This window comes from Pinus tabuliformis, chromosome 4_2, assembly GCF_031772625.1.
Source record: "Pinus tabuliformis cultivar Carrire ecotype Pingquan chromosome 4_2, CPIR1, whole genome shotgun sequence".
Taxonomy (NCBI): domain Eukaryota; kingdom Viridiplantae; phylum Streptophyta; class Pinopsida; order Pinales; family Pinaceae; genus Pinus; species Pinus tabuliformis.
The window spans coordinates 457414630-457486718 of NC_142304.1; positions in this window are offsets into that span (position 1 = coordinate 457414630).

Here is a 72089-nt window from a genome sequence, read left to right on the forward strand (position 1 = left end):
CCCATGTGGACTTAGTCAAGTCCATCTTGATTGTTCTACAATTGTTTCCTTACCTTTCCCTAAGCGCACAAAATTATGTGGAAACAAAAATAAGGAACTCAAAATACCAACATAAACAATTAAGGATTATTTAGACATACTGAAGTTTCATCGTCAAAACAACAAAACATAACTTTACAGATCTACAACACTCATTTTCCTTCTTGCACATTATCCACTATTTTCCTTTAACTCACTCCCTTGAGTTTTTTTGTTTCTTCTGCTTGTTCCTTTCGTCATTATGTTATTTATTAGGGTTAGGTTTTCCCTCATTGTACGTTATTTATGAAAATTATGTGCATCTTACTCCGGCGTATAACAATGGAATCTTTTCCCCCTGCATTTCTACATGGTGTTGTCTTAACACAACATGTTAGTATAAATGTTTTCATCTCTTCCAGACATCTTCAACAACACACACATATGTGTAAATATATATCAAATAATACATTAACTAGCGAAATTTAAGTTTAGGGGTTTTTCCTTCATTGTTAATACTACACCATTTAGCCAAAAATTTCACTCTGTTATGCTATTCCAGGAATTTCGATTAGCATTTCTAGTTTATCTAGTTACATCATTTTAATCAACCACTTTTATGGTCATTTTTGTTTAATAAAAAATCTAATTTATGAAGTTATTTAACAAAATAACAATATTGATCTCTAATCCATTACAAACTTGAGACCATTTTAATGTTCAAGATTGATGCCATCCGAGTATTTATTTTCCATTATTAGGGTTTATTATAATTCTTCCTAAGGGATTACATGTTTTAAATCTTGATTTTAGCTTTGACCCATTTTTTTGTTATCAATTTTAGTATAAAGATGACGGTTTCTCTATTCTTTGCACCTTATCTCTGAGTGCCGTCATATTTTGCTAACTTTTGCGAGAAATTAAAATGCAATTATTACTATTATTTTCAACTTCATAGTCTCCATATACTTTGTTATTTTGTGACTTTTTTTTTCTTTAACCACAATTTACGGTGATATCACATTCCATCTTGTGTATATATCATATATTTAGTAGGTCTTTTAAATATGTGACCATCCACATTCTCCTAAAGTATCCACTTATCAACCAATATTTACCTTATATTTTATATAAATCTAAGGACCATTTTGTCTTTCAAGTTTACCAATCAAGAATTTATTTTCCCTTTCGAGGGCCATTGTAATTTAGTTATATATATATATATATATATATATATATATATATATATATATATATATATATATATATATATATATATATATATATATATATATTCTTGTCTAGGAACTTTTCATTGGTCACACTACTTGTTACAATCATTTGAGGGTCTTCAAATATCTGAACTTGAACTTCCTAGTCCACAAGGGAATCAATTCCCGAGATCCTCAATCAAGAGGTCAAAAAATTATTTGTCTATTGTTAGTTGCTTCATAACTCTTTTCAGTCCTATAGAACAAGCATGCCAAACACATCCATGTGATTTAATTCCCAGTCACAAGGGTATAACCTTTAACATGCATGTTCTTCAATTATGTTGTTAACATCTATTTTCTTAATAGAAATGTTTTAGTTGTGCTAATATTAATATTAAATATGCTCAAGAAAACTCCTTATTGAGTACTTGTTGTATTGTGCTACACCGTATTTGCGAGATAGTAGCTCTTAATCCCTCTTTAAAGCCATAATTTTTTTATGGTATTTGTCTACCTTACAACATCTTATATTTTATGTATGCACTACATACTCCTAGTTTCTAGTGTCAAACATTTATTTTATATATATATATATATATATAGATAGTATGTCCATTTGAATCTTAAGAGTATACATGCACAACTCATTTTGAAAATAATTTGTACATAAAAACACTTTGTATTCTCAATTCATAATGTAAGTTCTTGTACCACTTTACACCGACTTACTAGCCTATAAGGATTATCTAAGCTTTTTGTAATGAGATGGTTTGCCAAGTTTCCCTTCCACTATACCTCTTTCTCGAATAGAATAGTGGCACACATCATGTTTACCTATGATTCTGCATCTTACTTCCATACAATTATAAATATGTACTTGGTTATTTGGGTTCCTTTCGATATTCATTTTTCGTTGTGTGCTTAATTCTATCCTTAAGAAATTAATCAAATTTTAGAACTTACTGATTTTATTATCAGAGTACTACCTTCCTCCCTAGATATGCTTGAATATTAATTACTCCATGTAATATGTAACAACTATTTATTCAATGTATATTCTATCCCTACTCTTGTGATACTGTATTTTCCCTTCCGCACTCCATATTTTAAGGTTTAGCACCAAGTAAAAAAATTGGAAAAGTTGATCTTTACGCTTGATGTATTTACTTAATAAGTATATGTTTTGCACAGGTTCTGCATCTTAGAGAATATCGACTTAGGTGTAAAGTCCCTATATGACCTTTTGATTTTATTTACCACTGACTATTCTTGTGTTTCTTCCCACGTCTTTCTCAATACCAACAAATTTTTGGTTAGCCTATTGTCAAGAGACAATAGGTATAACTTCTATTATTCCTTCAAGTTTACATATAGATCTTTTTAGATATTAAACTATACCACTACAACTATATTTGTATTGGTACTATTTCCTACATTTATTCCTTCAACCATCAAAAGTATGGCTTAAAATCTCAACATTTGATATGAACTTTATTATATGTTATACATTTTAACGATACATATGAATAGTTCCAAAACTTATATTGTCCTTTGTCATAACTATATAGTATTTTCCCCTTGCATATATTTATCTCATGGTGATATGCCTATTCAATTTTATTTCTCGACGCTCATGGAGATTCGTAAAGTATTGATATTTGTTTAATTTTAAGAAAATGTGGGATGGTTTTACACCGCATTGGCTTCTTTATACATTTGGCAAGATGGAATGACTCCACCTCAAAGACGATCATGTGAATTGCACATGGGGTTTTGTGACTACCCTTTTTCACGATGTCGATTAAATATTAGGATCAACAATTGAGGATAGTTAGTGCTATCAAAATGAATACCCTACCCTTTTCAATCATTTTCTTTAGCATTTCGTTTGTCTTCCTCATGCGACTAGAGAGTTGCTCTATTTATGCCCCTTATGTTACAATTCTTCTTCCATCCTATGCTCACTACACCTAGTATTATGGTTGGGCATCCATATGGAGCCCCTTATGTTACAATTCTTCTTCCATCCTATGCTCACTACACCTAGTATTATGGTTGGGCATCCATATGGAGATGATGATACATGTATATATTTCTTTATTAAGTGATTTTTCACTAATATTGAGTTTAAATTTCAAGAATACCTTCCCATTCTTACCTATTTACAATTTCTAGGTTTTAACAGGTATCCAAAAATTTTACCGACATTCTTACGTTCTCGGAGAAATCTTGGGGTTTCGAAATAAACTCCAATTTCAAAGACAGACCGAAATTTCAATTAAGTCATTATGGTATGGTTATTCATTTTCGAAGTACTAATACCCTCGTTGTATTGTTCTTCCAGTTGTTTAAACTTCTGGATTGTTCCTTTCTCATCAATACGAACTTACAAAGGACAATTGCATAAGTCATTTGGTATTTTCGTGTTGCATGAAAAATGTCTTTGGACAATATCATTTTATTTCCTAAATTTGGGGTTTCTTATTTTCTTTTCTAATTCCCTTTTTGTTCATGTTTTTATAAATTTGGGTACTTACAATTATATAACGTGAATTTGTTTACTTGGGTTGGTATTAAAATTCGATGTTAATTCTTTATAGTCCTATAGACTTATGATATTCCTTTCTTATATTTATTAGTTAATGATTGGAAATGGATATGTTCTTTTTCAGGTAACTTTAAATCTCCTCATTGCTATTTTTATTTGGTTATTTAGTTCATTTCCTCTACGTCTCTTACCTAACTTTCTACAATTATCATTTTTTTCAGGTAAGATTCAGTGTCAGGGTAATTTTGACTTTCCTCGAGACTACTCTTTGTGTATTTCCACACTTTAACTCTACCTGTGTTGATCTACATGTCAGTTTCTCCTCCAAACCTCATACTTTGCGTCATTGACCCGAGACTCAAGTCTTTTAAAATTTTATGGTTTACATGAAAGCCAACACAAAGTTTCCCATTTTACTTTTTGAATCTTTGATTTGAATCCAAGCGGGATCATTGTAAATACTATGGCATCGACCTTAAACAATTGTATGGTTAATTTCTTTGTGCGATATAAATTTATATGAAATTTTTCATCGAACCCTCTCTTCCACAACTTTTGTCTAAGACTTATATATATATGTATATTTTTCTTTAATTCATACCAAGTGACTTTTCTTTCGCAGCATGATCATGAAATAGGTAGATATATTCATAGAACTACTTTTTACTCATTAGGTCAGTATATGCATATCAATTTCATTCATTCTCGATTCTCTACTATTCAGAATATGAGTTTTCAAGTAGTTAGCGTTACAAACTTGTATATTTTTTCTTTCATTTGACAAACTGTGTAATTTTATTTGTAAATCAAAAAAAGTAACGAACATATCATCATTCTCTTAGATTACATAGAATTTCTCCAATTCCTCCTATGATGTGTTAATTTGAAATGTATACCACTTTGATAAACTTTTTTCTATACTTCACGAGTCTAATTGCATATGTAATTTTTCTACTATATGCTCCTATAATAATGATTATCTTTACTAATTTTTAACTATTAACCAAGCCTCACTACATTATCCTTCAATTACCAATTTCAATACTTTCGATAAAAAACACAAATCTAAGTCTAAGACCTTACATAAACAATACAAATCTATGGAATTTGTACCCTTCAACAGATGAGTGGTTACATATAGTGACGTGCTACCTTCTATCCTCCATTCAACTAGAATCAAGTAGAAGAAATTATTTGCTTAATTTTAAAGAAATAGCATGAACATCCCATTCTCTTTATATGTATTATTTATTCATAATCCCTCCCATCACAACTTTCTGTTGATATTTGATAGGAATAAATTCTCTAATTTCCAAATTGTTGTTATGTTTTTTTTCTATATAATACAACTTATAATAAGATGTTCTTTCTTATGTTATTTTTTTCATGAAAAAATATAAAGTATTTATCACAAAATTTCTTATTTCTACCTTTTTCTTAGCAGTAAAGAATAAAAATTGCATTCCTCTTTGATCCTGATATTTCACTTCAAGGATTCATACAAAAATGCATTTAAAAGAGCATGTAACCAAGTGAAACATACATATAAAAGAAGTGGAAATTGAAAGAAACCATGAGATCAAAGGCACACAAACAAGTTGATAACGAAATTCACCTACTTTGGGCTGTGTCTCCGGGCCTTGCTCAATGTGGGAAGGCTTCTTTCATTAATTGATAGCAAAATCAAACTACATGAAATTGCAAAATGACACCTCATACCTCCACTTCTAGGGATGGCCTAAAAATGTAGGCCTCTGTTAAAGAACAAATTGTACAGTTGGATTCCTGGAGAAAAATCATGAAAAATGACCATAAATGGCCTTGTTCTATGTTCGTGACTTCAAGGGCTCTAAAGAATCTTTTAGATTCCCTACAATATTCCCTGTGGGAATACTCCAAAATATTCCAAAGGAATCTGTATCAAAAATTGCATCAAGTTGGGTCGTTAATTGTTGGCATTATGGCTAAAGTGTTGTCCTTGATGGCAACCCATTCAGGTGATAGATCACAGTACTTCAAGTCAACAACAGAGATTGATGATCAGCTATCAAATATTGAAGAAAATAAGGGGTACGCAGGTACACCTTGCATAAGGTGCGTACACGCAGGTCAGTGTTACATAAAGTGCGTACATACCCGCAGTTATCCCGTTCAAGAGGTGCGTACCCCCAGTGCACACATTTCAAGGCAAAGAAATTCACATGTGGGGTTTTCTTATGTTTTACTCTTGGTATTTAGCCGACGGTATTGTGTTATTATGGTGTCGGCTCGTGGTATTGATCCATGTTTTAAGGAAGAGCTTTCCTATATAAAGCAAAGGAGATCATTTGGCTTGAGCATGTTTTTGGTTGAATATCTTATGAGGGCTAGATCTGGTCTAGATCTAAAGAAGGCGAATCTACTGATGGACCGAGATCTCTTCGGCGCATGTTCAGATCTGTAGATCTGACTGTCTGGGTTATTTCTGAAGTCTTGAAATCATCTATGCCCGAAGGTACGCAGGTACAGTGAGAGAAAAGTGCGTACATACGCAGGAACAAAGTGTTTCAGGCGCGCCGGTACGCAGACACATAAGGGTTTCAGGTGCGCTGGTACGCAGGCACAGAAGGGTTTCAGGTGCGCCGGTACGCAGGCACAGAAGGGTTGCAGGTGCGCCGGTACGCAGGCACAGAAGGGTTGCAGGTGCGGAGGTCCGCAGGCAGTTCAATGGACTCAGAGCGAGGTACGCAGGCTAGCAGTTGAGCAGGGTGCGTACATAAGTAGACTAGAAGTTGAGCAGGGTGCGTACTGTAAGCAGGCAAGCAGTTGAGCAGGGTGAGTACTGTAAGCAGGCCAGCAGTTGAGCAGGGTGCTTACATAAGCAGGCGAGCAGTTGAGCAGGGTGCTTACTTCTCTTAAAATCTTTGTTTATCATTGTTGTGTTCTGGGTTTGGTCCTATTATTGTTGATCTAGTTACTACAGTTGACTGGGTGATTCTCTTATACTTGATGATTATTTGATGCTTATGGATCCAGTTTGAAAATTTATGAAAAGTGGTCCTTGTAAGAAAAGAAGTAGGGGGTTGTAGCTCCCTTCTAGGAGAGACTGGAAAACGAGAGAGAGAGTTGTAGCTCTCTGCAGGTTGCAGCCTGCGTACTGGTAAAGGACTGCACGAGTACAAAACCATTGTAAAAGGAGTTTCTAATTTGAAAGAAGATAGAGACATATTGCAGCAGGTGGTTTTCACCCACATTGGGTTTCCACCTTACATCTTGTGTTTTTTGGTGTGACTATCTGTTTTCTTTTGTTCATGCTCATTATTTTATGGTACTGACATGCAAAAACAATTCAAAGAATAAATAAAGAAGATTTATTAAAAGAATTAGATAATACTGATTCACCCCCCCTCTCAGTATTATTTCCAACAATTGGTATCAGAGCAGGTCTTTCAGAGAAGCTTGATCGCTTGAAGGTAGATCGTTCATCATGAGCAACTACAAGAGAGAAGCATCAATCAGGCCACCGGTTTTTGATGGGACAAACTTCAATTATTGGAAGGTAAGAGTTACTGCCTATCTTCAATCTCTTGGTACAGAAGTTTGGGACATCGTAGAGACAGGCTACACTTTTCCTTCAGCTACTCCTACAGATGCAGCCGAGAAAAAGAAGTATGAAACAAATGCGAAAGCAGTCAGTACTCTATTAGGATGTATATCTCAATCAGAATTCATGAAGGTAATGCACTATAAATCCGCAAAAGAGATATGGGACAAAATTGTCACGAGCTATGAAGGAGATGAACAGGTAAAGCGTGCTAAACTTCAAACTCTCAGAATTCAGTATGAGACTCTCAAAATGTATAATGATGAAAGTGTGGCTAACTATTTTCTTCGGGTAGATGAGGTTGTTAACTGTATGAAAAATTTGGGTGAAGAAATAAAAGAGGCTATTGTGGTTGAAAAAGTTCTAAGATCATTGTCCCCCAAGTTTGAATCTAAAGTATCTGCAATAGAAGAAAAGGAAAATCTACGAATTCTTACTATGTCTCAGCTACATGGAATTCTAACTGCTTATGAAATGAGAAAGGGAGGTCCATCAGACAGAAGAGAAGCTGCTTTCAAGGCATCAGGCAAAGGAGATTATTATGAAGCGAGCCACGTCCCAGAAGAAGAGGAAGAAGAATCAAATTTTGTCAGAAATCTTCAAAGGGGTTCTGGAAGGTTCAGAGGTAAGTTACCTTTTAAATGCTTTGCTTGTGGAAGAGTAGGTCATTATGCTGCAAAATGTCCTTATAAGGATAAAGGAAAGGAACCTGCTAGATGGAACAAGAAACAGAATGCAAATAAGAAAAGCTACTACACTCATGAAGATAGTGATGGTCTATCAAACAGTGATGAAGATGAACAAGGTAATGAATATAAGTTGTTAATGGCATTTGAAGATGATGATTATATGGATGCTATAGATGTGGATAACCTTTATGATGAAATTACTAGACTCAAGAGATGTATAGAAGAAAAGAACATGATCATTGATACTCTACAATTTCAAATTGATGAAAAGGAAAAACATCTTGAAAAATTAGAAGGTGAAATTGTTGGTCTTAGAAAAGAGATTGAGAAAACAAAAGCTATTAATCTCAAGTTTGTCAAAGGATCTGAAACTTTGGATGAGATTATCAATGTGCAGCGGTCTCCACTAAACAAGACAGGTCTGGGCTATAATGGAGAAACTTCTCAAGCATCCACCTCAAAAAGTTATCTTGATGCAGCAAGAAGAAATGAGCAAAAGTACAATGAAGATCATCAGGTAAAGCAGGAACGAATTACAAACAGAAACTATCAGGGGCAATCCATCTTAAGGGTGAAAAAAAGCTACAACCAGCCACAGGTAAAATCTTCTCAATTTGGTTCAAGAATAGATTGCAATAGAAATTACAATCAATTGGCTGGTAGATTCGATAACCGCAGAAGTTTCTTCAATGGACAATGCTTTTCTTGCCATAACTTTGGTCACAAAGCAGCTCAATGTGTTGCATATAAAACGATCATGACTAGGGAAGCTCAAAAACAAAGAAGTATGACGGGGATTACAAAAAGGACCTATAACAACTTTTCGGTTCTTGAAAATGAAGTTGAATGTTCTATTTGCAATAACTTTGGTCATGAAGACTCTGAATGCAGGAGCAGGTTTCAGCAGAAAAAGGAACAAGCCTCAAGCACCAAAACATGGAGAATAAAGGAACCTCAAACAGAAAGATGTGGGATAGCATTTTATGCAGAGGGACAGGAAAATCTATGGTACATTGACAGTGGATGTTCGAAGCATATGACATGTGATAAAGAAAAACTTGAGTCTTATTCTACTCTAGAAAAGGGAAAGAAAGTCTCTTTTGGAAATGATACTCCTGCAACTATAAAAGGAAAAGGCATTGCTCAGTTAAAAGAAAAGGTCAAGGCTGGAAATGTTTTGTATGTTGATGGATTGAAGCATAATCTTCTAAGTGTCAGCCAAATGTGTGATCAAAGAACCGAGGTTATATTCAGATCAAATGGATGTCTTGTTCGTGATCTTGATACAGGTAAAACAGTGATCAAAGGCAAAAGAACTCCAAATAATCTGTACATATTTGAAGAAGGACAACAACAATGCTATCTGAGCAAGGATGATGAGCACTGGTTATGGCATCGGAGGTTGGGACATCTAAGCTTTTCACAAATAAGGAAAGCATGCAAATATCAGGCAGTTCGTGATCTTCCAGATATCAAAATTCCTGACAACACCATATGCAAATCATGTCAGTTTGGAAAACAAACCAGAACTAACTTTCCAGAGAAAGAAGGATCAGCTAGCATGCCTCTTGAGCTAGTACATACAGATACATGCGGTCCTTTCAGGAAAAGAACACCTCGAGGAGAAGAATACTTGATATTATTCATTGACGATTTCTCCAGGTTTGTCTGGTTAGGACTTATGAAGCACAAAGATGAAGCATTCGAAAAATTCAAATCCTTCAAAGCCTTGGTTGAAAATGAATCAGGTCACAAAATTAAGTGCCTCAGATCCGACAGAGGTGGGGAATTTACTTCAAATGAATTTTTCGATTTCTGTGAAGAACATGGGATAAGAAGAGAATTCTCTACAGCAAGAACTCCTCAGCAAAATGGAGTTGTGGAAAGAATGAACAGAACAGTCCAACAAATGGCTCGTGCTATGCTTGATGAGTCAGGAACTCCCGCAACTTTTTGGGGTGAAGCTGCACATGCTGCAGTTGTTATTCTCAACAAAACAAATGTCCGGGTGAACAGCACTCAAACTCCTCATGAGCTCTGGAGTGGTAGGACTCCTTCAGTAAAGCACTTCAAAATCTTTGGGAGCAAATGCTATATCAAGAATACTGATGAGCAGCTTGGCAAACTTGAACCTAGAGCAGATGAAGGCATTCTTCTTGGTTACTCTCCACATAGCAAAGCATACAAATGCTACAATAAAAGACTTGGCAGAATTGTTGACAACATTGATGTAGTGGTTGATGAGAAGGGATACATTCCTAGGCAAATACATCATGAAGACATCGAAGAAGATGAAGGCTACCCCCAACGATATAATGATGAAGAAGAAGAACCTCAAGAAGAACCTCAAGAAGAACCAGAGGAGCAAACAAGAATAGAAGAAAAGACTCCATCCAGATATGTTCAGAAGAACCATCCAGAATCTCAGATTATGGGGCAGAAAGAAGCAGGTGTACAAACAAGAAGAACAGTTGCAAAAGCTTCAAGCTATTTGGCATTACTCTCTTCTACTGAACCACAAAATGTGAAAGAGGCATGCAAAGATGAATGTTGGGTGAAAGCAATGGATGAAGAACTTGAGCAGATCGAAAAGAACAACACTTGGGAGCTGGTTCCTAGACCAAAAGATAAGAATGTTATCAGGACAAAATGGGTCTTCAAAAACAAATTGAATGAAAATGGAGAAGTAATTAGAAACAAAGCCAGACTTGTTTGTAAAGGGTATGCGCAGCAAGAAGGAATAGACTTTGAAGAAACCTTTGCTCCTGTTGCAAGACTTGAGGCCATCCGAATGTTCCTTGCTCTCTCAAGTTTTCAAAACTTCAAAGTATTTCAAATGGACGTGAAATCAGCCTTTCTGAATGGAGACTTGGAAGAAGAAGTGTACATTGAACAGCCAGATGGGTTCATTCTTGGAAATGATCCAAATCTTGTATGCAGATTGAAAAAGGCTCTCTATGGTCTCAAACAAGCTCCAAGGGCTTGGTACTACCGTTTGGACAAATATCTTCATCAACAAGGCTTTTCAAAAGGATCGGCAGATAGCAATCTTTATATAAAAGTTGAAAATGACAAATTGCTAATACTTGTTGTGTATGTAGATGACATTATTTTTGGGAGCAATGAAGAAGCTATGAGTCAAAACTTTGCCTTGGTCATGCAGAAAGAATTTGAAATGTCCTTGCTAGGAGAACTGACATATTTCCTTGGTTTGCAAATCCAACAAAAAGGAGGAATCTTTTTATCTCAAACCAAGTATCTCAAACAGATTTTGAAGAAATATGGTATGGAAGATGCAAAACCAGTATGTACACCCATGGTCACAGGATGTAGCCTCAGTGCAAATGATGAATCTGCAGCAGTACATCAACCAACCTACAGATCTATGATTGGAAGTTTACTTTATTTGACAGGTACCCGCCCAGACATCATGCATGCAGTTGGAATAGTTGGAAGATTTCAGGCAAATCCGAAGGAGACTCATCTTCAGGCAGTGAAGAGAATTTTCAAATATCTTCAAGGGACTCAAAATTATGGCTTATGGTATCCTAGAGATACAGATCTTACACTTCATGCTTATACAGATGCAGATTGGGCCGGAAGCGTGGATGACAGGAAAAGCACAAGTGGTGGTGCGTTCTTTATGGGTTCCAGACTGGTATCTTGGTTCAGCAAGAAACAGAGTTCGATTGCCTTGTCTACAGCTGAAGCGGAATATGTTGCTGCTGCATCTTGTTGCACCCAACTCCTTTGGATGATGCAGACTTTGCAGGATTTTCAAATCACTTGTACACCACCAATCCCCATCTTATGTGATAACACAAGTGCAATCAGCATCTCAAAGAATCCTGTTATGCATTCAAAAAAAAAGCACATACCAATCAAGTATCATTTTCTCCGGGAACAAGTGCTTGAACAGAAGGTCAAGTTGGAGTATGTTCCTTCTAAGGAACAAGTTGCTAATATTCTCACCAAACCATTGCCCAGGGACACTTTTGAATACCTCAAGCAAAAGCTGGGGGTTGTTGATGCATCATCTTATTGCTGAACCTCTTCTGATTGATGGTACAGGTTCAGGGGGAGCATATAATGCATTGTTGGCATTATGGAGGATATGCAGAAGGAGATCTTGGAAGTAGCTGCAATATGTCTCTATCTCTTTCATGGTGGATTATGGTTCTTCGTTGCAGATCTGGTTCATATTAAGGGGGAGCATGTTCTTAGGGGGAGCATAACCCTTTGCCCTTGATGTCAAAGGGGGAGAATGAAGCTGAAGCTTTGAGGTTGCCATCAAGTCCAAAGGGGGAGATTCTTGGCATTATGGCTAAAGTGTTGTCCTTGATGGCAACCCATTCAGGTGATAGATCACAGTACTTCAAGTCAACAGCAGAGATTGATGATCAGCTATCAAATATTGAAGAAAATAAGGGGTACGCAGGTACACCTTGCATAAGGTGCGTACACGCAGGTCAGTGTTACATAAAGTGCGTACAAACCCGCAGTTATCCCGTTCAGGAGGTGCGTACCCCCAGTGCACACATTTCAAGGCAAAGAAATTCACATGTGGGGTTTTCTTATGTTTTACTCTTGGTATTTAGCCGACGGTATTATGTTATTATGGTGTCGGCTCGTGGTATTGATCCATGTTTTAAGGAAGAGCTTTCCTATATAAAGCAAAGGAGATCATTTGGCTTGAGCATGTTTTTGGTTGAATATCTTATGAGGGCTAGATTTGGTCTAGATCTAAAGAAGGCGAATCTACTGATGGACCGAGATCTCATCGGCGCATGTTCAGATCTGTAGATCTGACTGTCTGGGTTATTTCTGAAGTCTTGAAATCATCTATGCCCGAAGGTACGCAGGTACAGTGAGAGAAAAGTGCATACATACGCAGGAACGAAGTGTTTCAGGCGCGCCGGTACACAGGCACAAAAGGGTTTCAGGTGCGCCGGTACGCAGGCACAGAAGGGTTTCAGGTGCGCCGGTACGCAGGCACAGAAGGGTTGCAGGTGCGCCGGTACGCAGGCACAGAAGGGTTGCAGGTGCGGAGGTCCGCGGGCAGTTCAATGGACTCAGAGCGAGGTACGCAGGCTAGTAGTTGAGCAGGGTGCGTACATAAGCAGGCTAGCAGTTGAGCAGGGTGCGTACTGTAAGCAGGCAAGCAGTTGAGCAGGGTGAGTACTGTAAGCAGGCCAGCAGTTGAGCAGGGTGCTTACATAAGCAGGCGAGCAGTTGAGCGGGGTGCTTACTTCTCTTAAAATCTTTGTTTATCATTGTTGTGTTCTGGGTTTGGTCCTATTATTGTTGATCTGGTTACTACAGTTGACTGGGTGATTCTCTTATACTTGATGATTATTTGATGCTTATGGATCCAGTTTGAAAATTTATGAAAAGTGGTCCTTGTAAGAAAAGAAGTAGGGGGTTGTAGCTCCCTTCCAGGAGAGACTGGAAAACGAGAGAGAGAGTTGTAGCTCTCTGCAGGTTGCATCCTGCGTACTGGTAAAGGACTGCACCAGTACAAAACCATTGTAAAAGGAGTTTCTAATTTGAAAGAAGATAGAGACATATTGCAGCAAGTGGTTTTCACCCACATTGGGTTTCCACCTTACATCTTGTGTTTTTTGGTGTGACTATCTGTTTTCTTTTGTTCATGCTCATTATTTTGTGGTACTGACATGCAAAAACAATTCAAAGAACAAATAAAGAAGATTTATTAAAAGAATTAGATAATACTGATTCACCCCCCCTCTCAGTATTATTTCCAACATTAATTCGGCTCTAGTTCTCACATGATTCTGAATCTCGACTTCCGCTCCATGTGTTCTCCTTCCTAGTCTGGAACTTGAGTGGTGTTTCAATAAAATTTTAGGTTCTTTATTTCTAACCACCACCTTGGCCATGATGGTCAGACAAGACAATTTGGATCATTGGTAGGTTGTTGGTCACAATTTCAAACCCGGACCTGACCACTATATATATAAATGCATTTTGGTTTTTATTTAGCCCATTATTTGGCTGAGAGTCCCCTTCATGGGTTTTCATATGGTTGGTAGCTAGCAGTTAATGTTTGTTAAATACATTGGCGCATCGATCGATTATTAGTCCATTTTTTTTAAAGTTTTATTATTAATCGTCCACAAGCCAATTTTCCAGCCGATTTTTTAGGGTTCACTAGACAATTTAACCAGGTGACAAATTCCCAATTACCAACCACTGAAAAGGTCCAAAATGTCACCTCCTTAAGAAAACTAGCAATGTTAATTGGGCACCACATGGCGTGCTCTGATTGGTCTGCATGACTGACTAGGCTTCTGACATCACCTGCGACATGTTATCACCTGATCGACACCCCCTCCATCCATATGGATAGGTCATCATGTTGAAATCATCATCCGTACAAATGACGTATGTTTCTGTACTGATGGTGTCAACAACCCAAGTATCACCTGTGGGTCATGCCTACAAATTTTTTAGTTATTTCCAAAAAAAGTCAGAGGGCCATAACTTATTCATACGATGTTGATTGAGTTTTCATTTGCATCATTGGATTTAGAACCTAGAGCTCTTCGGTTTGAGACTAGTTTTTCTTTACTTAGAGGAATTTCAAAGTTTTCCCTTTTATGATCTTCCTTGATCATTCCTCCACACTAATGCGCTTTTGGGCCACCAAAAGCCTTATCAGTCAATTGGTAAGTGAGGGAATTTCTCCTTAACTTTATCCTTTTCAATCCAAGGTACTCCACGTCTCCTCGTCGTGAAGTCTTGGTTCTTCTATAAAGAATGATATCTTTAGCTATCTTGTCCAAATATTTAGGTGCAAAATCATCCACTATAGGAACCTATTCAACCTCTTCAGTGTCCATGATCAAAGGAGGCTCATAAAGCTTCAAGTTTTCAAAATTCACCATTGATTACATCTGCATTTATGCTAGAAAATCGAGACAAAAATCATTGTCTCCAATATTCTCTAATATTCTTAAAGGACCATATCGGATTGGTCTCAACCTCTTTCCTTCCATTTTAATTCTATATTCATTGATGTGGAGCCACACCCTGTCTCCAACCAGAAATTGATGATCAACCCTATGCTTGTCATGTTGAACCTTGTATTGAGCTTCACTTTTATCCAATTTCTCCTCCACTTCCTAGTGAATCATCTGAATCCACTGAATGAACTGCCATGCCTTGTTCGTATAATTTTTCTCACTTGAATATTTATCTCTCCTAAAGACCATGTCTAAGGGATCCTTTAGAAAATTTCCAAAGCATGTCTCGAATGGTGAGCTCTGAGTGGATGAATGCATATCCCTGTTGTATCAATGTTGTACATAAGGAAGTTTCTCATCCCACAACTTGGGATGCTTGCGACAGTAGCCACGAAGTTAATGTATGATTGTGTGATTGACAACCTTTGTTCTCCCATCCATCTGAGGATTAAATATCATACTCCCCTAGAGCTTGGTGTCCATCATTCTCCAAAAAATCGTTCTGAACTCTCCAAGGAAATGAGATTCTTGATCAAACACAATGGATCTTAGAAACTCGAAATGGACCCATACAAATTAGAAGAAGTGATGAGTATTTTTCTCTGTAGTGATCTGTGTTTTAGAAGGCATTAAGACACACATTTTACTAAATCAATCCACAATGACATAAAAATAGTCATGACCTGTTGTGTGTGGAGCATGATTCTTCAGAGGTCTTTGTTTCAGTCAGATGTATACCCCAAGAAATTTGTACACCCCTCCATGTGGGGGGGTGTGGAGGGGACTTGTCCCCCCCGCGTGGTTCCGAGGGGACCGATCCCCCCCAGCTGGGGGGTCCAAGGGCCAGCAGTCACCCGACGGGGGCTCAGGGGCAGCACCCCCGAAGCTAAAAACAGATGTAAAATTGCCTTGTAAAAGTATAGTATTTTCTAGTCAATCTGGGCCATTCATTAGGCGGATGATCTGACGATAGAACTTATGTATAGTTTAGGGTTTTTTGCCCTAGGAGGAAACCCCTCTCTTTGTATGAGGGCATTGTATTTGGGACTGTGTAATAGATGTTTATTCTCTGAGTGAGAAACAGAGAGGTGAGACTGTGAGAGAAAACAGAGGATATTACAGCGGGTCTGCTGTATGTTGTGACTCTTCATTTTGCTGGATAATAAAAAGGAAGGACTGGCTGTTCAGGGTGGACGTAGCCTAAACTGGGTGAGCCACGTATATTTGTGTCTCTCTTGTTTTATGCGTTTTATATGTTTATATTTTTGCAATATTTTATGTGGTCCATTACTCCATAATATATAATATTCTAACAACTGGTATCAGAGCCAAAGGTCTATTTGGCTGATAAACTTACAGGAAAGAAGGGTTCCTCATTCGAGTGGGAGAAATGGCAGAAGATGGTAATTTTAGGGTCGATAAATTTAACAGCCAAAACTTCTCATTCTGGAAGATGTAGATGGAAGATTATCTGTATCAGAAAGATATGTACCTACCATTGGGCGGAAAAACAAAGATGCCGACGGGTATGACAGACGAAGAATAGAACCTTCTCGATAGAAAGGCACTCGGAAGAGTACGGTTGTGCCTCGCAGCATCAGTCACCTTCAACATTTCGAAGGAAACAATGACAGAGGGTTTGATTAAGGCGTTGGAGAAACTATATGAAGAACCCTCGGCCTCAAACAAGGTATTTCTTATGAAACGGTTATTTAATATGAAGATGTCAGAAGGTGGATCTGTTGCAAACAATTTAAATGATTTTAATACTGTTACAAGTCAGTTATGTTCTGTAGGGGTAACCTTTGATGATGAAGTTAGAGCTTCGTTATTCTTGTGCTCATTACCAGAAAGTTGAAATGGTTTAGTAATGGCCATTAGTAACTCTGTTTTTGGATCTAGTTCTTTAAAGTTTGATGATGTTGTCAGTGCTATCCTTAGCGAGGAAATGTGACGGAAAAGCTCCGGTGAGACATCGGGTAATGCTTTGAGTACAGAGTCTAGGGGAATAAAAGCGGAAAGAGGAAAGAGCTCAAGATATATCATAATAAATCAAGGAAAGGCAGATCTAAGTCCAGATCGGGGATAGTGTGCTGGAAATGTAGAAATAAAGGACACCTAAAGAAATACTGTATATCTCAGAAGCGAAAAGAAGGAGATGCACAACAAGAAAACAATCATGAAGAAAATGTGATAGGTGAGGTGTTACAAGATGCTCTGATTCTTTCTTTCGAAAATATTATTGATTCCTGGGTGGTAGATTCAAGGGCCTCATTCCATGCCACACCTGATAAGAAATACTTTCATGAATACGTTCAAGGAGATTTTGGACAATTTCATTTGGGTGATGATAAACCCTATAAAATTGTTGGAATGGATAAGGTTCTTGTAAAACAAGCAGAATGGAAACCAATGGCTGCTAAAGGAAGTAAGGCATGTTCTAGATCTAAAGAAAAATTTGATTTCAACAGGGCAGTTAGGTGGTGAAGGTTGTGTGACAAATTTCACAGATAAAGCTTGGAAGGTCACCAAAGGAGCACTGGTAATAGCAAAAGGCGAAAATGTTGGTACATTGTATTTATGAAATGGTATTTCTAACTTTGTTAATGCTTTAACTTCCAAAGGAGCAGATGTAGCATTATGGCATCATAGGCTCGGACACATGAGTGAGAAGGGGATGAAGGTCCTTCACTCAAGGAATTTGTTGCCGAGTTTGAAGAATGTTGATTTGGACTTCTATGAGAATTGCATTTATGGAAAACAGAAGAGAGTCAAATTTCTCACAGTTGGGAAAGAAAAAAAGAGGGAAAAATTAGAGCTTGTGCATACAGATGTATGGGGACCTGCTCAGGTATCATCTCTCGGTGGCTCTCATTATTATGTTACTTTTATTGATGATGCAACTAGAAAAACTTGGATTTATTGTATTAAGAATAAATCTGATTTATTTGATACTTTCAAGAAATGGAAAGCTTTGGTTGAGATTGAGACAAGAAAGAAGTTGAAGTGTCTTAGATCAAACAATGGAGGTGAATATTACAGCAACGAGTTTGATAGGTACTATTCAGAGCATGGAATTCGCAGAGAGAAGACAGTTCCAAGAGCACCACAAGAAAATGGTGTGTCAAAAAGGATGAATAGAACAATCATGGAGTGTGCAAGGTGCATGAGATTGCATGCAGGATTGCCTTTACAATTTTGGGCAGATGCTATAGATACTGTTGTTTATCTAATAAACAGAGGGCCTTCAAGTTCCTTAGATGGTGGTGTTCCAGAGGAAGCATGGACAGAAAAAAGGTAAACTACTCTTTTTTAAAGCCTTTTGGTTGTGAGACCTTTGTCCATATTGATAAAGAAAATAGAACAAACCTTGAGGCAAAGTCAAAGAAATGTACCTTTATTGGATATGGTGTTAATGATTTTGGTTATCACTTATATGATTACGAAAATCAAAAAATCATTAGGAGCAGATATGTAATATTCAATGAAAATGTCTTGTATAACAATCAGTTGCAGGAAAAGAAACAGGAAAAAGAAAACAAGGAATACGCAGTTCTTGATGAAATCACTGAAAAAGTAAAGGTGCCCGAAAATAATAGTAATCAACAACCACAACAACAGAAACCACCACAATAGCAATAGGCACCCCAAACACCTAAAAGTGGTGTTAGAAGATCTACCAAGATAAGTAGACCCCCTGAACGATACTCTCCTTCGTTATATTATTTATTGTTGATTGATTCTGGTGAACCAGAATGTTATGAAGAAGCAATGCAGGTTGAAAGCAGGAAGAAGTGGGAGGTAGCCATGGAAGAAGAGATCAACTCCTTAATGCACAACCAGACTTGGGACTTAGTCAGGTTTCTTGTAAGAAAAACTACATTGAAGAATAAATGGGTTTGCAGGCTGAAGGAAGAAGATGGAGGAAAACAGAGGTACAAAGCTAGACTTGTGGTGAAGGGGTTTGCCCAAAATAAAGGTATTGATTTTGATGAAATATTTTCTCTTGTTGTTAAAATGACTTCAATAAGAACTATTCTAAGTCTAGTAGCAGCTGAAGATTTGCATCTTGAGTAGTTAGATGTAATGACAGCCTTTCTCCGTGGGGATTTGGAGGAAGAGATATATATGCAGTAGAAACAAGGATATGAGGTAAAAGGGAAGGAGAAATTAGTGTGCAGGTTGAAGAAGAGCTTGTATGGCTTAAAACAGGCTCCAAGGTAGTGGTATCTAAAATTTGACAAGTTTATGTCTGAACAAGGTTATACTAGATGTCACTCTGATCATTGTGTTTATCTAAAAAAGCAAAATGATGGCAGCTATATTATATTGTTATTGTATGTAGATGACATGCTTGTTGCAGGGTCTAACATGAAGGAAATAAATGTGCTCAAAAGAAAATTGGCAAATTCATTTGCAATGAAGGGTTTGGGAGCTGCTAAACAAATCCTTAATATGAGAATAACTAGAGATAGGAAAAATCGTAAATTAACATTATCTCAGAATGAGTACATACAAAAGGTGTTGAAAAGATTTAATATGCACAATTCAAAACCAGTTACTACACCTTTTGCTAGCCATTTCCAACTTAGTAAGGAAATGTGCCCAAAGACCCAAGAAGACATGGATTATATGTCTAAAGTTCCATATGCATCAGCAGTTGGAAGCTTAATGTATGCAATGGTCTGCACAAGGCCTAATATTGCACATGCAGTGGGAGTTGTAAGCAGGTAAATGAACAATCCAGGAAAGGAACATTGGATGGTAGTGAAATGGATTCTCAGATATTTGAAAGGTACCACAAATCAAGCATTATGCTTTGATGGTTCAAACATTTCTCTACAAGGATATGTTGATGCAGATATGGCAGGTGACAGAGATAACATGAGGAGCACTACAGGATATGTATTTACTATTGGTGGAACTGTTGTCAGTTGGGTTTCAAAAATCCAAAGTGTTGCTGCACTTTCAACAACAAAAGCAGAGTATGTTGCTGCTACAGAGGCTAGTAAAGAAATGATTTGGTTACAAAGGTTTATGGGTGAATTGGGTAAGGAGCATGATATGGGCACGTTATACAGTGATAGCCAAAGTGTCATTCATCTTTCAAAGAACTCAGCATTTCATTGCAGGACTAAAGACATACAACTCAAGTACCATTTCATACGATCAGTGTTGGAAGATGGAGAGTTGAAGCTGCAAAAGATACACACTAGCCAGAATGCTATAGATATGCTAACAAAAGTTGTAACCAGGGAGAAACTAAGAATATGCTCAGTTTCAATTGGTCTTCAAGAATGATGATGAAGATGAGAAATAGCTAAGTCCAAAGAGGAGTCATTGTCCAACAAATGAAGCAACGATGGAGTTGCTACAATCATTCTCCAAGTGGGAGATTGTTGTGTGTGGAGCTTTTTCAGAGGTCTTTGTTTCAGTTGGATGTATACCCCAGGAAGTTTGTACACCCCTCCATGTGGGGGGGGGTGCGGGGGAGCCGATCCCCCCCAGCAAGGGGGGTCCGGGGGCCAGCGGTCGCCTGGCGGGGGCTCGGGGACAGTGCCCCCAAAGCCAAAAATAGATGTAAAATTGCCTTGTAAAAGTATAGTAATTTCTAGTCAATCTGGGCCATTCATTAGGCAGATGATCTGACGGTAGAACTTCTGTCTAGTTTAGGGTTTTTTGCCCTAGAAGGCAACCCCTCTCTTTGTATGAGGGCATTATATTTGAGGCTGTGTAATAGATGTGTATTCTCTGAGCGAGAAACAGAGAGGTGAGACTGTGAGAGAAAACAGAGGATATTACAGCAGATCTACTGTAGGTTGTGACTCTTCATTTTGCTAGATAATAGAAAGGAAGGACTGGCTGTTCGGGGTGGATGTAGCCCAAACTGGGTGAACCACATATATCTGTGTCTCTCTTATTTTATGAGTTTTCTGTGTTTATATTTTTGTAATATTTTATGTGTTCCATTGCTCCGTAATATATAATATTCTAACATGACCTCTTCTACACAAATGGAAACCACCAACAAAATCCATTGACACACTTTCCCATGGATGACTCAAAACAAGCAGTGGTGTGTAGAGTCCCAATTTTCTATTAATGTGCTTACGAACTGAACACATCAGACATCCCCTTACATATCTTGTTAGAATGTTTTTCATGCAAGTCCAATAATAAAACCTCTACAAATGACATCAATTTTCCCCTACACCAAAATTACCCGACACAATAGAGGTATGTGCCTCCCTGATTACATGTATTCTTTCATTGGGTAGGATACAAAGTTTTCCAAGGTGGTACAACAATTTTCCCTTCAAATGGTAACTATCTCCGTGTGATCGATGAGTCAAATTTGCATAAATCTCATTAAAATATTTGTCATCAACATATTGTTGAGCATAACTTTCGAAAGATAAAGAAGCATTTTGCAAAAAAATAGATGAAAAAATAGGAGGGTGAGAGCACACATCTGCTACTTTGTTTCTAGTGCCTTTCTTCTATCTTATCACCAAATGAAACCACTGAAGGAACCCCATCCATATGAAATGACATGCTTGTTGAATCTTGGTTTGTGACTGGAGGAATGATGGTATCCTTTCCAATTAAATAGTTCTTCCACTTTTTCATAATTCAGAACAAGGTGTACATATCCTTGTCATATGTGGGATAGTTCACAATAGCTTGGGAGAATATCTCTGAATGGTAACATACAGGTTTTCTATTTTGCATCAACACGCTCCCATGGCGTACCAACTCACAATAGTCTCGATCTGAAAAGCTTGCTGGAGTCAAGTAAGGCTAAAACTAGTGTTGTACAGATCTTCTCTTTGAGTGTATCAAAGGCTTTCTGCATCTTTCCTCGCCCCTAAATTATCTTCTTCACACTCCTCAAAGCATGAATAGGGGATGCAAGAATAGATAAGTTGGAAATGAGTCTTCTCAAGTATTTTATTGCACCCAAAAAGTTACGAACCTTTATAAGATTGGTGTGTTTAGGCCACTTTACAATCACATAAACTTTAGAAGGATATATTTTTAAAATTCCACCTCCAATAATGTGGCACAAGTAAACCATAGAGGTCTTACCAAACACACATTTTGACATTTTTACATACAAATTTTATTTTTGCAAAACATCAAGCACCCTTTTAACATTACCCACATTATCTTCCTATGTTATGCTGAAAAAAAGAATGTCCTCAAGATACACAAGTACAAAATCATCAAGAAAAGGTATGAAAATGTCATTCATCACCCTCATGAATGTGGTCAAAGCATTACACACTCTGAATGGAATCACCAATCATTCAAGAAACCATTTCTTTTTTGAATTAGTCTTCCATACATCCTATTCTGTAATTGACCTAATGATAGCCACTGTGTAAGTGCAATTTTGTAAAGTAGAAATAAGTTTTCAGTTGGTCTAATAAGTCATCAATGAAAAGGAGAGGGTACCAATTCATCACTCTTATTGTGTTGAGTTCCCTATAGTTCATTCACATCCCCCATGTACCATCCTTCTTTGGCACCAACACGATGTATGAGCTGCATGGAGAAGAGCTTGGCCTTATGACCACTTGGTTCAACAATTCCTACACTTGTTTCTTTATCTCCTCCATCTCAATGGATCAAAACCTCTACATACCAATATTTGGTAAAGGAGCATCCTGTTGCAAGTGAATTTCATGTTGGATCTCACTCTTTAGAGGCAACCTACTTAGTTCGGAAAAATCCCATTATAGTTAGAAACAATTTCATAAAATTATTTTTTATGAGTGGGACCGCAACCTTGGAAAGCTTCATATATATCTGGATCTTTCGCTATCACAACCATGAGCATGCACATTTTGTTGGAATTGATCAATCTCTTCATATGAATTAAATTTACAAGACTTGTATTGATTTTGGCAGGATGAGCCCTAACAATGTATTCCACCTTATCTTTCGCTAGATAATACTTGTGCTTATGACGAAAGAAAACAAATTTCCAGTCATACAAATATTGACTCCCCAATAAAATGCCACAAATATCCAAAGGTATAACATCAAGATCAACCTCATCTACCAGTTTGGATGCAATTACAAATGTGGCCCTACACTATTTGGTTACATGCAATTTTTGTTTGTCACACACCCATCCAAGAGGGTATGGTTTTGGATAAGTCTTAGTATCCAACCCTAGTTTTTTAACGAGGGATTCTAAAATATATTTTACTTGAGAGACGATATTAGAAAGGGTTTTCACTTTAATATGTTTCATTAAAACACTAATATGGACCAAATTAGTCCTCTTTCATTCATTAACAAGAGACTCATTGGAAGAACTTGCACTTAAATGCATTTCAAAATTTTCATTAGCATGAAGATAAAGGTTACCTTGTATGCCCACAGTCATTATCTGTGTCTTGTCACTGGAGTCAGATCCAAGTTCCTGTTGCACAGTTTCGATTGTCCTTTGTTTGCCCTTTCAACCAAATGTCTTTGGCTTCAGCTCTAGATGAAACTTCCAAGAAAGTTCATCATCATCGCCTTCTTTATTGCAATGTGTGCAAGATGAATTATATCCTTCTTCTTTTTTGGTTGTAGTTTCATTCTTTTCCTTTCCCTTGCCTTTTCTTTTGAACTTGCCATTATGAGGTTTGAAAGATGATTTCAAGTGATGATCCATTTTTCCATTCTTTCCCCTACTTTCAAGGTGAATGGCCTTCACAATGGCCCCATTAATATTAGTAGGCTCAAATAACAACAAAGAATGCCTAATGTAGCTATTTAAAGCAAAAATATACTTTGTTATAGTTTCTAGTGAATCAAGTGAAATGCTCAAATTTAAAGATTTTGTTCTAAACTCCTCTTTGAATATTTGCACATTTTGATTCTTTCCTTGTCTAAAATATGTCCATTCCATTAAATCCTTTTGTCAATAATCTAAAGGATAAAATTTATCTTTTAATGCATAATCAAAATTGGACTAATAAGAAAGAAGATTACCCAATTTATTGCTACCTCTCTACAACTTGTTTTCTCACGACGGAAGCGGTGCCACTCATTTGAAGAGATTCTAATTGGACATTGGCCTCATCATCGTCCATTTGATGAATCTGACAATAGACCTCGATCCGCCGAATCCAACTTCTTAATTTTTATGCATTACATTTTCCATTATATGTGGTAAAATCAAACTTTAAATCTAGCTTTAAAAATTTCATTTTAGATGCATTCCTACAACACCTGTTAGAATGATGAGAAGAGGAATATGAAAAACTTTCCCTAAAAGATGGAGGGGAATTTTTAGGATGCTCTCCTCCTTATCTTGTATTCACTGAGGCATGATCATTTGACTGTTTCTTCTTAGGCTTCATTGTCTTCTTATATTCTATAAAAAAAAAATTCTACTTTCTTTTCCATGATGTAGAAGATCTTACGATAATTTTTCTCTTCCTCCATTTGAGCTTCCTCATTGCAACTTTTCGCCTTCGTGCCACACGCCCTGCTTTGGGATCAAAGGATTTGAGTTTTCCTTCACCTCTTTGGAGCTTGCTCCTGGTTAGTATTCAGTCATCTAACTTGCATGAAGAAGATGTGCTCTAATACGAAACTTGATCCAGATCTTTTACTTCAAGAATGCATACATAATTGCATTTAAAATAACATGTAACCAAGTGAAACATACACATAAAAGAAGCTGAAATCAAAATAAACCATGAGATCACAGGCACACAAACAAGTTGATAATAGAGTTTTCCTACTCTATGCTACGTCTTGACGCCCTACTCAATGTGGGGAGGCCTCTTTCATTAATTTCCATTGAAATCAAATTACATGCAATTACAAAATGACACCTTATACCTCCACTTTGATGGATGGCCTGAAAATGTAGGGCTCCTCTAAATAAGCCATGAATGGCTAAATTCTTGGCAAAAAGATGTGAAAAGTGACTATAAAGTCAGCCCTGTTATGTGATGGTGACCTGTGGGGCTCTAGAGAATCTTTTAAGTTCCCTACAAGATTCAATGTTGGAATATTCACCAAGATTCCAAAGGAACATGTCTCGAAAATCGGATCGAGGTGGGGAGTCAATTCAGCTCTCGTTCCCGCATGCTTCTAAAACTCAATCTCCACTCCACGTGTCCTCCTCCCCCACTCCATCGCTTGAGTAATGTTCCAATAAAACTCTTGACTCTTTTTTTTAACGACCAATGTGGTTGGAATAGTTAGTCAAGCCAAGTTTGGCGTTTGGTACGCTGATGGTGACGAGTTCAAACCTTGACTCAACTACTATATATATAAACACATTTTGAATTTTATTTGGCTCGTTGTCTGGCTGGCAGTCCCCTCTGCATGTTTTCATATGCTTGGCAGCTCTCGGTTAATTTTTGTTAACTCTGCCAGCAGACCGGCCGATAGTTATGTCGGGTGGGTTCGACACTCGCCAAAGTTTATAATAACGACATCGTTTAAATATAACATGTATGTTGGTCATTGGTCGAGTCAGCTGGCTGGATGGCAGGGTTTGACTGCCCTCTAGTCAGTGGTTGGCCCATTTAAAAGGAAATATTATTTAATATTCCACCAACCAATTTTTCAAGCCAACTTTTAGGAGTCACTCAATAATTTAACCAGGTGACAAATTCGTCGAAAAATTCCAAAGTGTCGCTTCCTTAAGAAAACCAACAACTCTGACTGGGCAACATGTGGCGTGTTCTAATTGGTCTGTGTGACTGACTGAGTTTTTGACACCATGCTAACGTCATGCTTATGCCACCTGCCACATGTCTTCACCTAATTAGCTCTACCTCCATCATATGGATATGTAACCCTATTGAAATTATCATTCATTCGAATAACACAACATCCATACTACTGGTGTCAGTATGTCAAGGGTGACCTATGGGTCATGCCTGTAAAAAATTTAGTTGTTTCCAAAAAAAAACAGCAGGCCATAACTTCACCAGACGATGTCAGATTGAGGTGTTGTTCGCTTTGTTGGATTCATAACTACGAGCTCTTCGATTTGAGAATGGTTTCATTACATTTGAAAGGCTTTGAATTTTTTTCCTTTTAGGGTCCTCTTGGATCACACCTAATTTGACTCATGCATATTTATCTCTCTTCTTCTCTCATCTAAGTGTAAAAACATATCAAATCCTTTGTTAGAGCATGCTAAGCAATTATTTTACAGTTAATACTTCACATGCATGCATGTATCACTTAGTATATAGGAAGTTCCTTCTCTTACATGTTTATATAAATTATACAACACGACATGAAAGGTCTTCAATCTAATATATCTCATCTAATATTTTAATTAAATTATTAATAATTAAACTAAAAATGCTAAAGTAAATTAATAATAATTCAGGTTGACATGTAGAACTATAACCCACTTATAACATAATTTAAGCATAGCCATTCACGTTATTCCATCTTTTCATACTAACAATCAAATGGAAAAATAAATAAAAATAGGTGAAATAAAATATCCTCTAACCATAGTATTTCTTGGGAAATATTCAGGAACATAGCGTGTTGTACCCAACCATGAACTATCTCAAATTGTACCCCCTGAGCTACAATGTTGCTGGCTCCATGAATCCACCCTCTTTGGTTCCTAAGTGGTTTCTTTTGTACATTTCTTCCCAACATAGTTTTATTAGAGTCATACTTTAAGGAATGCCGGCCTTTTTGCCCAAGGCTTTTTGTTTAAGTTTTTTTAAAAAGATTATTTCATTTTTCCTTAAAGCACATAGTTCTCTCCCGTAGTGCTTTATTTTGGTTTGTATCTAATACAAAATTCAAAATAAATGTCATAACGGGCATCTTTTTACAACAAAAAAATGTACATTAATACATCATAGCTGCAAATCAGAAAATGCACAATTTTATAGTTTAGGGAGCTATTGAGAGGTGCTTAAAACCATGTGATTGAGCTCCTCATGCAACTCCACTCTCAACAATGATTCCCATAATCATAATCCCAAGATATTATATAAGAAAGCACTTTTGTTGTTAGAGGATAGAAGTTGAAAATCCAACCACTCATCGATTCTACTTATTTCTCCTAGTCAAACATCAATTTCAAAATCTTCATTTGATAGAATTTTTTTAAAAAGAATAAGAATAGCTTCATTTAAATATAAAAAGTAAAGTTATTATGGAACTAACTTAAATTTAAATGGTAAAGTTATTATTATTGCTTATGTCATGCTTCATATAATGCCAAGCCAATTGAATAGATGCCTGTGAGATGTTTCGTTGGGATGTTTTTGCTACGGGAGAAAAGATGTGTCATGGCCTCCAATGGAATCACTCATAAAAAAAATGATGGAATCCAAGACCCGGAAGAACCACGCAGGGAGATTTGTTATAATTCGACGTGAAAAAGGGTTTTACCTTGAAGAGCCAAGCATTGATGGGATTATGCATAGGAGATAGCACCACGTGCAAATCCACCGCCCCTAGGAGGAGTACCATCAATGGCAATCGATAGGGAAATCTTTCCGAGTGTATGTGTCTTCAGCGGCAGCTGCTACCACGGATACCACGGAGTGCAAATCTCTTCCACTAATTTCATTTCATTTCAGATTATATGGTGTGTACATTTCTTGCGCTCGTCCATTCCTTTATAGCCAAGAGTATGATTGCCCTTGTCCTCCCACGCAACTTACAGTACGAGTTGTAATGTTTGGTTTCAGAGAGGGTCAGAAAAAGGTTCGCAACTTACAGTACGAGTTGTATTGTTTGGTGTGAAAAGATTTGTTAACACAAGTGTCTTCGAAGTCTTCGACTTTTGAACATGTTTTGGGGAGGAATTACAGTAACAATAATCGCAATCTTTAACAATGAGTGAACTTTTGATTTCAACAATAGCCTTCACTATTCAAGTCCTTTCAAATTTACCCGACACTAACCGAAGTATGGCCAAGCGGAATGCCCCTTACACCCCGTTCCAAAAGAACTATGGGCAATCCGAATACCCCTTATTCGCCCCCGTTAAGCCGACTTTGCAGCCAATCTGAATGAAGTCTAACCAAGCAGCTAAAAGCTGCCGCCCATAGCTTGTCAGTTTTTTTTTTTTTCAACCCTCATCAGAGGCCAGCATGAAGATACCCGTTATTTTTGCTCGTCCTGAATATAGTAATACATTTTTGCAACGTGCCTTTTGCCCGGAAAACTTCTATGCACTAGAGCTTGTGAGGTAAAACGCCCGCTAAGCAAGTTTTCGTTTGACCAGGTTTCTAATATGCTAAGCAAACTAAACCAAATATGCTAATGTTAATTCTAAACGAATTATCAAACATTGACTTTATTAGCTAATAGTCTTTATAGACCGTAGCTAACTCACAAGTTTTAATATCCGAGGGACCAAACATTCTAAGGTATTTAATTCTTAAACATTAATTAAATTCTAAGAAATGATAAATGGTTTTAAATTTAATAGTTACATTGTTCTAATATTTTCATTTTCTACAGATATTAAATTATTCTTTTATTAATAAGTGGAATTATCAGAATAGTCAAAATTTTTAATTGACAAAAGTTCAAAATTGAAAGAAAGCACAAATCCAAAGAAAACTACATTAAATTCTAATTTTGATGGTAATTTACCCAAAAAAAAATGATTATTTTGTAGTAAATTAAATACTTTTGAAGTGTGAACATTATACATAACACAATAACTAATAAATTTAATAAAAAAAATACATTATTTTTTGGGTTTTTATTTCATTTTCAGAAGGGAAAAAATAATATGGGAAATAATATCTTCTAGGTGGTCATTATACATGTCCAAACTCATGATCTTTTGGATGGTAAGAGGGAAAGTGATTTTTGGGTCATGTTGATCTCATTTAGCGGGTGAGATGTTTTGTTTGTCTTGGGGTCATATTGTAGTGATAAAAACTTCAATCATGATGGTGGAAATTATGACAGGAAGGGGCATATGGGCACTATAGCAAGGATAATTATTGTCTTTGAGAATATTTTTATATTGTCTTTGTATGCAAAGTTAGTAAAACGAGGTGTTGGAAAAACCAACAAATTTTCCCGCGGCAACAAAAAATTTGGGGGTAAGTTTTGTTAGCTTAAATTCATGAATTTTTATTTGTTTCCCTCCAAAAAGTGTTGTCTAAGCTCCTAGAGAAGGGAAACCCATTTTAGTATTTGTGTTTACATGTACAAGGGGTGCCTTCAAATTTGTATACCTTGTTATTAAGGATTACTATGTCTCGCTATCCTTTTACTATGGTTTTATGGAGGGATATTATTATTTGGTATAGTCAATATCTTGGAGAGTGCTTTGATTGGTAGATTGATACTATCATCCTTTTGAGATTTCTTACTCACACTTTACATTAGGTGGTTGCTTGTTTCTTCCCTCAAACCTCTATTGAATTATTCTTTAGCTTACCTATTTAGCATGGAGTAGTCTAACTAGGCAGAGGAATTGCCCAGTTTCTGGGGCCGCCCAGAAAAACTTCGGGTTTCGGAAATCAGGAATTCCCTCCACTACCCACCACCACCTTTTGCCAAATCCGTATTCCTCGCCCACCCTTCCACCCTTCTTCATTAACTCCGACTAGTATCTATCTGACAGATCCTCCCCTCCGAACGATTCAGGGTCATGTCACACCACGAGCATCTACATCTGGTTGTCGAAATTCAAACTGAGGCCTCAACCATGCACGGAGACACTACCGTGCACCTTCAGAACTTGCAACCAGATAGAGCCTAAACCACTCAAAGATACACCAGATTCTTCATTTTTCCTGCACAGGTCATGTCACTAAACTAGATTATTAAGGAATATCTGTAAAGGCCTCAAGGATGATCTATTTTAAAGGTTTTGCCACTTAGGAGTTTACATTTTGTAGAAACAATATTTTAGCAAAATTTGGAATCGCAGATCTCAAAGATAGGTTTTTGCCAATTTTATATTGTTGGATTTATGTGAACCAGAATGACCACGAGGAATCATGCCTCAAAGGATAAAGCAACTCCAAACTATTAGGCAGACTATCCGAGTAAATAGACATGTTGCACCAAGTTTCCCTATAATCTACCAATCTATATGGTCATCCTATTATTGATTTTTTTCAATTATCTTGTGTTAGTTTTTTGTATATAACTTTAGATAGGTAATGCTCTAAACCTATTTTTTTTTTTCAAATTAGGTATTTAGCAATAAATGTTTCTCTCTTTCTGACAAAATAGTTAATGTTGTGTTATTAGTGTGGTTTTCAATAGAAATTTAGGGGAAGAAGCAAAAAAATTATCATGTGTACTTTTTTGGTTATTCTTTAATATTAAAATACCTTAACCTACCAAAAAATAAGAATAATAAGGAAAATTATATTAGTAAATTTACAAAATTTATCGCATAAGATTTCTAATTTACAAGCTTTATTAGATTTCTTGAATTTGTGTTTGAAAAAATAATAATTAATATCATTATATTTTTACTAAAATTTAAGTAAATTATTCAAATGATTTAATGCTTACATTTTAATAAGTTTTCTTAGTCATGATTTTTAAGATTTCATTTTCCAATTTAAAAAATACATACATTATCATAATATAAAATTAATTAATATTAATATATATAAATAGGGAACCAATAACTATAAAATGAAATCAATAAAATTAAAAGAATATATATCTTTAAATTTTTGGCTATTCATAAAGTAATATTTTTTCAATATTGATAAAAACAAATCTATATATGATGATGATGATGATAATGGTGGTGGTTAACGTCTATTAAGAAAAAAGAAAATTAAAATTTTTAAATATAATTTATTAAAAAAATTTCATATAAAACTATTCATAAATTTCCTAAAATAATAAAAAATTAAAATATACTTATAAAACTTTTAGTAAATAGTGATTAGCTATATTATTAAAACACTCTCTAATGTTAAAATCGTGGATTCAAAACCCAGAGATTATATCACTTACCTAACCGATAAATATAAAAATATATTTTAATTATTAATTTATATTACTTAGGATCTAAATTTTTATTATATAAATGTAGATAAAGTAACATCTCTCATCAATATATTAAAAACCATTGAAATTTAAAAAGTAGATTAAATATGCGTATCATATTTGTTTTTAAATTAATCGAAATGGTAAAATCATTATCCATGTATTATTTCCACTCGTCCAACGAACCTCCCACTCGTGTAAAATCCACACTGCTTTATATCAATAGTATCTTTAAATGTTATAAAGTTGATAATTCCTCTTGAAGAATATTCTATCTTGTAACTTATAGTAACTATCAATATATTATGTCCGAGATAAAGTGGCATTTTCGAGCATGTAGTTGTTCATGCTAATCAGATGGAAACCTAACATCTCTAATGGCATATCCTCAGGCATGTTAATTAAAATAGGTTTAGCAGGTGTTTACTTAAATGGACTTAATTAAAATGGGTTTAGCAGGTGTCTACTTAAGTAGAGTTCACGCAAGTTCACTCTTTTAGGGTAACTTAATAGTTACATCCAAGACGAAAGTATGCCGACCTTCGAAACTTTTGTAAAAAGTCCCTATTACCTATCCCGCCAATTATTGGCTCTCGGGTGACATTTCAAGCTCAAGCCAATTATGGAGTGTAGCGTGACATCTCAAATTATATTGGTGATTATCACTATTTTTTTTATTTATCACACAAATTTAACATAGAAAACATATGAGTTGTAGTTTTTCTTTATTGATCATACAAAAACTTGATTCTTACAATGAACTTGGTGAAGAGTATTTAAATTTTTTTTCAACTAGCAACTCATCTAAAATAACTTGGCATGCACACACTCACTAAATTTAGCCTTTCCAAATATAGAGTGAACTCAAACTGCTAATATTAGACTTAACTTAATTCACAATGTCTCAACTCAACTCAGACTTGAAATATGGACTGCACTCCATGCAGGAGTAATTATTATTTCCAACATTCCCCCTTAATTACGACTGTATGACTCAACATAACTCAATTATTCATGCTAGGCTTACAATAGAAATTGACTCAATCATCAGTCAACCATGCGTGTTGGTCTATGTCTCAGTTAGGGTTCCAATTACTCAAAACTTTTACAAATTTTCAGTTTCTTTTTCTTTACTTCCAAATTCTATATCCTCAAAATTGCTTCATTCTTAGTTGCGTGTTCTTGTTGTAGGTGCCATATTTATTTACTTGTTGTTGTTGCAATGTTTCTTTGACTTGTCTTGAATTTTATATGAGTCGTTCTTCTACACCTTTCTCTTTAAATATTCGTTCAATTATGGAATTCTGCCACAACTCTTCCTCTTTAAACTATCTTCTTCCCTCTGTTGCTTGTCATTTATATTACCGTCTATCTTTCGACCATATTTCTTGATAGCAGAATCTTATCTCTTCTTGACTCCATTGCTGAAATTTTGTCTCAATGCTTTCATCTTTGTCTTCAGAGAAGTCCATCTCTTTCTGTTAACTTTCATCATCTCGTGCTGCTACTTTATTCTTGTAATTGACATACTCAAGATCATTATTCACCATTTCGTTCAATTCTTTTATTCCAGTGGCTTATTTAAGAATCACATAAATTTTTTTAATATCCTTTTGAATCCATTCTTCAATGAGCTTCAAATTTGCATGAAAATTATTAACAACCTTATTTTCAACTTCTACTCCCATGCTATTTTGAACACCTTCATATTAAAAAAAAATGTTAAAAATATCTTTGTTATGCTCTTTAGTGAGAGCTTCCTACTCCACCTCTTCCTTCTTTTGTTTTATAATTGCATCATAATTTTCATTTTCTGTCATTTTACCAACCTCTGTTGCTACAAACATGTTGTCTTCCACTCGGCTTCGAGACACAAGTGGGATTTTCTCACCAAAGAGCAACACATCAATATTTTCTTTTTGTTGCATCATGTGCAACCATTCATCACCAGTTAATGGTTCTTCATCAAATTTAACATCAATAATTCCAATTGTTGGATCCACGAAACTACTTGTTGCTTTGTTGAGAGCTTTACCTATGCCAAACTTAGTTGTTGCTTGTTCACACATAACTTCTTAAGAAGTTCCAATTGCCTCATAACCTGATGTTACAGTCACAGCTACAACCTTCAATTATTCATCAAACATGGCACTTACCATATTTCCACGATCAATACCTATTTCACAAATTTCATTACCATAATTTTCATCCACCCTGTGGTGGGATATCCAATCATGCATGTGTTCATTTACAATTCCAAACCCATTAGCTATGCCTCGATTCACCAATTCACATCTCACTTCGCAGTCATCATCCACATGTGTTTCATCACAGTGGGATTCACCATCATCTGAACCATCCACATTACAATGGAGTCATTGACAATTTATATGCTCTTGCTTTGTTTCACACACAGAGGCTTTAACTTATCTCTCGTAAATATTTGGTGCAACTTTGATCTGATAATGAGATCTAAGACAATTAATAAGGTACTACAGACTCATGTGCTTGGATGTGCCTATGTTATTTTATGCAATGGATTGATAACATTGTGAAATACACTGACAATGAAGCAGTAAAAAAAACATAATAGACAATACATAACCTACAAGTTTAATGAGGAATTCACCCAATGCTACTGGGCTACATCTCCTGGTCTAGCCTTTAGTGGTGGTTTCTATTATGTCTTCAAGCAGAGTTTTAAAACAGTATGAGCTCAATTTGAGATTCAATACGCAATAGATACAATAGCAAGAGTTTGCTCGAACCTCTCAAGCCTCTATGAGTACACAGACTCTCTCAATCACTCTCTATCTCTGTCTTAGCTCTGTCTCAACACTACCTACCTCTGTCTTTTGTTTTCTATGGCTTTAAAGCCAAACTGTGCTGCCTGTTCGTTTCAGCTTCTCAGCTTTCTGTCTCCCCGACCTCTGTCCACTCAGATCCCTTTTTAAGCATTAGCAATCATTGCTAAATGCTTCCAAGGATGGTGGACACCTGTACTATAACGGGATAGGTCATCGGGCCTTTGAAATCCTTCAGAATGCCAAAAGCGATCGTTTTTTGTTTACACAGAGAAATACTGGAAAACTGTGAAATTCTGCCAAAACATTGTTCATTTCGGACTTCAAAAGTCCTTAAATCCAGTCTATTTTCCTATTGGGTCCATCCCCAATAGCTATTGCAAGTCGCTTCGGCCTTATTCCTTTGTATTTTTAAAAATATGTTAAAAATGTGAAAAGAACGTAAAAATGGCTCCCCCAGGACTTGAAACAATACATTTTTCCATTCACGTACCCTTTCGGGTCCGGTTTATTGCATCGACACTTTATCCTTCGCATTTCATTTAATAAAGGAAACTGTGAAAATACATTAAAAATGGTGTTTGATGGATCTCAAATATTGTGAGATAGCGTTTATATTTGTTATCGGGTCCAGCTGGTCGCATCACAGATATGTGTATGTATAAGTCCCACTCCATGGTGTTGCTCTGATGCGATATCACGATGCGACTGATCGCAATCGCATATCGCAATAACCCCGGGCCGTTGTAAGTGCTTCACTGTGGTTGTCGATTGCAATGTCGCGATGCAACGTCGGTCATCTATCTGCGTCCTTGATCGACAGTCCTCGTTGACTCCGCTGATCGCCATCGCAACACATATATCGTATGCACCGATATCCTCCATCTATCTATGCCGATTGTGATTTGCCAATCAAATCTGGACCGTTGATCAGCAGATTTGACGGCTACTGTGAATTCACCGTTCCGACCTCAGATACTCTATTTTTTTCACTATTTTCTCGTGTTTTTGCCTCTCGATTATGTTTTTCCGCCTTTTGGAAGGTTCACCTTATGCGATGGTTTTCATCTTTAAGGCATTTTTAAGAGATTTTGAAGACTGAAAGAGTGTTTTAGGATCCATTTGGATCACGTTTTCCCACTGAAAAGGATTTTGGACCACCAAAAGTTGGTTTTCAAGCATTGCTCAAGTGATGATATAGCTGCCTCACTTGCCCAATCTCTATCCATTTTGCACTGCTGGGTTTTGAACTTTTGAGTCCAATTCGTAGGTACTCAACATCCCCTCTGTGCGTAGTTCTCACCTTCCTGTCTAGAACTGTATCTTCCTGCAACTCATTGAGATATTCAGGCAACAACTCATCAATAGAAGGAAATTGACTTTGCTCTTCGGGACCTTCAATTAATGAAGGTTTAAATAGTCTTAAATTTTCTGCATTTACCACTGAATAGATGTGCATGTAAGTTGGCAAATCAAGGTGGAAATAATTCTCACAATTTTCTCAAGTATCTTGGAAGGCCCATACCTTATTGGCCTCGGTTTCTTTCCTTCACCTTGCATCCTGTCTTTGCTGATATACAGATAGAATTAATCACCAACTTGGAAGCTATCCTCCATCAGATGCTTATCATGTCTTGCCTTGTACTTGGCTTGGCTCTTTTCTAGCTGTTCCTGCACTACCTGGTGAATTTCTTGGATCTATTTAATGAGCCTAGTTGCTTTGTCCACATCGTTGTGTCCATCAACCGCTATGTCCTTTTCAAAGACAAAATCCAAGGGAGACCTTGGTATAAAACCAAAACAAATCTCAAAAGGAGATCTCTGTGTATAAGAATGCTTAGCACGGTTGTACGCATGTTGCACATAACATAAATGTTCATCCCAAATCTTGGGATGCTTACTGCAATAACCCCTGAGCAACTGGATCACTATCCTGTTGACCACCTTTGTTTGGCCATCTGTTTGTGGATGAAAGGCTGTGCTCTTCTTCAGTCTGGTGTCCATCAATTCCCACAGACTTGACCAAAACTTCCCAACAAATTGGGAATCTCGATCAGGTACTATGGAAGTGGGTAACCCAAAATGCACCCAGACATGCTAAAAGAACAATTTTGTTGTTTGTTCAGCTGTAATCTGTTTGTTACAAGGTAGTAAAACACACATTTTGCTGAACTTGTCCACAATAACATACAAATAGTCATGACCTTTTCTATATTTTTGGCAATCCCCCAACAAAATCCATGGAAACACTTTCCCAAGGACAAGAAGGAACTGGAAGTGGAGTGTACAAGCCTAGTTTTCTATTGCTGGGCTTGCTTTTAGCACACATGGTACACCCTTTAATATATCTAGAAATTGTTTCATGCATTCTTGGCCAATAGTAGAATCTTTGTAGTTGTGCAACCATTTTCCTTACACCAAAATGACTTGATATTAGAGAAGTAAGTGCTTCCCTAATTATGTTAACTCTTTCAGTTTGTGGAATGCATAGCTTTCCCAAATGATACAAGAGTTGGTCCTTAACATAATAGTCCAATTCTTCTACTTTTTTGCCATGACATAAAGTTGCATACACATCTTTAAAAACTATATCTTGAGCATATTGTTGAATGTAGCTTTCATGCATTACCGAGTTATGCTTAGGTATAGTAGATGCATATATAATTGATATAGACAACATATCTACAACTTTATTGTATATGCCTTTCTTATATCTGATGACCAGATGAAATTATTGTAGAAAACCCATCCACCTATAGTGTCTTGATTGCTGCAGTTTAGTTTGTGAGTGCAAATACTGAAGTGGTTGATGATCAGTATGTATAACTATTTCTTTACCCATTAAGTAATGTTTCCACTTCTTTACACTTTGTAATAATGCATACAATTCTTTATCATAGGTGGGATAATTAACTACTGTAGAATTAAATGTCCCAGAATGGTACCATAAGGATTTACCATGTTGCATCAACACTGCTCTCATGGCATAGTCACTAGCATTTGTTTCGATCTAAAATGGTCTTTGAAGATCTGGCAATACTAGTATTGGTGTTGTACTAATTTTTTCTTTTAAGGTGTCGAAGGCTTTCTGCTATTTGCCTCCCCACTGAAACACCTTGTTCAATTGTGTTAAACCATGTAAGGGAGCTGCAATTAAGGAAAAGTTAGCAATAAACTTTTTCCAATACTGTGCTGCTCCTAGGAAGCTTCTAACTTCTGTAGAAGATTTGGGTTTAGGCCAGTTTACAATGACTTCAGTCTTAGAGGGATCTATCTTCAATTCACCACCCCCTACAATATGACCCAAATAATTCAAAGATGTTTTGCCAAATTCACATTTTGATAACTTAACATAGAGATTTTCTTTTTTCAAAACATCTACAGTCTGCTTTACATGCTTCAAATGTCCATCCGATGTTTTACTGAAAACAAGAATTTCATCCAAATATACAATTACAAAATCATCAATAAAAGGCCTGAGTACATCATTCATAACTCTCATGGAAGTGGCAGGAGCATTAGTTAAGTGAAAATGCATAACTAGCCATTCATACAACCCTTGCTTTGTTTTGAAAGCAATCTTCCATGCATCTTTCTCTACTACTCTGACCTAATGGTAACCACTATGCAAGTCCAACTTGGAAAAGTAAACAGCTTCTTTCAACTGATCCAATAGATCATCAATGCGAGGAAGGGTATAATGATTGTTGATCGTTATTTTATTCAGTGCTCAGTAATCAATGCACATCCTCCACGAACCATCTTTCTTCCTCACCAACACAATTGGAGATCTGCATGGTGATGTGCTTGGTCTTATGAACCCTTTCTCTAGTGGCTCTTGTACCTACTTCTTGATCTCTGCATTCTCTAAAGCGAATAACCTGTACATTGCGATGTTAGGAAATGGAGCATATTGCTGCAAATTAATATCATGTACAACTTCCCTTTTGGGTGGTAGACCTTTAGGTTCTTGAAATAGGATATCATATTCTGAAACAACTTTTTCTAAATCAGCTTATTGTTTAGCATCACAACCTTCAAATACATTGGTTTTATCAGGTTTCTTTTCCTTTACAACCATCAGTAAAATTTTCTTGCATGAATTTACAATTCTTTTTATCTGCCCTGAGTTTATGAAAGTATAATTATTCCTGAGTTTATGAGCTCTTACAATATATTTGATTCCATATTTAACGTGTTGATACTTATTTTCAGCTCTATAGAAAATGAATTTTCTATCATACAAGTAAGGACTTCCTAAAACAATTCCACATATATCTAAGGGAACGATATCTAACTCAACCTCATCTACAAATGCTGACTCAAAAGAAAACCTAAGCTTACATTGTCTAATCACTTGTAGCTTTGCTTTATCACATACCCAACCTAATGGATATGGCTTCTTGTGAGGTGTGGTTAGTAGTCCCAATTTCTTTACAATTGCTTCAAAAATCAAGTTTACTTGTGAGCCACTATCAAATAAAGTATCAATCTTTTGATGCTTGGAAATAACTCTAATATGAAAAAGCTCATGTCTTTTCCTCTCATTTTCTTCACTATCAACAGTTTGTGCAAAATTACTAGTAGATGCTTTATATTTTTTACCTTTTATACCTATGGCTGTGATTGTTGTTTCATCACCTAAGTCTAACCCCAAATCTTTATGTACGGTAGCAGCAGTCTTCTTCTTCTTGCCATTGAACTTCTTGGGTTTCAGCTGCCGATGCAAAGACCAGCAATGTTCATCATCATGTCGATCCTTCTTGCAGTGAGTGCATGAAGGTTTGTCTTTCTGTACAATGTTTTCCTTCCTCTCTTTCCATTTCTGCTTCCTATTTTCCTTGTTCTTGCTTGCAGTGGGTTTTGATGATCCCCCAATCCCTAGGTTCACATTCTTGCCTCTAGTCTCTAGATGGGTAGCCTGAACAGATACATCATCTATGCTAGTAGGGTTAAACGTGAGAATGGTGTGCCTCAAATAGCTATGTAGACCACCTATATACTTCAACAAAGTTTTAGGTGAGTCTAAAGAAATACCTACAATTAAAGCTCTTTTTCTAAATTCTTGGGTGTAGCTTTGTACACTTTGCCCCTTTAACTGGTAAAGAGTTTTCTAACTCATCATGGCTTGCTGCATATAAGTTAGTGGATAGAACTATTTTTTAATGGCAGAAACAAATTCACTCCACACAGAAAGAATTTTACCATGCTTCTTCAAGTCAGCTTGTGTCCTGCCTTCCCACCAGCCTAAGGCAGTTCCTCAATGGTGTAGATTAGCCAATGAAATTTTACTCCTGTCTGAATCAATATTCTGCACCCTACAATACACATCAATCTGTTTAATCTAGTTATCTAGCTTCTCTGCATTTAATTCTCTATCATATATTGGCAAATCAAATTTAACATCTAATTTAATCAAAGACATTTCTTCTTTTTATTTTCAGGGCAATCAGGAGGTGTGGATAGAGGAGCCTCTTTTCCTTTCCCTTTGCCTTCAAAATGGCCATCTAGAAGCGATTCTTCTATTCCTTTGTCTTGTTCAGAGGTTGAAGAATCTTCACCTCGACCCCTCTTAAATTCTTGATACATCTCTTCTACCATGGCTCTCATGGTCATGAAACTATCCATGAATTAAGAGTCTGATTCCAAGGGATTTTCTTTTGCCATTTTCCTCCTAGGATAGACTCTTCCTATTTCTAGGTTAGTCTCAACTAGTCCTCCTTCTCCTAATTTGAGCTTTGACCTAGTTATCATTCAGCAGTCCAGCACAAGCTTGTCTAACCTTAGCAATCCTAAAGCTGTGATACCACTTGATCTGATAATGAGATCTAAGACAATTAATAATGTATTACAAACTCATGTGCTTGGATGTGCCTATGTTATTTTAAGAAATGGATCGATAAGATTACGAAATACACAGACAATGAAGCAGTAAACAAAAACATAATAGAAAACACATAACACAACAAATTTAATGAGGAGTTCACCCAATGCTCCTGGGCTACATCTCCTGGTCGAGCCTTTAGTGGTGGCCTCTCTATTATGTCTTCAAGTAGAGTTTTACAACAGCATGAGCTCAATTTGAGACTCAATACACAACAGATAAAATAGCAAGAGTTTTCTTGAACCTCTCAAGCCTCTCTGAATACACTGACTATCTCAATCACTCTCTGTTTATGTCTTATCTCTGTCTTGGCACTACTTGCCTCTGTCTTCTGTTTTCTATGGCTTTAAAGCCAACCTGTGATGCCTATTCATTTCAGTTTCTTGGCTTTATGTCTCCCTGACCTCTGTCCGCTCAGATCCCTTTTTAAGTGTTAGAAATAATTGCTAAATGCTTCCAAGGATGGTCGCCACCTGTACTGTAATGGGATAGGTCATCAGGCCTTTGAAATCCTTTGGAATGCCAAAAATGATCATTTTCTGTTTACACAGAGAAATGCTACAAAACTGTGAAATTATGCCAAAACACTGTTCATTTCAGACTTCAAAAGTCCTTAAATCTAGTCTATTTTCCTATCGGGTCCATCCCCAATCACTATCACAAGTCGCTTCGGCCTTGTTCCTTTGTATTTTTAAAAATATGTTAAAACTGTGAAAACAACGTAAAAATGGCTCCCCCCGGACTTGAAACAATATATTTTTCCATTCACGAACCCTTTCGGGTTCAGTTTATCGCATCGACGCTTTATCCTTCACATGTCGTTTAATAAACAAAACTGTGAAAATACATTAAAAATGGCATTTGACAGATCTCAAATATTGTGAGATAGCGTTTATATTTGTTTTTGGGTCAGGCTAGTCGCATCGTAGATATGTGTATGTTTAAGTCTCACTCCATGGTGTTGCTCCGATGTGATATCACGATGCGATTGATCGCAATCGCATATCACGATAACCCTGGGCCGTTGTAAGCGCTTCATTGTGGTTGTCGATTGCGATGTTGCGATGCAACGTGGGCCATCGATCTGTGCACTTGATCGACGGTCCTCGTTGACTCTGCAAATCGCCATCACAACACATATATGGTATGCACCGATATCCTCCATCTGTCTGTGCCGATTGCGATTTTCTGATCAGATTTGGACCGTTGATCGGCCAGATCTGATGGCTACTGTGCATTCACCGTTCCGACCTCCGATACTCTATTTTTTTCACTATTTTCTCGTGTTTTTTCCTCCCGATAGTGTTTTTCTGCCTTTTGGAAGGTTCCCCTTATGCGATGGTTTTGATCTTTTAGGCATTTTTAAGAGATTTTGAAGACTTAGAGAGTGTTTTAGGATCCATTTGGATCAAACTTCTTCATCCATATGCATGTTTGCATTATGGCTTTCACTTGTATAGTCTTCACGACCATCATCCACTTTTGAGTGAGATTTTCCAAGCTTTGTTGTCATCTCAGAATCTTGCTCATCTACTCTTATAACTGTGACTAACTCAACAAAGTGTGCTATATCTTGTTGTTGCATGTCACTCTCCCTTGCACAAAATATTGCTTCCAAAATCTTCCACACTTCCTTGCAAGGTGTAGCTTTTGCTACCTTGCACAAAATCATTTCACCCATTTCTTGGTGAATGAAACTCAAAACCAAGGCATATGAACATGTTGTACTATGAAACAATCCCCCCATTAATGTATAGTAATAGCTAATGTTACGCACGTAAATGGGGACCCTTTTTTAAATTTTTTTAATCTTTAGAAAATAAATCCTAACTCTAATAAATTTCCTTGAAAAAACTCTTAGAACGACCCAAGTTTAGGATCCCCATCAGAAATCGCAAACCACATTTTTCCATATGATGATCATAAACACCTTAAAGAAATCGCGATATGTGATCAAACCTCTTTCTATGACATACCGATCAAAACCCCTTAAGAATTCACAATCGCATTTCACAAGAGTCGCAAGTAAATAAGACCTGCCACAATGTCATCTGCCAACGATTTGTGAAATTTGATATTTCGATATCCGTAATCGCTTTTCGCATTATGAAAAAGTAACACTATATAACATTGTTTTAAAAATTGTGATGCGCAAATCAGGCAGCAAGCGTGGGAAGTAACTGTGTTTTAAATATAATAATAAATGGTTTGATAGGGTAATTAATATTTAGTAGCCCAAGGAGAGATAATGATTTTACAAGTTATGGCTAGTTAAGTCTGAGTATATCATTTTAAATCCTCCCACGATTCAAAGTCTTTTCACAAAGATTTCAGCCTTAATCGCCCAATATTGCCTGCGCTGATATATCTCGTCCATTTCGGGCAAGCTACAAAAGATATGTCATTGCAGAAGGTGATGTAGAAACATAAAACGTTGAGCATTGCAGAGTTTGAGCTTACAGAAATGTCTCCTATATTCTCTGATATGGTCTGCAACACTGACATGGGTGGAATATGTTGGGAGGTGATATACAATAGGCTTGAGGATGAGCATCCCAAGATTACTATCACAAGAGGAACTAATGACTCAACAAGACCTTCAGGACTCCAATTCAAGGATGTCACCTGTTCTTTCCTTCATAGGATAGGAGCGAGAGATAAAATCCTCCCATACACTGATATGATTAGGTGGGTGTTGGAAAACCTTACCGTTGAAGATAGGCAATTCAGGAATTCATGAGTGGAACTCATTGGGTCATTCAGAGTAGAGGATCTGAAGAAAATGTAGCATATACCTGACCCTCAAGATATATATGATAAGACATACGTGGCCAACTTCGCAAAGAAAAACGAAGAGCCCCTCAAGATGATTTAGGGTTGGAGAGTATTGGAGAACACGTTCAAATTTCATAAATCGAATATGTACCCTATATCCTCTTTGGCGAACCCCTACAACTATGGAGCTGCTATGTTATGTAGACTATACGGGTTACCCAATAATGCTAAGTTTTCCATAGAATGGATTCCTCTCATTGATGCCTGTGTTAATTCCCACATCATGAATTGGGCCACCATCCTATTTGATAACCTAGCCACCATCATCACTGAATATTGACATAAGAGATCCTCCTCTCCAAAGACCCTTCCTCCATTCTATTTTAGTGCCTAAATTATGGATGCCATTTGTTTCTGCATTAAATTTCCAATCATGGGTTGGAAATGGACCTTGCAGGACCCCTACCCTATCCATCTCTGCCATAAGAAAATTTGGGAATACCATTATGTACTTCATTGCTATAAAATATGTCATGCTATTATTTTTCCACTTCATGAATTAATTTTCAATAAGAAAACCCCTAGGTTTTCCCAAGAAGTCGCTTCAGACCTTTTGGTTGTCAGAAACTATTTTGTTGAAGAATGGTTCACCTACATTAGGGTTTTTGTAGCACAGCAGACCCACATGTCCTCCCTTTGTATGTTTCTGATAAACTGTTAGCAAGAGAAATATCCCACCAGACCGTGGGAAAATGCCAGAAAAAAGTTCTCAAAGAAAGCAAGAAGTTGTTATGGCCATCTTTTCCTATCAGGTGCGGTTCTTTTTCCTTAGCAAATTTTAATCATGCGATAAAGGATTCAGTAAGCCTGGAAGGTCTGAGGCACCATACTTTGCCCAAAGGGCATTCTGATCTAGACAAGATAGCATATAACATCACCACTTCGATAAAGATCAAGCCTTATAACAATGAGTCTAATAATTTTGAAGACCTTTTATAGTCGGCTAAATCCTTCGAACAATCATTCGAATCGGTGAGGAAAAATCTGAGTCCTCAAGATTGTGAGCGTTTTCAGGAGTTGAAAAACAAAAGGCTTGAGGTAATCCCACTACATTTGTTGAAAAATGAGGACAAGGCTACCCCCAGTGTGACTGTCAACAACAAGGCACATGATTCTCGCTTAGAGTCTCATGCAGATACACGGAAAGCATTGAACACAGAGAAGGCCTAAGACATCGAGACTACTGCAGAATATAGTATGGAATCAATAAAAAAGAAGGGTATGAGTACACCACCCAAAGATACTGTTTCAGAGATCAAAAGCAATATTCTGGAGCAGGAGTGGAATCAATTCAATAAGAAACTACAAGACACTCCCAAGATGATAGATGCCCAGGAAACTACGGAGCATCAAACTCGTCTACATGTTCAGAAGAATACAGACTCTGTACTGATGGACGAGCAAGCGATGATGTATTAGCAAACTGAAATCATCCTCGCTCCTCCCACGTTAGGAATTGTCTTGAAGGTAGCTGAAATCCCTCCTCTTGACATATTCTATAGCCCACTACACAAGGTCGTAGTAAGGAGATAGAGGAAAAGGAAAAGGATTGAAACACCTAAACTGTCACCTGGGAATGACAAAATGGAAATAGTTTGGAAGGACGTCCCTTCCAACCTAGCTGAAAACTTGACGAGATTGTCACATTTTACTGGAACATACGCAACTGCTACCATAGACAAGGCTATCGAAATATCTCTTTTGTTGAAAGAAAAAGAAGAGAAGATTACACAGCTCGAGAAGCACCTCAAAATAGAAAGGGAAAGTTTGAACAAGAAAGTTGCTAAGCAGTTGGCCCAATTGCAACAGAGAATGAAGTTGTTGAAAATAAGCCACGAAGCAGACATATCGGCTAAAAATATGCAACTCCAAGACTTGCAGCAAGATATGGAAAAATATAAGGATGTTCCTATTGTAAAGGAATTTATCAGAGAGGCGCTAGCACTTAATTCTCTCTTATTGAAGCAACAAGAACAAATTCCCAAATATGTCACATATCGCTCATTATCTGATCACTAGCTACCAGCGAACGGATAAAGTGATTGACAAGAGAACTGATTTTATTGATCTAAACACCAAAATCTCAGATTTCATCGAATGGAAAGAAATAGAAGAGGGGAGGAAAGCCAATCTTCCTGAAATTGAGGAGACACACAAGGACATTATTTTCACCGACTGGGACACAAGGATCAAACAAGCCGAACTAGAAGTGGCAATAGCGATCGAGGTGTCAAAAATATAGTAAAGGTGGTAAACCATACTTTGTTTGCCACCAACTTAGTGAAAGAAGGCAACTCGAAAGAACTGCCCGATTTGAATGAATTGCATAAGAGATGGAAGGAAAGGGCAGAAACTCAAAGTCGTAGAGTTGGAAAAGACTAATTGGGAGTCATATTGGCAATACCTCATCAAGCCACACAGTCAAATCATGACCCTTAGCTTCTCTCTCCATTCAACTCAACGGATGCTGCCACCTCTCACACATGCAATCTTCGTAGGATAGGTTAGAACACATTTTGGGGCACCTCCTAAAGTCAAACCAATGACTGATATATGTGATTTGAAGGACAATCTGGCAGACAGAAAATCATCATCATAGCCTCTACTCATCAAGCCACTATTCGTTTTTGGAGTTACTTAACTAGTTAGGAGGAAGTTTGTTTGAAAACTCCTCAAATTTTTCTATAATATATTTTTGAACATTAGTTAGTATAGTATTTATACCCTTCTCATGCATTTAGAGAAGGGTATAAAATTTTATCAAAAACATTTTCAATGAATTCGCTATTGTAATTTTGTGAAATTATGGAACATGATCTTTTCTTTTAAATATCAGACTACTTTCCTTTGTGGATGCACTTTTGTATACTTGGAAGATAATTTCATCTGAAGAGAGGAGTTGATATATGTCATTAGTAAAATGAGAAGAACTTCACATATATGATACTTCTATCTTATATGATTAGCACTATTTTTTCTTAATTAGTGACAACAATTTATTTTCATGAATTGTATATGAGATATGTTTTTTTAATTAAAGCATTAAGTGCACTATTGTATGATGCCTAGGTGAGATTATTTATTTTCATCTATATATATATATATATATATATATATATATATATATCTTCACATATGCGATATAGTTTATACATTTCGTTAACTAACTATTTAGTCAAAGGAATTACCTTTACATGTTATCATCTTTGTTTTATGCGTGACTGATCTTTATGATCACATGTCAAGCAAATATATTTGTAGATCGCATATTATACAAAAATACCTGGGTTTTATACTAAATTAAGTTAGTTAGAGATTTGCATGATAGAATAGGTCATTCTATTTATCATTATTCTATTACAATCACTCGTAAACCACCCACTCTCATGTTAAAAACTCATATTGGGAAATTGGTCCCATCATCCCAAGTCGGAGCCACCACTTTAAACGGAAAAGGAGTTGTCTTAAGGTTCGGACTGGGTGGTTATCCCCCATGTTGGAGCAGTAGAAATCCGAGGCTTCAACATTTTGGTGCTAGAAGGAGGGACTCCAACTATGAATGGCATATAAATCTAAAGATCAATTGAAAAACATTCGTAAGAGTCAAAACCCCTCCACCACTTCTACACCGTCTAGATCTCGTTCAAAATCTTCGGATCAAAAATCTGAATTTGTAGAAACATCTCCCTCATTTCCTGAAGTAGCAAGACAACCACCTTCTCCAGATTACACTCCTGAGTCTCCCAAATTCCATTCTTTGATAGAGAAATTGGAACAGATGTCCATTTCTGTCGAGAAACTAGAGAGGCACAAAACTTCTGAAGAAAGTGTTACTTCCTTATTACGAGAAACTGGTGTATTAACTAGATTGCAAAGTGAAAATCTTAGAGTAAATCCTTTTTATTTTCCCATTCCTCCACGATGCATTAAAGTTATTACATCAAGATCTGAATCAGATACTAGTGAGATCACATCACCCTTCCATCCATTCACTTCTCCAACCATTCCTACTCAATCCACTGCTTCCCAACTATCCACTTCTCTAACTAATACTGTTACTAGTAGTACCGGCCCAGTAGCAAGTTCTTCGCGATCTATAACTACTTCTAGACCAGCCTCCCCATATTTTTAGTCTTCAACTCAAGATATGGCCAATCAACCTGCTCAACCTTGCACAAATCCTGGTGCTGTTTTGGTTGTTAATCTGAATAATCTCCCAGCAAACCCAGAAAAATGGCTACCTAGGTATATTCCTAGTGATGGTCTTCCAGCTGAAGAACATTTAAATAACTTTATGTTAGCCATGAATCTTAGTGGAGTTGCACATGAAGATGTTTTGATCAGACTGTTTCCTTATACTTTCCAAGGATCTATTGGATCTTGGTATTTTTCCCTCCCAACGGGTTCAATAAGAGATTGGGATACCTTTCAAGAAGTATTTCTTGCAAAATTTGGTGATGACAGGACCATTGCATCCTTAAACAATGATATTTTTAACTTAAAAGCAAATTTAGATGAAAGGATCAAAGAGTTCAACTCTAGATTTAACAAGTTACTAAACAAAATCCCAGCTACCTCAAAACCTGCAGTAGATGTATAAATAGAATGGTACATATCCTCTCTTCCTTTTAATATTGTAATTTTTGTATATAGAGCCAATACGGCTACCCTTGTAGAAAACATGAAAGAAGCTCTGTCTATAGAAAGAAGGATTATTGCTTTAGAAAATAAATCATAGACAGATGAAAGGAAATTAAAGAATGTAACATTTAAGGATGATTCCAAAAAGAAAACTTCAAAGGACCCTTTCTATCTTGAAGGCCTTTAGAAAGTATTAAAACCATGTCCAATGAAATGGTCGAAATCAAGAAGCAGGTTGCAAAATCCCCTTCTGCTAAGAAACCTTTTCACTCATTTAAACGAAACCCTTCTTTTGCATCGCAACCATCGAATATTATTTCAAATGTTAAATCTGATCCAGAGATAGAAGAAGACTCACCAACTGAAGAGGAAGCCGAAATGGAAGAAGATGTTGAATTAAATGGAATGTGAGATTTCGTTCTCCCAACTGAAGAAGAAGCACAAGCTATGCTAGTAATTAAAAGAAGTACAAACTCTCTTGATATGTCTATCACAAATCAGAAACAGAAAACTGCTACTTTTGTAAAGGAGAAAACAGTAAGTAAGAATTATAAGACTAGTCAAACTAACCCTATTCCACTAGATCCTCCAAATGCTTCCAAAACGTTGGTAATCTCAAGCACAGTAGAATACAACATAGTCAAAGATATGAAAAAGATGAGAAAAAACATTTCTTTGCACGAACTCACTAAACTCAATCACCAACAGAAAATTCTATTAAGAGAATTAAGGGCAGTTCCTATATCTCCTTTGCCATCTGTTGTAGTTACTCAAGATGCTTACGATATGGAAAAACCTCCCTCATCTTCAAACAAAGTAAATCTAACCGATTTAGTCCTGATAGGTGATAGGTCTATCTCTCATACTCCTCCATTTCTTATTACTTACAAGATTTTCAACAGAAATGTCCATAATTTCCTTATTGATTCAGGCTCCTCTTCAAATATTATGCCAAGAACCGTGTGCACCAAATTGAATATTACACCTCAAAATATGCAGTACACATAGTTCAAGTGGACAGAACAAAAGTAGAGGTACTTGGAGAAATGGCATGAGTTTCAATTAGGCTTTCCTCTAATCCAAAAGTTTCACAAAAAATCGATATTCTAATGGTTGATATCCCTGAATTTTATGGTTTAATTCTAAGTAAGCATTGGTCTAAAAAGTTGCATGGATACTTCACAAGTGATTGGTCTCACACGTGGCTTCCACACAACGGCAAACCAAATCAAATTAGAGTAGACTGAGAAAAGTTCATGAAATACATAGTCACTGATCTTGAGAGAAGCAATGAACCTATGTCCTTCACCAATAATATCATTGGTAATTACTCAGTTGAGTCACTTTTAGGATCTTTTAATGCTCAAAGGTCCCCTTTTCTGAACGATGTTGTACTGTCTCAAATAGAGAATTTTTCAAAAACAAATGCTTCAAAGTGTGTTAATATAGCAGATAAAATTGTAGATAATTCATTATTTTGGACTCTTTATTTCGATGGCTCCAAATCTGAAGATGGTGCAGGTGCAGGATGTATGTTAATCAAACCACAAGGAGAGAAAACCATGTTAGCCTACAAACTTGAATTTCAATGCACCAAAAATACCACAGAATATGAAGCATTGATTCAAGGGTTGTATAAACCCATTGGACATAATGTCAAATATTTGCAAGTATATGGGGATTCTAAAATAATTCTTAAATAGGTAAGAAATACAATTCATTGTGTCTCTGGGCACCTTTACCATTATCAATCTCTTGCCCAAATCTTACTTCTCATTTCACTGCTTTTAACATTTCTTTAGTTCCCAAATTGAAAAACGCAAGTGCTGATTTACTTGCCAATGTGGCATCCAAGCTTATACCTTCTGAAGAATTTAGTTAAGACATATTTTCAATAGAGTCAGTTTTGAGGACATCCATTCCCGATAATGTGACAAATTGGAGAGAATTTAATAATGATGCAGATATAATCGATTTCCTTACATCAAAAGTGTCTTATGAGGAATAGACCATAGATGAATATGAGAATGATCTACAAATCTACCATAAACAAGATCAAAACCCAATTCCGAAATCTATATTTAAGATGGAAGATCTCTTTGATTTAAAGGATAGATTCAAGAAAACCACCAACTCCAAAACTCAGAGTTCCACTCTGAGATTTGAAGTGGTAAACCTAGGGTCAATTGAAAAACCTAAAAATGTCAACGTAGGTCTTGGTTTATCATTTGAAGAAATGATATCATTCATTAAGTTGTTAAAAATGTATAGAGGTGCCTTTTCCTAGGATTATCAAGATCTCAAGGCCTATGATACCTCTATAATTCAACATACCATACCAATGACTTCGAATGGAAAACCAGTACAACAGAAGCTTAGGAAAATTCACCCAAACCTTGAAATTCAAATCAAATCTAGATTGAACAAGCTCCTCAAAGCCAAAAAGAATAGTGATATTAGGATTTGTATTGATTTTAGAAATCTAAATAGAGCTTGTCAAAAGGATAACTTTCCTATTCCTAATATGGAGCAAATATCGCAATCAGTTGCAGGTTTCGAATTAATGTCTTTTCTAGATGGATTTTCAGGATACAACGAAATTCTTGTACATCTAGATGACAAATTAAAGACAACATTCAGGACAAAGTGGGGAACATACACTTATCAGAACATGCCTTTCGGACTCATAAATGTAGGTGCTACATTTCAACATGCTATGGATATTGCTTTCAAAGGTCTGATTAATAAATCAGTTGTTATTTAGCTAGATGAAATCATAGTATATTCTAAGGATAGAAATAATCATTTAAATGACCTGAATCATATTTTTGAAAGATGCAAGAAATATGGCCTTTCCTTAAATCCAAAAAAATTTTATTTTTGTTTACCAGAAGGCAAAGTCCTAGGATTTATAGTGTCCAAAAAATGGATTTACATCGATCCTGATAGAGTCCAAGAGATTGAAAAAAATTCCTCTCCCACATAACAAAAAGACCATCCAATCGTTCCTAGGTGAAATTAATCCTATAAAAAGATTTGTTCCAGACTTTTCACAGATTGTCCTACCCATTCAAGCAATGATAAGAAAAATTGCAGTCTTCAAGTGGGGTTAATATGAAAGAGAATCATTTAAGTTGATTAAAAAATCCATTATCACTGCTCCTTCTTTAACAACCCCTAACTTTATTAAACCTTTTGTGTTGTACACTTTTTCATCTGATACATCATATGCAACAGTTTTAACATAGCTGAATGAACAAAATATCGAGGCACCCATCTCTTTTTTCAGCTCTAACTTGCAAGGTGTTGATTTAAATTATTCAGCTGTTGAGAAACATGCTTTTGTTGTTTTTAAGACCTTGAAGCATTTCAAACCTTTTCTTCTTAAAACCCATACAAAAATAGTACTACCTTACTAGGCAGTAAGGTAATTATTGATTCAAAGAGCAGTAGGGGAGAAAAGAGCCAATTGGGTTACTGTGCTTCAAGAGTACGATGTAGAAATCATGCCAACTAAAATTGTTAGGGGCCAAGGTTTTTGCAAGATGATGATTGGAGCTTCTCACCTAATAGTAGAAGAAGGCCAAGGTAATGAAATGAAGATATCAGAGGTAAGCATGAATGATTCACAATCACAATATTCTTATTTGAATTTTTATTTGAAGAATGGATACACCCCTATGCATCTCAATTACAAAACAAAGTGTGCTTTAAGGTTGAAATCAAATCAATATGTTAGGCCCCTATACTACTAGTGTAACCCCTTATTGTTATTAGTACAACCTCCTTATTCTACTTTTGTACCCATGTAGTCCCCATATTGTTATTATAGTGCCCCATAGAAGCCCACTATTGTTATTATTGTTCCCTTACATTATTATTGTTATGTTGGCACTGATTAGATTATGACCCCTTAGACTCCTATATATAGAAAGGAGGTCTTGTCATTTGTATCATCTAAGAATTGTTCATTTCTGTAATGTAAATGAGGTTTCCCCTTTGAAGAGGATTATTTCCAAGGCGTTCATCAATCTTTTGTATCTTTTTGTGAGCTGGTTTCATAACATTTGGTATTAGAGCTATGGATTCTAGGGTTTCACCGCTCCAAACAGCTCATCATGAAATTTTTGCTATAACTTTTTCGCTACAAATTCTCAAAAGCTAGAAAAGAACCCCTTTGAGAAGAAATTGGTCTGAAACTCGCATACAAATTTCAGATCTTGTCTCGCTATATTTTCAGAGATATAATCTGAGGAAATTAGGATTTTTGAAATATCTACAATTTCATCTAAAACAGCTCATCGATATTTTCAGAGATATAATATGAGGAAATTAGGATTTTTGAAATATCTACAATTTCATCTAAAATAGCTCATCGTGGAATTTTTTTCTATAGCATTTTCGATACGAAGTTTCAAAAGCTAAAAAAAAAACCCATTTGAGAATAAAGCTGTCTGAGCCTTGTGTCTGAATTCTATATCTTCGCTCAATATATTTTCTGAGATATGATCTGAGGAAGTTAGGGTTTTTGTAGACTCTTGAATTACATCCCAAACAAGTGACCTGGGGAAAATCGTCATAACTATCTCTTTGAGCATCAGATTGAAATTTCATAATTTATAGAAAGAGGACGGACTATAGTTCCCTCTGTATATTTTTCAGGTCCGAAGGTCAAAATAGTGACACGTGGCACTTCATACAAGTTCTCTCTTCTGAAAACGTATATAATCAGGTCATCTTGGGAGATTGTGCATAACTCTTTCTTCGGGAATCAAATTTCGATCAGACTGGTGGCATTAGAAAGAGGATGTAGAGGGCTACTGCAAATCAGGATTTTAGAATTGGAAGATTTGAAATTACAGAGTTACATTTGTTTCCAGATCGAGCTCCTAAAATCAAGAAAAGGCGATATGAGGAAGTTTGATGGCAAGGATCCGACAAATTGGATAGTATAGATGGAGCAATATTTTGATCTACATGAGGTGCAACAATTACAAAAGGTACGTATTGCATCTTCATATTTAGAACCAGATCAATTTTTATGGTATAAAGGGCTTTGTTCTTGTAAACCACTTGTTACCTGGTAAATTTTCACGGAGGAAATGATAGCACATTATGAGGATACAAAGAGAAACACCTTCTTTAGCCAATTGACAAATCTCAAACAAAAGGGTTAAATGGCAGAGCACATTGAGGACTTTCAAAAATTGAATATAAGGGTAAAAGACATTCCAGAGAAGCAAATGATTGATGTCTTCATAGCTACTTTAAAGGATAACATTTAACATGAGGTTCATCTTTGGGCACCTGATTCATTGGAGAAGTCATTCAGGTGGGCAAGAATAATTGAAAGCGAAATTATGGAAACAAGGAATCCCACCACTCATGACTATAATTATGGAAGTGTTTCTTCTCCTAGCCTTCCACAACCTACAAGGTTTACACCACAACATTGGAAGAAAAAAGAGAAAAAGGGCTTTGTTACAATTGTGATAGCAAATGCACTAAAGGTCATAAGTGTGCCGAGAAGAAATTATTTTACATAGATTATGAAGAGGAGGAAGAAAAGCATCAAGGAACATCAAAAAAAGAGGATATACACCAAGGACCAACCCAGAGAAAGAAGAAATGTGTTGACACCTAATCATCAGGATTAGGTGAATGCAATTAATGTAAATAAATAATAATAAATATGAGGATTCATCGGGAGATGAAGTGAACAGTCTCTCCCTCATGTATATAATAAAGACCAGCCTAAAGGAATAATATACGAATTGTTTTGAGGAGTTACATGCCTGGCCTGACATGGTATCAGAGCCCCTAGGTTCCTAAAATTAGTTGTAACTCTTTGTATTAGTTTTTCTGGGCTCTCTGCCATAACCATTTTTTTTTGCACCCTCTTCTCTGACCATTTTTATTTAGATTCACCATACGCTGTGCTGCTCACATTCTGAAATAACTTATAGATGTTTTCAGAGGCGTTGGAGGATTTGAGAGTCATAGGCATTGGAGGAAGGCAGAGAGAAGCGAGAGAACGTTGATTCTGGTGGTTTCATGGAGATGAGGTGAGGTTAAGATAATGTTTGTGATTGATAGAATCGGATGGTCATGGCATGTGGGCGATGATAAGAGCTCTCGGGTTTACATTCAGATTGCCTTCTTTCCATATATCTGTTTACGCTGCTGGTATCATCGCTGATGTTAACGCTGCCCATATTACCTTGAGTTTATTTCATATATCTGTTTACGCTGCCCATATTACCTTGAGTTTATTTCATATATCTATTTATGTTTACACTGCCCATACATTTACTCAACTCACACAGGTCTCCCACTGCGCAGCAGAACCACACTCCAGCTACTGTTATGTTTTATGTTCTATCTCCTGCTATACTCTGCTACTGATCCTGCTCTAGTGCTGCTATTAATTACATTATTTACACTAAGTCTGTTGAATAGTGCCCATATATTGAATGTTGGCCATATATATTAAAGTCTGTTGTATTTACGTTGCCTTAATACACAGTCTTGGTGTATTACAGTCTTGGTGTTGTACATTGAACGTTGCCCATATGTTGATCACTACCACACCAACACCGGTTTGCCGAGTCTGAGTTCTGCAACACCGGTAGTACTGTTTTGGAGAGATTTTGGAATTTTTTATGCTTTTTTATCACAGTATTTTGTAAATATTAGACTTAGACATGGCACGGAATCTCCCTTCATGCCTCTTCAATAGAATCATTGAGGTTCCCTATTGGTCATGCCCCTCGCATTCATTTGCTGGGACAATCTCGATGATGAGTGAAACATCAAGATGAAGAAATGTTGGTGTTGTTTGGGCTAATTAAAGTCTGCTGAGAGCAAGAGCTGTGTGTGGGTTGGTATTAGGGAACTGTAACTGTGAGCCTCTATCTGTTTGTTAAAGATTTCCCTTTGAGTTGTAGTAAATAGACCGATGCTTTCCAACTGAATGATAGTGAAAGATATGTGGTGATTGCACTAGGGCTTATGTTGTTTGTTTTATGATGACATGCCATGGTGTAATATGTGGAATATATATTACATGATATATGAATATTGAGAGCTTGCAGTTGATTCCATTTTGTAAAGACATAGCAAATTACTATTAGTGTTTTGCTACAAATATTGTAATTATTTTTTTGGCTCAATTCAAATTTTTATGATGGAGAAGTTTGTTGAAAAAGAGAAGGGTTTGGAAAAGAAGAAAACTCTTCTTGCACATAGAGAGAATAATCTTGCTCAAGATTCTTCCAGAGGAAGAGGTGGAAGAGATTTTAGAGGCAGGGGGGTAGACACTCTCAAGGAGAAAAGGCAGATTTTCACTGCATACGTTGCAAAAGAAATGGATCACATGATGCCTCTACATGCAAGCTACCATGGGACAAAATTGAGCAGCAAAGAAACCAATAGAAAGGTAAAACTGATGATATAGACAAAGGTAAAGCACTTTAATCTGCTCACTATGTTGTTACAGAATGTAATATTGGAGTAAATGAAGATTTATTTAATGCTTCACTTGCGTCTTGGAAAAATGATTGGTTGCTTGATTCAGGAGCAACTTGCCACATGACTCATAGAAAACATTTTTTTGAAGAATTTACTAACAATGTTGATGGAGCAGTATACTTTGCAGACCAATCAAAATCAAACCACCAGGGCTTGGCACAATCTGGCTTAAATTGCCTGGTCTTTTAGAGTTTCTTCTGCATCATCTTCTATATCTCCCATAGCTAAAGAGAAGCTTGTTGTCCTTGGTCCACATCCGCCAGCAAGGTCACTCCATTCATATGCTTGATGGCAAGCTTGAGATAAGAAAAGGATCTGACAACTCACTTGTCATGAGGGGAATAGAAGAAGAAAGGCTTCTCAAGCTGCAAGGTACCTCTACTCGTGCACAAAATTTCAAATACAATTGTCATTATGAAGAAGTTACACTTCCATCAAGTTTATTATGGCATGCTAGATTTGGAAATTTGAACTATGACAGCCTCTGCTTGTTGAAGAAAAATGGTGTTGCTGGTTTGCTTACAATTCCTAGGAAACTTAAGCAATGTGATGCTTGCATTCTAGGAAAGAATAGCAAACATTATTTTCATGATTCACATTCAAGAGCACACAGAAAACTTGAACTCATTCATTTAGATTTATGTGGTCCAATGCTTGTTCCTTTTGCAAATGGAAACAAGTATATGATGACATTTATTGATGACTACACCAGAATGTGTTGGGTTTATTTATTGAAGAACAAATCTGATGCTTTTCAAACATTCAAAAGCTTTCATAAATGGATTGAAAATGATGCACAATCTCATATTGGGTCTATTCGCACTGATAATGGAAAATAATACACATCAAACGAATTTGAAAGCTATCTTCACCAACATGGGATCAAACATCAAAAAACTATGCCTTATAATCCCCAACAGAATGGTGTAGCTGAAAGAATGAATAGGACAATATTAAATATGGTACGATCCATACTCTTCTTCAAAAATGTAAAGATAATTTTTTGGGTTGATGCTATTCTATGTGCTGCATATATAAAGAATAGATGTCCATCTAATGCTATTAGAAACAAGACTCCATATGAAATGTGGTATGGACATGTTCCTTCGGTAAAGCATCTCAAGGTCTTTAGTTCAACCTGTTATGCCTTAATACTAAAGGTACATGGAAACAAACTTGGTGCAAGAAGTTATAAGCGTATCTTCCTAGGGTATTCAAACACCTCCAAAGCATACTATCTCTATGATGAAGTCAATAAAAGGTTTGTTGTATCTAGAGATGTAATTTTTCTTGAATCATCCAAAACTGACAATGTTGTTGAGCGGCAACTTGATCGCTTGGATAGATTCACAAATGAAAAATCATTTCAAGAATTTGATAATCAAATTCCACATCTTGAAGGGGGGATTCCTATACTAGATCAACATGTGGAATATTCTTATGAAGAACACTTCCCCCCGCATGAAACTCCAACAATGGATGATGCTTTAAATGATGTGATTGATAGAATTGGGAGAATCAATCTTGATTTTGTACCAACTCAATCAACGGAGCAGCCTGGACCATTTGAGAAAGGTCCCCCAAAGTGGCTGACAAAGACACTTGAAAGTGTTCATCCTGATGAGTTTGGAAAAACAGGAACTAGAAATTCAAACTGGCAAAATGGAGGTGATGTAGATGACTCTAATTCACCTGTTGATATGGATGTTTCTTATGATTGTAATTGAACTTGTCTACAGATTTTGAACCAACTTCGTTCAAAGAAGTTGCTTCTAATGATGAATGGAAAGAAGCAATGCAAAAGGAGTATGATGCCCTCATAAAGAACGACACTTGGAAGCTGGTTGATCCTCCATTAGGAACCAAACCAATTGGATGCAAGTGGGTCTACAAGAGCAAGTATAAAAGTGATGGCTCACTTGACAAAAACAAAGCTAGGCTTGTGGAAAAAGGTTTTGCACAGAAGGAAGGGGTCGGTTATGAGGAGAATTTTGCCCCCATAGCAAAATGGGCTACCATTCAGACACTCTTTGCCCTAGTAGCTCAGAACGGTTAGAAAGTCCATAAAATGGATGTAAAAATTGCTTTCTTGAATGGAGATCTAAAAGAGAATGTTTTTATGTCCCAGCCTAAAGGATTTTTTGTGAAAGTACATGAACATGAAGTATGCAAACTTGTGAAGTCCTTGTATGGCCTCAAACAAGCACCGTGAGCCTGGTATGAAAAACTAACTGAGCATCTTCTGAAACTCAATTTCAAACACTATGATCTTGATGATGCAACTTTATTTGTCGAGAAAGTTGGCAAAATAGTTGTATATCTTGTGGTATATGTATATGATCTTTTGATGACAGGGAAAAAAGAAAGCTACATTGCATCCATAAAGAACGAATTGGGGAAAAGTTTTGAAATGATTGATTTGGGCTATGTTCATTACTATATTGGTATTAAAGTAACTCAACATCCAAAGTCCATATTTCCTTCTCAAAAGAAGTACATTGGAGATATATTGAACAATTTTGGCATGATAGAATGCAATCCTCATACTACTCCAATGGAACAAAACTTAAAGCTCACATCTATTGAAGGAAAAGAATTTGAGGATGCAACAAACTATAGATAGCTTGTAGGAAGTCTCAACTAACTAACTACTACCAGACCATACATTTCATTTGTTGTTGGAATCCTCTCCAAGTTTATGCAAAATCCTTGTGAGGGATATTGGCCTACTGCAAAAAGAGTTCTAAGGTACTTGAAGAGAACTCAAGACTTTGGAATCAAGTATACGTAGGTGGACGACTTCAAATTGATTGGATACTCTAATTTAGACTTCGATGGAGATAAAGAAACTGGGGTATCTACTTTAGGATATCCTATGAGTCTTAGATCAAGAGTTGTCTCCTGGAGATCACGCAAACAATCAGTTCGAGCAGATTCCACAACAGAAGCAAAATACGTGGCAGCAGCTGAGGCAACAAAAGAGATTGTGTGGCTCAGGAAAATTCTTGAAGATTTGCAAGTAAAACAAGTACAATCAACTCCACTCATGATTGACAATACCTCTGCAATAAAGTTGGCCAAGAACCCAAAGTTCCATGATCAAACGAAGCCCATCAATACTAAATATGATCTGATTCGACATCATGTTGAGCCCAAGACAATCCATCTCCATCATTGTTCCACTAATGAGCAAATTGCAGACATCTTCACCAAAGCGCTTGGAAGAGAAAAGCTTGAATGATTCAGAATGATGCTTGGACACACAAACATCCCTTCAGATTAGGGGGGGAATGTTGACACCTAATCATCAGGATTGGGTGAATGTAATTAATGTAAATAAATAATAAGAAATATGAACAGTCATCGAGAGATGAAGTGAACAGTCTCGCCCTCATGTATATAATAAAGACCAGCCTGAAGGAATAACATACAAATTGTTTTGAGGAGTTACATGCCTGGCCTGACAAACTGAATCCGACCATATCTTGTAAAGCATTGGAAATAATTACCACTCCTCAAACTCTCAATATAGAAGGACATATCAAGAAGAAGAAGGTTCAAGATGTGAAAGATCACATCGAGAAATAAGAAATGAATCTAGCCATATCTTGTAATGCATTGGAAGGAATTGCCACTCCTCAAACTATCAAGATAGAAGGACATATCAAGAAGAAAAATGTTCAAGAAGTGAAAGATCACATCAAGCATCAAGAAATGAATCCGACCATATCTTGTAAAGCAATGGAAGAAATTACCACTCCTCAAACTCTAAAGATAGAAGGACATATCAAGAAGAAAAAGGTTCAAGTAGTGAAAGATCACATCGAGCATCAACAAAAATTTCTCCATCTTTTAAAGAGTAACACCACTTTGTTGCAGAATTGAATGAAACAACAGGTAGATCAATATCGCGTGAAAAAAATCTTTGATGTAGGTGATTGGGTATTTTTACGACTACATCTCAAGCAAGCTATTTATGAGAAGGAAATGTTGGCAATACTACATGCACTTAAGAAATGGCAACCTTACCCAATGGGAAGACACTTGAAGGTAAAAATGGATCATCATAATCTTAAGTACTTTTTAGAACAAATATTATCTTTAGAATAACAGAAAAAATGTGTCACAAATATGTTGGGTTATGACTTTGAGATCATCTACAGAAAAGGGAAGCAAAATTTTGCTGCAGATGCACTCTCAAGAAAGGATGAGGATGTGGAAGCATTGTTTTGTGCTATTTATATTATCCAACCAAATTGGATCAATGAAGAAAGGGATGAATGGAAGAAGGACGAAGAAGTGTGGCCATTGATTGAAAAGTTGTAGAAGATCCCAATTCAAACAATATTGCCAGAGCTTGAAGAGGAAAGGAAAATCATATTGGAATCTGGATTAGTCACATAAACAAGAACCTGATAGCTATGAAATCTATCAATTTCAGATTATCTCATCAAGTGGAAGAACTTACCCGCTAATGATTCCACATGGGAGGACGAGAATTTTATACAGAAGCATCGAGAACTACTCAAGCATTGATGAGAACACTTTTTGAGGGAGACGAACACGTTAGGCCCCTATACTACTAGTGTAACCCCTTATTGTTATTAGTACAAGTACACCCTTATTCTATCGTTGTACCCATGTAGTCCCCATATTATTATTATTGTGCCCCATAGAAGCCCACTATTGTTATTATTGTTCCCTTACATTATTATTGTTATGTCGACTCTGATTATATTATGATCCCTTAGACTCCTATATATAGAAATGAGGACCTGTCATTTTTATCATCTAAGAATTGTTCATTTTTGTAATGTAAAGGAGGTTTCCCCCTCGAAGAGGCTTATTTCCAAGGTGTTCATATATCTTTTGTATCATTTTGTGAGTTGGTTTCATAAGACAGTATGAATTAATCAATGATGTATTATTTAGAAAAAATTATGATTCGGTATTCTTATGATGCTTAGAAAAACCAGAAGCTGAAATGGTCATGCAGGAATTACATGATGGACCAGCTGGAGGACATTTTAGAGGAAATACAACAGCTCAAAAAATCCTCCATGTAGGTTATATTGGCCAGCACTATTCAAGGATTCACATGAATATGCAAGAAAATGTAAAACATGGCAAATTGCAGTCGGAAGAGAAATGAAGCCAACATTCCCTTTGCAACCAGTGAACATCCAACAACCATTCGAACAATGGGGAATAAATATAATTGGTGAGATTGTTCCTAACTCTTCCAAGCAACACAAATACATCCTTACAGCTACTGATTATTTACAAAATGGGTGGAAGCTATCGCCCTAATGATAGCTAATACAGAAACCATTACAGACTTCATTGATTAGTACATAATTACTAGGTTTGGCTTACCCATAGCTTTAATGTTTGAAAATTCATCTTATTTCTCTAGAAATACAATGGTAGAATTTGCTTTGAAGAGAGGTTTTAAATTAAATTATTCAACCAACTATTATCTGCAAGGTAATGTACTAGCAGAATCCACAAACAAAACCCTCATCAGAATCATCAAAAGGGCTATTGAAAAAAATCATAGTAAGTGGCACAAAGCATTGACATTTGCTCTTTCGACAGACAGAATTACACAAAAGGCCTCCATCGGTTCTTCTCCTTTTGCTTAAGTTTATGGAAAAGAAGTTGTTCTCCCTGCAAACATAGCAATTCCATCTCTCGCCCTAGTGTAATTCATTAATGAAAACCCTTCCTCCTCTCTACAAGCAAGATAGTTCTAGAGTCTTAAACTCGAGGAAGAATGAGGAAGGGCTAAAGCATCCAACTTCCATCATCAACAATTAGTCATAGCCTCTTTTGATACAACCTTTACCAGTCATAAAACTTTTGAAGTAGGTGATCTGGTTTAGAAATGGGACAAAGCACATGAGGAAAACAATAAACATACCAAATTCCAAAGACTATGGCTTGTCCCTTTCCAAGTAATGGATAAAATTGGTCAATCAACATTTATTTTACAAGACTTATCAAGAAGGATAGATTGCTTGCCCGTCAATGGGAAAATTCTCAAGAAATACTTTTCCTAGAAGATAACCTTTTTATATTTTGTATCATATTCCCTTTAAAATTAATAGGAAAATAAAGGTTAAGTAATATTTACTTTTGGTTTTTCAAAATAAAATCTTTGATAATTTTTTTATTTTTTCGCTTCTATAAGTAGGAGAAGTTAAAGAAATAATTAGGACATTTGAGTATTAGAGTAAGCTTGATTCATTTGGAAAAACTTGATCTTGCTGAAATATTTATTCTATGAACAAACACTTACCTTTACAAAGTATAGATGTGTTGTTATGAGTCAGGAAAAGAATCTTTAACCTAGTAAGGACTTTCTGCAGATCAATATCTTAAAACTCTTTCATTATCATCCAAAACTCTTAAATGAACCAATGATTCACCCCATTTGATAAAATTTTCCTTTTCTTTAGAGTGTAATTCTAAAATATAAAATACTTAGAAGATAATAAGTCTCATCATGAGCTTGTTTACCATGATCATAGGGAAAAAATTAAACTGATATTACCAAATTTGCATACCAAAATAGGGTAATAGCCAATGACCTAATCAATCAAAGGACAGCAGGTCTCATCAAGAGCTAGTTTGTTCAGTTTAGTTACAACCAGTGAGTGGCATTGTCATTATTAGGTTACCAAGCCTAGACAATATCTTTTAAGAAATAAGAAAGAAAAGGATAAGATCCAAATGAGATTGGAAGCAAGTGAATAACATTTTGAATTTTGAAGATTGCTTCAGATGGGAAAATGAACCATTGTTGGTTAAAATATAACCCCATTAAGGCTATGAACGTCTAGTGGTAGCAGAGGCTCTATCTATGATAAATGAGTAAAAAACCATAAAACTAATTTGTAGAAAGACACCTGCTACATATCTTTAAACTATTAGTATTGACTCGAGAAGGCATTTGTATTTTTATCACTATAAAGGGTAAATTAGTTGAATAAATAGACTGGACAAGTGATTATGATTCTAGAGAAATGTTGTTTACTTTATAACTTATCTAATTATTATTCCTATAAATATTCTTACTTTGAAAGTTCTAGAAATTTTAGAAAACCAATCAGATATAAGTGGTTCTTCCAAGTGAATCGCCAATTGTTGTACTATGAAACAACCCCCCCATTTATGTATAGTAATATCTAATGTTACACATATAAATGGGGACCCTTTTTTAAATTCTTTTAGTCTTTCGAAAATAAATCCTAACTCTAAGAAATCGCCTTGAAAAAACTCTTACAACCACCCAAGTTTAGGATCCCCATCGCAAATCGCAAATCACATTTTTCCATGAAATGATCATAAACACCTTAAAGAAATTTCAATATGCTATCAAACCTCTTGCTGCAACACACCGACCAAAACCCCTTAAGAAGTTGCAATCGCATTTTGCAAGAGTTGCAAGTAAATAAGACCTACGACAATGTCATCCGCCAACAATTTACGAAATGTGATATTGCGATATCCGCAATCGAATTTCGCATTATGAACAAGTAACACTATATAAAATTGTTTTAAAAACTGCGATGCGTGAATCGGGAAGAAAGCGTGGGAAGTAACTACATTTTAAATATAATAATGAACGGTTTGACATGGTAATTAATATTTAGTGGCCTGAGGAGAGGTAATGATTTTGCAAGTTATGGCTAGCTAATGCCGAGTATCTCATTTGAAATCCTCCCACGATTCAAAGTATTTTCACAAAGCTTTCAGCCTTAATCGCCCAATGTTGTCTGCATTGATATATCTCGTCCATTTCAAGAAAGCTACAAAAGATATGTCATTGCGGAAGTCGATGTAGAAATAGACAAAGTTGAGCATTGTAGAGTCTAAGCTTACAAAAATGTCTCCTAGATTCTTTGATAGGGTCTGCAACACTGACGAGGGTGAAACAACTTGGGAGGTGATATACAATAGGCTTGAGGACGAGCATCCCAAGATTACTGTCGTAAAAGCGACAGCTGACTCAGTAAGACCTTCAAGACTTGAATTCAAGGATGTCGCTTGTTCATTCCTTCATAGGATAGGAGCGAGAGCTAAAATCCTCCCATACACTGATATGATTAGGTGGGTGGTAGAAAACCTTACCATTGAAGATACGCAATTTAGGAATTCAAGAATGGAACTCATGGGGTAATTCAGAGCAGTTGATCTGAAGCAAATGTACCATATAACTGACCCTTAGGATATATATGATAAGACATATGTGGCCAACTTCGTAAAGAAGAACGAATAACCCCTCAAGATGATCCAGGGCTAGAGAATATTGGAGAACAAGTTCAATTTTGATAAATTGGGTATGTATCTTACAGCCTATTTGGCGAACCCCTACAAATATGCAACTGCTATGTGATGTAGACTATACGGGTTACCTAATAATGCTATGTTTTCCATAGAATGGATTCCTTTGGTTGATGCTTGTGTTAATTCCCACATCATGAATTGGGCCACCATCCTATCTGATAACCTAGCTACCATCATCACCAAATATCGACAGAAGAGATCCTCATCTACATAGAAACTTCCTCCCTTCTATTTTAGAGCCTACATTATGGACGCCATCGTTTTCTGTACTAAATTTCCAATCATGGGTTGGAAATGGACCTTGCAGAACCCCTACCCTATCCATCTCAGCCATAAGAGAACTTGGGAATACCATTATGTACACCATTTCTATAAAATATGTCATGCTGTTATTTTTCCACTGCATCAATTCATTTTCAATAAGAAAGCCCCCAAGTTTTCCCAAGAAGCCACTACATACATTCTACCTGTAGGAAAATATTTTGTTGAAGAATGGTTCACCTACATTAGGGTTTTTGGTAGCACAATAGACCCACATGTCCTTCCTGTGTATGTTTCTGATAAATTGCTAGCAAGAGAAGTAACCCACTAGACCGTGGGAAAAGGCCTGACCAAAGTTCTTAAAGAAAGCAAGAAGTTGTTATGGCCATCTTTTCCTATTAGGTGCGGTTCTTTTTCCTTAGCAAATTTTAATCATCCGATAAAGGATTCAGTAAGCTTGGAAGGCCCCAGGCTCCATACTTTACCCAAAATCAAATTTGATCTAGACAAGATAACATATAACATCACCGCTTCGGTAAAGATCAAGCCTTATAACAATGAGAACAATCATTTTGAAGACCTTTTATAGTTAGCTTAGTCCTTCGAACAATCATTCGAATGGGTGAGGAAAAATATGAGTCCTAGAGATTTTGAGAGCTTTTAGGAGTTTAGAAGCAAAAGGCTCGAGGTAATCCCACTACATTTGTTGAAAATTGAGGACAAGCCTACCCCTAGTGTGACTGTCAACAACGAGGCACTTGATTCTAGCTTAGAGTCTCATGTAGATACAGGGAAAGCACTGAACGCAGAGAAGGCCCAAGACATCAAGACTACTGTGGAATCGAGCAGGGAATCAACCTAAAAGCAGGCTATGAATGCCCCACCCAAAGATATTGTTTCGAAGATCAAAAGCAGTAGTATGGAGCAGGAGTGGGATCAATTCAGTAGGAAACTACAAGACACTCCCGAGACAATAGATGCCGAGGAAACTATGGAGTATCAAACTCCACTACATGTTTAGAAGAATAGATACTCTAAACCAATGGATGAGAAAGCGACGACGTCTCAGCAGACTGAAATCATCCCCGCTCTTCCCACATCAAAAATTGTCTTGAAGGTAACTAAAATCCCTCCTCTTGACGTATTCTACAGCCCACTACACAAGGTTGTAGTAAGGAGATAAAGGAAAAGGAGAAGGATTGAGACACCTAAAATCCCACCTGGGAATGAGGAGATGGACATGGATTAGAAGGACGTCCCTTCCAACCCAGCTGAAAGCTTGAAGAGTTTGTCACAATTTATAGGAACATACACAACTTCTACCACGGACAAGGATACTGTAATATCTCTTTCGTTGAAAGAAAAAGAAGAAAAGATTAAACAGCTCGAGAAACACCTCAAAACCGAAAGGGAAAGCGTGAACAGGCAGGCCACTGAGCAGCTGGCCCAATTGCAACAAATCATGGAGGTGTTGAAAATAAGCCACGAAGCAGACATATCGGCAAAAAATATGCAACTCCAAGACTTGCAGAAAAAGCTATGGAAAAATATAAGGATGTTCCTACTATCGAGGAATTTATCAAAGAGGCACTAGAGCTTAATTCTCTCTTATTGAATCTGCAAGAACAATTTTTCCAAACGATGTCACATATCGTTCCTTATCTGATTAGTAGTGACCAACTAATGGATAAAGTGATTGACCACAGAACTGAGTTTGTTTATCTGAACACCAGAATATCAAAGTTCATTGAATGGCAAGACACAGAAGAGGGGAGGAAATCTAATCTTCTTGAAATTGAGGAGATACACAAGGACATTCTTTTCACAGAATTGCACGCAAGGATCAAACAAGATGAACTAGTAGTGACAAGAGCAGTTGGGGTGTCAAAAAATATAGTAAAGGCAGTAAACCATACTTTCTTTGCCACCAACTTGGTGAAAGAAGGAAACCCATTAGAACTCCCCGATTTCAATGAAGTGCATAGCAGATGGAAGGAAATGGCGAAAACTCAAAGGGAAGAAATCAAAGAGTTGTAAAATACTGATTGGGATTCATATTAGCAATACCTCGTCAAGCCACATAGTCAAATCATGACCCTTAACTTCTCTCTCCATTCAATTCAATGGATGTTGCCACCTCTCACAATTGTAATCTTCGTGGGACAGGTTAGAACACATTTTGGGGCACCTTCTCAAGTTAAGATGATGGTCGATATATGCGATTTGAAGGACAAGCTGGCAGACAACAAATCATCATGATAGCCTGTGCTCATCAAGCCACTATTTATGTTTGGCGTTAGTTAACTAGTTAGGAGGAAGGTTGTTTGAAACCTCCTCAAATTTCTGTATAATCTATTTTTGAACATTAGTTAGAATAATATTTATACCCTTCTCATGTAATTAGAGAAGGGTCTAGAATTTTATTGAAAACATTTGCAAAGAATGCACTATTGTAAGTTTGTGAATGCTTTGGTGAAATTATGGAACATGATCGTTTCTTTTAAATATCCAACTACTTTCCTTTGTTGATGCACTTTTGAATACTTGGAAGATAATTTGATCTGAAGAAAGGATTTTATCTATATCATTAGTCAAATGAGTAGAACTTCACATATATGGAACTTCTATATTATATTATTAGCCCTGTTTCTGTTTAATTAGTGACAACACTTTATTTTAATGAATTGTATATGAGTTATGCTTTTTCCTGTTAAAGCATTAATTGCAATATTGTATGATGCCTAGCTGAGATTATTTATTTTCATATATATGTATCATCGCATATGCAATATAGTTTATACATTTCCTTGGCTAACTATTTGGTCAAAGAAATTATATTTACTAGTCAGCATCTCTGTTTTATACATGATTGATCTTTATTATCACATGTCAAGAAGATATCTTTGTAAATCGCATATTATACAAAAATACATGTGTTTTATATTACATTAAGTTAGCTAGAGATTTGCATGATAGAATAGGTCATTCGATTTATCATTATTCTATTGCAATCACTCATAAACCACCCTCTCTCATTTTAAAATCTCATATTGGGAAACTAGTCCCATTATCCCTATTCGGAGCCACTACTTTAAACGAAATAAATTGTCTTAAGGTCCGGACCAGGTGGGTATCCCCCATGTTGGAGTAACAGAAATCTAAGGCTGCAACAGAACCCAAAACATTGTCAAGCTCGAAATAATTTTGTACACTAACAGACATTGCAAAACCCTAAACAATATTGTTTAGTTAAATCCTCCCTAAAAAAAACTTTAAAGATTATTTATCTTCCATCCTGTGGAAGCTCCTTTTAAAATTCACATTTTAAAATTATCCAGAAAAAAAAATGTTTTAGAGGACCTTCATCCATATACTCAACAAAAGACAGTTTAAATAAAACTCCTTTTATTTTTTTAATAGACTGTTTTTTTAATTTTTAGAATCTTCATCTCTACATGCAATCAAAGCCGATTTAAGAAACTTTGTATAACACTCAAATATATCACTGAAACTTTCCATATGCAAACTAATAAAAAAAATGGAAATAATATTAAACAAAATAGATTTTACCTTCCAAAAGTACTTTCAACCGATTTGTTTTATGGCAATGAAAAATTCTTCAGAAACTCAAGATTGGTGGCTCACGGGCTTACGACAACCCACCCTTCTTAGCACACATGTGAATTCTTTGCAAACGTGGCTTATCAACCGGAAGTGCCCAGGATAACAGAGGCTTTGACTTCTTGACAGGCGGATCTCTATCTTGTCGAAGCTTGATAATTCTTCATGACAGTGACGTGGAGAAATGGCCTATATGGCGACACTAAAGATGGTTTATGACCTTAGATCGACGACCCATATTTAAAAAAAATCAGCTAGGATGCAGCTTTTTGACTCTCTGAATTATCCCTTTCACCATGCTGGAAGCTGCGGCTGCAGACTGTTTTATTCCTTAGATTTGGAAACTCTCTCACTCCTTATATATTCTTGTTCTGAAACTAATTTGTTGGAAAGGTTGTTCTATTATTCTTGCTTTGAAACCAATTTGTTGCTGCTATTTATCACAGAAAAATTTGATTCTTAAAATGACCCCTAAATCCTATAAAGAGTATTAATATTTTTGACTAAAGATTTTTTTAAAATAATTTAACATGCACACACTCACTAAATTCATCCTTTCCCAATATAGAGTAAACTCAAACAGTTAAGTAAACTCAAACAGTTAATTTTAAGCTCAAATTAACTCACAGTGTCTCAACTCAAACTCAACTCGAACTCTAAATATGGATTGCACTCCATGCAAGAGTAATTATTATCTCCAAACATATTTGTGATGTCTTGGTCACATATCATCCAATAGAATAAGAGACCATCCATTTCTGGTGTGTCTTGATATTTTTTCGAAGTCCTGATGACCTATCATGTAGTGGTAGTGCATATCTGGTATGCCTTTCACTATCTACTATTCTCACTATTCGGACATCAGTAATATTTCCCTTAGCATAACATCGGTGATAATGTCTGTATGGTTTCCCTTGCTTTTTCTCTACTGAACCTAGTAACATCGGTGATAATGTCTGTATGGTTTCCCTTGCTTTTTCTCTACTGAACCTAGTAATGTTGTCATTCATTTTTTTTATCATTATTTGGTTTTATCATAATCTTCTTTTCTTATGCATAGAGGACTCTATATTATTGGACACCATGATCGGCTTCGTTATCCACTGTAGTTGTTTGCTTCACCCTGTGATGTAGCATACTTGTAATGTTTATTGTTTTATGTGTTGAGGTTTTCACTTACATCACAATTCACAAGAATTAATAAATTTCCAAACCATTATCATTATTTCTTGAGTGGTCGTAGGGTGGATCTCAGGGTAGCAATTAATCAAAGTAATGGATTTGCAACAAGACACCTTCCTTCAAATGCAAATAGGAGAATTGAACCTGGGCTAAGCCTCTCATACCATGTTAAGGTTTTCTATTACACCAAAACCTGCATGCATGAGTAAACTTCAAAATTATTATCATTACCTCTTGAGTGGTCCTAGGGCGGATCTTAGAATGGCTGTTAGTTCACACCAACTAGGTGACAACAAGACACCCTCCCTCAAATGCAAATAGGGGAATCGAATCTGGCCTAAGCCTCTGATACCATGTTAAGGTTTTCTGTTACACCAAAATCCACATGCATGAGTAAACTTCAAAATTATTATCATTACCTCTTGAGTGATCCTAGGGTGGATCCTAGAATAGCTTTAGTTCACGCCATCCAGGTGAGTTTGAAAATCCCACTTTGATTACAAATTTTGAAAATATTTTGAGATGTTAAAAATGAAGTTCAGAAATAGAAAATAATATTGAAATGTAATATATTTCCCATAATAACCCATTGTTGTTGTTGGTTAAGTAGAGGTTTACTTAAATCATAGTTATTCAGGGAAAAAATAGGAAACGAGATTGTCATACATAAAACTGTCTTTTTTTTTAAATTACAGGAGTAGTTATGTTTCATAGACTGTTCATTACTTACTATTCTAATCATCAATGTAAATCACTAATTTGGACTGAATCTAAGAAGAGTCTGGCAGCAGCATATTCTGTCTTTTCACTTATCCTTTTATGTTTTAAGTGGTCTACATGTGCAGACGAACCAATACAATTATATAGTTTTTTGCTCCATATCAGCGGATTCTATAGCAGTTATCAATAACTTTTTGAAGGAAGCACCTCGTTCGCATGGCAGTAGTAATTTCTTTTTCCAATTTTGTTCATGTAAAATAGATTTTTTGGAATATTAATTTTGAGCTGTGTAATCCATGGTTACCAAATTCTCTGGAATTGGTACGAAAAATCATATTCTTTTGTTCATTCCATTCGGTCGAATTATTCATCAAATATCGATTCATTTTACAATAAATAAGGATTTTATGGGTTGGATATTTCAAAGTCATTTTTTTACTGATTTAATACAACTTTTTCTTTGGCTAAATCGTAAAAAAACATTATCATATTGCAGCTTATATTCCAAACAGCTTAAAGAGAGTCAGGAGAAGCCATATTCAAATTAAAAGTAGATTTAATAGATTTTAAAATATATAAGTTAATTTTTTTAAAATATATTAACTAATTTTTTGAAAATCGAAAAATTTTCATTAAATTATTTAGATATTATATTTGAATTTTAATTCAAAATAGAACTTGGTAATTAAGATATAGTCTACATAAATTTAATGTTCTAAATTTTTTTTAGGGTACCCAATCCATCTGTACATTTAAAAACTCTTTTTAAAAAACTAAATTCACACTTTGGAAAAAAATTAAATTGCCAGATTGCAATCGAAATGAAAAAAAACATTTAATGTTAAACTGCTCTACTGAGTTTGTACTATGCTTATTAGAGCTTATCTCCTATTTTCATTGACATTGAATTTAATTTTTTTTTTTTACCAAGTTTGCTTTTGAAACCATTTATACCTTTAAAAAAATCACATTTTAAACTGGAATTCACAAGCGTATCAAAATTACGTCGATAGGCGTAATTATATCAAGTTAGAATGGATGTGGGCTTGAGTTTTTTTTGTTTTTCTTTTTAATCAAGGGTTGGGATCGATTCTCCCGAAAATGTTCATCGTCTGAATATTTAATCTAGGGATGCTGTTGGTGGGAGAGAAAAAACGTGTATATTATTTCATGGCCTACCGCCACACACGTCCCTCACACGTCAATTGGAATTACATCGTTTCAGGCATCGTTCACCCTCACATGTTCACAGTTGTGCCGTTCAACACAAGTGTTTCACACGCCATTAACCTGCATATAGATTAGTATGGTTAGTGGTTTTATGGATTCTAAATAATATATTTAATCAACAGGCTCTCACCCGCCGAATGTGGCTATGTCACGACGACCTCTCCCCTTTCCTCTCTTCTTCATCAATAAATTTTGCCTTGGAGATTTTACATTGTTATGAAACATATGGGTATGGATTTGGAGGATTGCAAAACAGGTCTTGGTCTGCGAATGAGTATGGGCTTGGGGAAGAAACTCAGATTGTCCAAGGAGAAATCAACTCTTTTGGGTATGGATTTGAAGTATTGCAATACAGGGCTTGGTCTGCGAATGAGTATGGGCATGGGAAAGAAACTCAGGTTGTCTAAGAAGAAATCAACTCTTTTGGATCAAAGCTTTCGAGAGAACAAATCTCTCAATTTTGTAAGTAGATTGTTGAGATATGTTTTGGGGAAAATTATATGGGAAATTTTTAGTGGATAAATATGATCAACCCGAAGTATATAAACCCTAACATAAGTAATATAAACCCTAAAATAAATATGGTTGACCATGTTTGGGCATGAATGATTTTCATATAGACACAATCTTGTTCACAATGCCATGTTGGAAAATGGTTGGCCATGTTTCACCATCATTGATTTTCATATTGAGAGAATCTGAATCTGAATGCGACCTTGCACCATGGTTGACCATGCATGACCATGGTTGTCACAATGTGACATTGAATCAAGACACAAGCTTTGTCACAATGTGACCATGGTTGACCATAATTGACCATGATTGATTGTAAGATTGATACAATTGTTGTCACAATGCAACATTCGACCATGGTTGATTTTCATATTGAGACAATGTCAGAATTTGACATTGGACCATGGTTGACAATAGTTGACCATGATTTATTTGAATGTTGAGAAAAGTCTATTATAAACATCATGTATATAAACCTTAAGATAAATATTATAAACCCTAAAATAAACATGGTAGTCCATGGTTTACCACGAATGGTTTTCATATTGACACAATCTTTGTCACAATGCAACATTAGACACAGTTGACCATAATTGATTTTTGTATTGAGACAACCTTTGGCACAATGCAATATTCGACCAAGAGATAAACATGGTTGACCAAAATTGATTCTCATATTGAGACAATATTTCTCACAATGCGATGTTGGATCTTGGTTGACCATGGATGACCATGGTTGTCACAATGTGATGTTGGACCAAGGGATTGATATTATAAATATAAGAGATTAATTCTAAAACCGTAAGGTACTATAAACCCAAGGGAATAATATTAAACCCAATGGATTAATAATATAAACCCAAGGTACATAAACACTAAGATAAATATTATAAACCAAAGGGATTAATATTAAAAACCGAACGGAATAATATTAAACCCAAGAGATAAATATTATAAACTATCAAATAAACATGGTTCAGCATGGTTGACTAGGGATGATTTTCATATTGACACAATCTTTGTCACAATGCGACGTTGGACTATGGTTGACCATGATCGATTTTCATATGGAGACAACCTTTTCCACAATGCGACATTGGACAATGGTTGGCCATGCTTGACCATGGTCGATTTTCTTATTGAGACAATCTTTCTCACAATGCAATGTTGGACCATGGTGGACCATAGATGACCATGGTTGTCACAATGTGACATTGGACCAAGAGATAATCTTCATCACAATGTGACCATGATGATTTAGCATGGTTAGTTATGATTGATTGTAATGTCGAGACAATCTTTGTCACAATCTGATGTTGGACCATGGTTGATCATTGTTGATTTTCATATTGAGACAATCTTTGTCACAATGCGACATTGGACCATGATTGATTTTCATAATGAGAAAAGACTATTATAAACACAAGACATATACAACCTAAGACAAATATTGTAAACCCTAAAATAAACATGGTTGACGAGAGATGT